The sequence below is a fragment of the Eschrichtius robustus genome, chromosome 8, assembly GCF_028021215.1.
Source record: "Eschrichtius robustus isolate mEscRob2 chromosome 8, mEscRob2.pri, whole genome shotgun sequence".
Taxonomy (NCBI): domain Eukaryota; kingdom Metazoa; phylum Chordata; class Mammalia; order Artiodactyla; family Eschrichtiidae; genus Eschrichtius; species Eschrichtius robustus.
Window position 1 is genome coordinate 46428723 of NC_090831.1, and position 72089 is coordinate 46500811.

Genomic DNA, 72089 nt, shown 5'->3' on the forward strand with positions numbered 1-72089 from the left:
TTTTGCGGCCAGCTCCCAAGAAAGCGAGTTGAACATTGGAGCTCAGGGGCACTGCAGTTCACAAACCTACAGAGTTATAAATGATAACTCTCGTCCACAAATATATTGAGGGAAGGCAACGAAGAGGATTTGAAAGCAAGGCAGAATTGCAGGAAACAGATTTCAGGAGGTAGATTCGAATCGCCTTGAAAGCACAGGAAAAGCGGCCAAACCTCGACAATCATGCCCTTGGCCAAAAAGCGCGTATGCGTTTTTTCCTGAATATATTCAGGAAAAAACGCATACGCCCTTTTTGGCCAACCAAGCAACCTGGAAAGGTAAATCAGCGCTACAAAGAAGTCTCGCTTCCCATGGGTCAAAACGCCATGCTGAAAAAAGTGTCAAAACTAGAAATGCAGGACAGGCCATGGAGAAACGGGAGCCTTGCTACGCTGATGGACGGGATGTAAATTGCCAACAGCCACTCTGGAGAAGTGTACGGTGTGTCCTGAAACATCTAAAAAACTCAGCTTAGAGAGCATAGGGCACTTCCACTCATGGGCGTATAAATTGGGAAAACTAAAAATCAGCAAGACACAGGCACCCCAAAATTTAGGGCTGCTCTCTTGACAAGAACCTGCACTTCGTTACGCCTTAAATATCCCAGGACAGAGAAAAAAGGATAAAGAAGTTGTGGTCCTTATGTACAATGGAATATCACTCAGCCATGAAATCAACGTCATAAGGCTAGTAGCAGCATGATGAGTGGATTTAGGTACGACGATTCTAAGTGAAAAAAGTCACACACATAAAGACACTTGTCATAAGATATCACTTATAGAGGGAATGTAAAAACCGCTACACTTGAACTGAATTACAAAACGGAACAGAGTCACACGTTTAGAAAACACACTATGGCTGCTCAACGGGAAAGGTGAGGTGGGGTGATGCATAAAACACGGGTTTCAAATTAGCTCAGATACCGTTCCATAAACCCAATATGTAATAGACAAGACCTAGTCCTTGCTCAGGGAACTGGACTCAACACCCCTAGTCACCGCCCAAGAATATACCTGACTAGTAAGAATCTTAAAACCTATGTATTGATATCTCTCTGTAAGTGAGTCAAGTGGGTGTAAAGCGGCATAAACACAGCAGTGAAAAGCAGCTAAACCCCATTATAAAAATCAATTACTTTTAAAAACCCGTGAAACAAAGACAGTGAAAGAGAGAGAAATTCTTACACAATTCGTTCAGGGGCTGTGATGCCACCTGGATTGACCATATCTAGACCCACAGCTGATGGAGACATAAGGGTGGACACTCTTGGGGCTGAGAGGTTTGGTGAGGTTGGGTGAGCAAACGCAGACCCTTTAAAGTAATACTGCGTGGTACCCATCCCATGGGTCCCAAATCTCCAGGTTCAAGGGCATGTTCCTACATCGAAAACATGCATGAGAAACCCAGAAGCTGGTACACCGTGTGATCGGGACAGGTTTCTAAAACGCACCTCATTTCTCATCTCCTTGTGCTCGGGTTCGCCATTCCAGCCGCTTTACTAGCAATCTCCCTCCTTGGAGACTCAGCACCTTTAACTTCCTGTTCCGTACAGGTTGCAATTTGTCCTGAGGATGAACGGGAAGAGGGGGAACCAATGAGAGACTAGCTCTAGGTGTTGGGACTGGCAAGGGTCACTCTATTTTCCCATCAGGAAGAAGAATTAACCACAGGCTCAGCCTGCCGCCCGGGAGCAGACCACGGCCTGAAGCAATCCTGCGCTTTGCGGCCAGCTCCCAAGTAAGCGAGTTGAACAATGGAGCTCAGGGGCACTGCAATTCACAAACCTGCAGAGTTATAAATGATAACTCTCGTCCACAAATATATTGAGGGAAGGCAACGAAGAGGATTTGAAAGCAAGGCAGAATTGCAGGAAACAGATTTCAGGAGGTAGATTCGAATCGTCTTGAAAGCACAGGAAAAGCGGCCAAACCTCGACAATCATGCCCTTGGCCAAAAAGCGCGTATGCGTTTTTTCCTGAATATATTCAGGAAAATACGCATACGCCCTTTTTGGCCAACCAAGCAACCTGGAAAGGCAAATCAGCGCTACAAAGAAGTCTCGCTTCCCATCGGTCAAAAGGGCCATGCTGAATAAAGTGTCAAAACCAGAAATGCAGGACAGGCCATGGAGAAACGGGAGCCTTGCTACGCTGATGGGCGGGATGTAAATTGCCAACAGCCACTCTGGAGAAGTGTACGGTGTGTCCTGAAACATCTAAAAAACTCAGCTTAGAGAGCATGGGGCACTTCCACTCATGGTCGTATAAATTGGGAAAACTAAAAATCAGCAAGACAGAGGCACCCCAAAATTTAGGGCTGCTCTCTTGACAAGAACCTGCACTTCGTTACGCCTTAAATATCCCAGGAAAGAGAAAAAAGGATAAAGAAGTTGTGGTCCTTATGTACAATGGAATATCACTCAGCCATGAAATCAACGTCATAAGGCTAGTAGCAGTATGATGAGTGGATTTAGGTACGACGATTCTAAGTGAAAAAAGTCACACAGATAAAGACACTTGTCATAAGATATCACTTATAGAGGGAATGTAAAAACCGCTGCACTTGAACTGAATTACAAAACGGAACAGAGTCACACGTTTAGAAAACACACTATGGCTGCTCCACGGGAAAGGTGAGGTGGGGTGATGCATAAAACACGGGTTTCAAATTAGCTCAGATACCGTTCCATAAACCCAATATGTAATAGACAAGACCTACTCCTTGCTCAGGGAACTGGACTCAACACCCCTACTCACCGCCCAAGAATATATCTGACTAGTAAGAATCTTAAAACCTATATATTGATATCTCTCTGTAAGTGAGTCAAGTGGGTGTAAAGCGGCATAAACACAGCAGTGAAAAGCAGCTAAACCCCATTATAAAAATCAATTACTTTTAAAAACCCGTGAAACAAAGACAGTGAAAGAGAGAGAAATTCTTACAAACTTCGTTCAGGGGCTGTGATGCCACCTGGATTGACCATATCTAGACCCACAGCTGATGGAGACATAAGGGTGGACACTCTTGGGGCTGAGAGGTTTGGTGAGGTTGGGTGAGCAAACGCAGACCCTTTAAAGTAATACTGCGTGGTACCCATCCCATGGGTCCCAAATCTCCAGGTTCAAGGGCATCTTCCTACATCGAAAACATGCATGAGAAACCCAGAAGCTGGTACACAGTGTGATCGGGATAGGTTTCTAAAACGCACCTCATTTCTCATCTCCTTGTGCTCGGGTTCGCCATTCCAGCCGCTTTACTAGCAATCTCCCTCCTTGGAGACTCAGCACCTTTAACTTCCTGTTCCGTACAGGTTGCAATTTGTCCTGAGGATGAACGGGAAGAGGGAGAACCAATGAGAGACTAGCTCTAGGTGTTGGGACTGGCACAGGTCACTCTATTTTCCCATCAGGAAGAAGAATTAACCACAGGCTCAGCCTGCCGCCCGGGACCAGAATAGGGCCTGAAGCAATCCTGCGCTTTTGCGGCCAGCTCCCAAGAAAGCGAGTTGAACAATGGAGCTCAGGGGCACTGCAATTCACAAACCTGCAGAGTTATAAATGATAACTCTCGTCCACAATTATATTGAGGGAAGGCAACGAAGAGGATTTGAAAGCAAGGCAGAATTGCAGGAAACAGATTTCAGGAGGTAGATTCGAATCGCCTTGAAAGCACAGGAAAAGCGGCCAAACCTCGACAACCATGCCCTTGGCCAAAAAGGGCGTATGCGTTTTTCCTGAATATATTCAGGAAAAAACGCATACGCCCTTTTTGGCCAACCAAGCAACCTGGAAAGGTAAATCAGCGCTACAAAGAAGTCTCGCTTCCCATCGGTCAAAAGGGCCATGCTGAATAAAGTGTCAAAACCAGAAATGCAGGACAGGCCATGGAGAAACGGGAGCCTTGCTACGCTGATGGGCGGGATGTAAATTGCCAACAGCCACTCTGGAGAAGTGTACGGTGTGTCCTGAAACATCTAAAAAACTCAGCTTAGAGAGCATAGGGCACTTCCACTCATGGGCGTATAAATTGGGAAAACTAAAAATCAGCAAGACACAGGCACCCCAAAGTTTAGGGCTGCTCTCTTGACAAGAACCTCCACTTCGTTACGCCTTAAATATCCCAGGAAAGAGAAAAAAGGATAAAGAAGATGTGGTCCTTATGTACAATGGAATATCACTCAGCCATGAAATCAACGTCATAAGGCTAGTAGCAGTATGATGAGTGGATTTAGGTACGACGATTCTAAGTGAAAAAAGTCAAACAGATAAAAACACTTGTCATAAGATATCACTTATAGAGGGAATGTAAAAACCGCTACACTTGAACTGAATTACAAAACGGAACAGAGTCACACGTTTAGAAAACACACTATGGCTGCTCCACGGGAAAGGTGAGGTGGGGTGATGCATAAAACACGGGTTTCAAATTAGCTCAGATACCGTTCCATAAACCCAATATGTAATAGACAAGACCTACTCCTTGCTCAGGGAACTGGACTCAACACCCCTACTCACCGCCCAAGAATATATCTGACTAGTAAGAATCTTAAAACCTATGTATTGATATCTCTCTGTAAGTGAGTCAAGTGGGTGTAAAGCGGCATAAACACAGCAGTGAAAAGCAGCTAAACCCCATTATAAAAATCAATTACTTTTAAAAACCCGTGAAACAAAGACAGTGAAAGAGAGAGAAATTCTTACAAAATTCGTTCAGGGGCTGTGATGCCACCTGGATTGACCATATCTAGACCCACAGCTGATGGAGACATAAGGGTGGACACTCTTGGGGCTGAGAGGTTTGGTGAGGTTGGGTGAGCAAACGCAGACCCTTTAAAGTAATACTGCGTGGTACCCATCCCATGGGTCCCAAATCTCCAGGTTCAAGGGCATCTTCCTACATCGAAAACATGCATGAGAAACCCAGAAGCTGGTACACCGTGTGATCGGGAAAGGTTTCTAAAACGCACCTCATTTCTCATCTCCTTGTGCTCGGGTTCGCCATTCCAGCCGCTTTACTAGCCATCTCCCTCCTTGGAGACTCAGCACCTTTAACTTCCTGTTCCGTACAGGTTGCAATTTGTCCTGAGGATGAACGGGAAGAGGGGGAACCAATGAGAGACTAGCTCTAGGTGTTGGGACTGGCACAGGTCACTCTATTTTCCCATCAGGAAGAAGAATTAACCACAGGCTCAGCCTGCCGCCCGGGACCAGAATAGGGCCTGAAGCAATCCTGTGCTTTTGCGGCCAGCTCCCAAGTAAGCGAGTTGAACAATGGAGCTCAGGGGCACTGCAATTCACAAACCTGCAGAGTTATAAATGATAACTCTTGTCCACAAATATATTGAGGGAAGGCACCGAAGAGGATTTGAAAGCAAGGCAGAATTGCAGGAAACAGATTTCAGGAGGTAGATTCGAATCGCCTTGAAAGCACAGGAAAAGCGGCCAAACCTCGACAATCATGCCCTTGGCCAAAAAGGGCGTATGCGTTTTTTCCTGAATATATTCAGGAAAAAACGCATACGCCCTTTTTGGCCAACCAAGCAACCTGGAAAGGCAAATCAGCGCTACAAAGAAGTCTCGCTTCCCATCGGTCAAAAGGGCCATGCTGAATAAAGTGTCAAAACCAGAAATGCAGGACAGGCCATGGAGAACCGGGAGCCTTGCTACGCTGAAGGGCGGGATGTAAATTGCCAACAGCCACTCTGGAGAAGTGTACGGTGTGTCCTGAAACATCTAAAAAACTCAGCTTAGAGAGCATAGGGCACTTCCACTCATGGGCGTATACATTGGGAAAACTAAAAATCATCAAGACACAGGCACCCCAAAGTTTAGGGCTGCTCTCTTGACAAGAACCTCCACTTCGTTACACCTTAAATATCCCAGGAAAGAGAAAAAAGGATAAAGAAGTTGTGGTCCTTATGTACAATGGAATATCACTCAGCCATGAAATCAAGGTCATAAGGCTAGTAGCAGCATGATGAGTGGATTTAGGTACGACGATTCTAAGTGAAAAAAGTCACACAGAAAAAGACACTTGTCATAAGATATCACTAATAGAGGGAATGTAAAAACCGCTACACTTGAACTGAATTACAAAACGGAACAGAGTCACACGTTTAGAAAACACACTATGGCTGCTCAACGGGAAAGGTGAGGCGGGGGGATGCATAAAACACGGGTTTCAAATTAGCTCAGATACCGTTCCATAAACCCAATATGTAATAGACAAGACCTACTCCTTGCTCAGGGAACTGGACTCAACACCCCCTACTCACCGCCCAAGAATATATCTGACTAGTAAGAATCTTAAACCTATGTATTGATATCTCTCTGTAAGTGAGTCAAGTGGGTGTAAAGCGGCATAAACACAGCAGTGAAAAGCAGGTAAACCCCATTATAAAAATCAATTACTTTTAAAAACCCGTGAAACAAAGACAGTGAAAGAGAGAGAAATTCTTACAAACTTCGTTCAGGGGCTGTGATGCCACCTGGATTGACCATATCTAGACCCACAGCTGACGGAGACATAAGGGTGGACACTCTTGGGGCTGAGAGGTTTGGTGAGGTTGGGTGAGCAAACGCAGACCCTTTAAAGTAGTACTGCGTGGTACCCATCCCATGGGTCCCAAATCTCCAGGTTCAAGGGCATCTTCCTACATCGAAAACATGCATGAGAAACCCAGAAGATGGTACACCGTGTGATCGGGAAAGGTTTCTAAAACGCACCTCATTTCTCACCTCCTTGTGCTCGGGTTCGCCATTCCAGCCGCTTTACTAGCAATCTCCCTCCTTGGAGACTCAGCACCTTTAACCTCCTGTTCCGTACAGGTTGCGATTTGTCCTGAGGATGAACGGGAAGAGGGGGAACCAATGAGAGACTAGCTCTAGGTGTTGGGACTGGCACAGGTCACTCTATTTTCCCATCAGGAAGAAGAATTAACCACAGGCTCAGCCTGCCGCCCGGGACCAGAATAGGGCCTGAAGCAATCCTGTGCTTTTGCGGCCAGCTCCCAAGTAAGCGAGTTGAACAATGGAGCTCAGGGGCACTGCAATTCACAAACCTGCAGAGTTATAAATGATAACTCTTGTCCACAAATATATTGACGGAAGGCACCGAAGAGGATTTGAAAGCAAGGCAGAATTGCAGGAAACAGATTTCAGGAGGTAGATTCGAATCGCCTTGAAAGCACAGGAAAAGCGGCCAAACCTCGACAATCATGCCCTTGGCCAAAAAGGGCGTATGCGTTTTTTCCTGAATATATTCAGGAAAAAACGCATACGCCCTTTTTGGCCAACCAAGCAACCTGGAAAGGCAAATCAGCGCTACAAAGAAGTCTCGCTTCCCATCGGTCAAAAGGGCCATGCTGAATAAAGTGTCAAAACCAGAAATGCAGGACAGGCCATGGAGAACCGGGAGCCTTGCTACGCTGAAGGGCGGGATGTAAATTGCCAACAGCCACTCTGGAGAAGTGTACGGTGTGTCCTGAAACATCTAAAAAACTCAGCTTAGAGAGCATAGGGCACTTCCACTCATGGGCGTATACATTGGGAAAACTAAAAATCATCAAGACACAGGCACCCCAAAGTTTAGGGCTGCTCTCTTGACAAGAACCTCCACTTCGTTACACCTTAAATATCCCAGGAAAGAGAAAAAAGGATAAAGAAGTTGTGGTCCTTATGTACAATGGAATATCACTCAGCCATGAAATCAAGGTCATAAGGCTAGTAGCAGCATGATGAGTGGATTTAGGTACGACGATTCTAAGTGAAAAAAGTCACACAGAAAAAGACACTTGTCATAAGATATCACTAATAGAGGGAATGTAAAAACCGCTACACTTGAACTGAATTACAAAACGGAACAGAGTCACACGTTTAGAAAACACACTATGGCTGCTCAACGGGAAAGGTGAGGCGGGGGGATGCATAAAACACGGGTTTCAAATTAGCTCAGATACCGTTCCATAAACCCAATATGTAATAGACAAGACCTACTCCTTGCTCAGGGAACTGGACTCAACACCCCCTACTCACCGCCCAAGAATATATCTGACTAGTAAGAATCTTAAACCTATGTATTGATATCTCTCTGTAAGTGAGTCAAGTGGGTGTAAAGCGGCATAAACACAGCAGTGAAAAGCAGCTAAACCCCATTATAAAAATCAATTACTTTTAAAAACCCGTGAAACAAAGACAGTGAAAGAGAGAGAAATTCTTACAAACTTCGTTCAGGGGCTGTGATGCCACCTGGATTGACCATATCTAGACCCACAGCTGACGGAGACATAAGGGTGGACACTCTTGGGGCTGAGAGGTTTGGTGAGGTTGGGTGAGCAAACGCAGACCCTTTAAAGTAGTACTGCGTGGTACCCATCCCATGGGTCCCAAATCTCCAGGTTCAAGGGCATCTTCCTACATCGAAAACATGCATGAGAAACCCAGAAGATGGTACACCGTGTGATCGGGAAAGGTTTCTAAAACGCACCTCATTTCTCACCTCCTTGTGCTCGGGTTCGCCATTCCAGCCGCTTTACTAGCAATCTCCCTCCTTGGAGACTCAGCACCTTTAACCTCCTGTTCCGTACAGGTTGCGATTTGTCCTGAGGATGAACGGGAAGAGGGGGAACCAATGAGAGACTAGCTCTAGGTGTTGGGACTGGCACAGGTCACTCTATTTTCCCATCAGGAAGAAGAATTAACCACAGGCTCAGCCTGCCGCCCGGGACCAGAATAGGGCCTGAAGCAATCCTGTGCTTTTGCGGCCAGCTCCCAAGTAAGCGAGTTGAACAATGGAGCTCAGGGACACTGCAATTCACAAACCTGCAGAGTTATAAATGATAACTCTTGTCCACAAATATATTGAGGGAAGGCACCGAAGAGGATTTGAAAGCAAGGCAGAATTGCAGGAAACAGATTTCAGGAGGTAGATTCGAATCGCCTTGAAAGCACAGGAAAAGCGGCCAAACCTCGACAATCATGCCCTTGGCCAAAAAGGGCGTATGCGTTTTTTCCTGAATATATTCAGGAAAAAACGCATACGCCCTTTTTGGCCAACCAAGCAACCTGGAAAGGCAAATCAGCGCTACAAAGAAGTCTCGCTTCCCATCGGTCAAAAGGGCCATGCTGAATAAAGTGTCAAAACCAGAAATGCAGGACAGGCCATGGAGAACCGGGAGCCTTGCTACGCTGAAGGGCGGGATGTAAATTGCCAACAGCCACTCTGGAGAAGTGTACGGTGTGTCCTGAAACATCTAAAAAACTCAGCTTAGAGAGCATAGGGCACTTCCACTCATGGGCGTATACATTGGGAAAACTAAAAATCATCAAGACACAGGCACCCCAAAGTTTAGGGCTGCTCTCTTGACAAGAACCTCCACTTCGTTACACCTTAAATATCCCAGGAAAGAGAAAAAAGGATAAAGAAGTTGTGGTCCTTATGTACAATGGAATATCACTCAGCCATGAAATCAAGGTCATAAGGCTAGTAGCAGCATGATGAGTGGATTTAGGTACGACGATTCTAAGTGAAAAAAGTCACACAGAAAAAGACACTTGTCATAAGATATCACTAATAGAGGGAATGTAAAAACCGCTACACTTGAACTGAATTACAAAACGGAACAGAGTCACACGTTTAGAAAACTCACTATGGCTGCTCAACGGGAAAGGTGAGGCGGGGGGATGCATAAAACACGGGTTTCAAATTAGCTCAGATACCGTTCCATAAACCCAATATGTAATAGACAAGACCTACTCCTTGCTCAGGGAACTGGACTCAACACCCCCTACTCACCGCCCAAGAATATATCTGACTAGTAAGAATCTTAAACCTATGTATTGATATCTCTCTGTAAGTGAGTCAAGTGGGTGTAAAGCGGCATAAACACAGCAGTGAAAAGCAGCTAAACCCCATTATAAAAATCAATTACTTTTAAAAACCCGTGAAACAAAGACAGTGAAAGAGAGAGAAATTCTTACAAACTTCGTTCAGGGGCTGTGATGCCACCTGGATTGACCATATCTAGACCCACAGCTGACGGAGACATAAGGGTGGACACTCTTGGGGCTGAGAGGTTTGGTGAGGTTGGGTGAGCAAACGCAGACCCTTTAAAGTAGTACTGCGTGGTACCCACCCCATGGGTCCCAAATCTCCAGGTTCAAGGGCATCTTCCTACATCGAAAACATGCATGAGAAACCCAGAAGCTGGTACACCGTGTGATCGGGAAAGGTTTCTAAAACGCGCCTCATTTCTCACCTCCTTGTGCTCGGGTTCGCCATTCCAGCCGCTTTACTAGCAATCTCCCTCCTTGGAGACTCAGCACCTTTAACCTCCTGTTCCGTACAGGTTGCGAATTGTCCTGAGGATGAACGGGAAGAGGGGGAACCAATGAGAGACTAGCTCTAGGTGTTGGGACTGGCACAGGTCACTCTATTTTCCCATCAGGAAGAAGAATTAACCACAGGCTCAGCCTGCCGCCCGGGACCAGAATAGGGCCTGAAGCAATCCTGTGCTTTTGCGGCCAGCTCCCAAGTAAGCGAGTTGAACAATGGAGCTCAGGGGCACTGCAATTCACAAAACTGCAGAGTTATAAATGATAACTCTTGTCCACAAATATATTGAGGGAAGGCACCGAAGAGGATGTGAATGCAAGGCAGAATTGCAGGAAACAGATTTCAGGAGGTAGATTCGAATCGCCTTGAAAGCACAGGAAAAGCGGCCAAACCTCGACAATCATGCCCTTGGCCAAAAAGGGCGTATGCGTTTTTTCCTGAATATATTCAGGAAAAAACGCATACGCCCTTTTTGGCCAACCAAGCAACCTGGAAAGGCAAATCAGCGCTACAAAGAAGTCTCGCTTCCCATCGGTCAAAAGGGCCATGCTGAATAAAGTGTCAAAACCAGAAATGCAGGACAGGCCATGGAGAACCGGGAGCCTTGCTACGCTGAAGGGCGGGATGTAAATTGCCAACAGCCACTCTGGAGAAGTGTACGGTGTGTCCTGAAACATCTAAAAAACTCAGCTTAGAGAGCATAGGGCACTTCCACTCATGGGCGTATACATTGGGAAAACTAAAAATCATCAAGACACAGGCACCCCAAAGTTTAGGGCTGCTCTCTTGACAAGAACCTCCACTTCGTTACACCTTAAATATCCCAGGAAAGAGAAAAAAGGATAAAGAAGTTGTGGTCCTTATGTACAATGGAATATCACTCAGCCATGAAATCAAGGTCATAAGGCTAGTAGCAGCATGATGAGTGGATTTAGGTACGACGATTCTAAGTGAAAAAAGTCACACAGAAAGAGACACTTGTCATAAGATATCACTAATAGAGGGAATGTAAAAACCGCTACACTTGAACTGAATTACAAAACGGAACAGAGTCACACGTTTAGAAAACACACTATGGCTGCTCAACGGGAAAGGTGAGGCGGGGTGATGCATAAAACACGGGTTTCAAATTAGCTCAGATACCGATCCATAAACCCAATATGTAATAGACAAGACCTACTCCTTGCTCAGGGAACTGGACTCAACACCACCTACTCACCGCCCAAGAATATACCTGACTAGTAAGAATCTTAAAACCTATGTATTGATATCTCTCTGTAAGTGAGTCAAGTGGGTGTAAAGCGGCATAAACACAGCAGTGAAAAGCAGCTAAACCCCATTATAAAAATCAATTACTTTTAAAAACCCGTGAAACAAAGACAGTGAAAGAGAGAGAAATTCTTACAAAATTCGTTCACGGGCTGTGATGCCACCTGGATTGACCATATCTAGACCCACAGCTGATGGAGACATAAGGGTGGACACTCTTGGGGCTGAGAGGTTTGGTGAGGTTGGGTGAGCAAACGCAGACCCTTTAAAGTAATACTGCATGGTACCCATCCCATGGGTCCCAAATCTCCAGGTTCAAGGGCATGTTCCTACATCGAAAACTTGCATGAGAAACCCAGAAGCTGGTACACCGTGTGATCGGGAAAGGTTTCTAAAACGCACCTCATTTCTCATCTCCTTGTGCTCGGGTTCGCCATTCCAGCCGCTTTACTAGCAATCTCCCTCCTTGGAGACTCAGCACCTTTAACCTCCTGTTCCGTACAGGTTGCAATTTGTCCTGAGGATGAACAGGAAGAGGGGGAACCAATGAGAGAATAGCTCTAGGTGTTGGGACTGGCACAGGTCACTCTATTTTCCCGTCAGGAAGAAGAATTAACCACAGGCTCAGCCTGCCGCCCGGGACCAGACCACGGCCTGAAGCAATCCTGCGCTTTTGCGGCCAGCTCCCAAGAAAGCGAGTTGAACATTGGAGCTCAGGGGCACTGCAGTTCACAAACCTGCAGAGTTATAAATGATAACTCTCGTCCACAAATATATTGAGGGAAGGCAACGAAGAGGATTTGAAAGCAAGGCAGAATTGCAGGAAACAGATTTCAGGAGGTAGATTCAAATCGCCTTGAAAGCACAGGAAAAGCGGCCAAACCTCGACAATCATGCCCTTGGCCAAACAGGGCGTATGCGTTTGTTCCTGAATATATTCAGGAAAAAACGCATACGCCCTGTTTGGCCAACCAAGCAACCTGGAAAGGCAAATCAGCGCTACAAAGAAGTCTCGCTTCCCATCGGTCAAAACGGCCATGCTGAATAAAGTGTCAAAACCAGAAATGCAGGACAGGCCATGGAGAACCGGGAGCCTTGCTACGCTGAAGGGCGGGATGTAAATTGCCAACAGCCACTCTGGAGAAGTGTACGGTGTGTCCTGAAACATCTAAAAAACTCAGCTTAGAGAGCATAGGGCACTTCCACTCATGGGCGTATACATTGGGAAAACTAAAAATCATCAAGACACAGGCACCCCAAAGTTTAGGGCTGCTCTCTTGACAAGAACCTCCACTTCGTTACACCTTAAATATCCCAGGAAAGAGAAAAAAGGATAAAGAAGTTGTGGTCCTTATGTACAATGGAATATCACTCAGCCATGAAATCAAGGTCATAAGGCTAGTAGCAGCATGATGAGTGGATTTAGGTACGACGATTCTAAGTGAAAAAAGTCACACAGAAAAAGACACTTGTCATAAGATATCACTAATAGAGGGAATGTAAAAACCGCTACACTTGAACTGAATTACAAAACGGAACAGAGTCACACGTTTAGAAAACACACTATGGCTGCTCAACGGGAAAGGTGAGGCGGGGGGATGCATAAAACACGGGTTTCAAATTAGCTCAGATACCGTTCCATAAACCCAATATGTAATAGACAAGACCTACTCCTTGCTCAGGGAACTGGACTCAACACCCCCTACTCACCGCCCAAGAATATATCTGACTAGTAAGAATCTTAAACCTATGTATTGATATCTCTCTGTAAGTGAGTCAAGTGGGTGTAAAGCGGCATAAACACAGCAGTGAAAAGCAGCTAAACCCCATTATAAAAATCAATTACTTTTAAAAACCCGTGAAACAAAGACAGTGAAAGAGAGAGAAATTCTTACAAACTTCGTTCAGGGGCTGTGATGCCACCTGGATTGACCATATCTAGACCCACAGCTGACGGAGACATAAGGGTGGACACTCTTGGGGCTGAGAGGTTTGGTGAGGTTGGGTGAGCAAACGCAGACCCTTTAAAGTAGTACTGCGTGGTACCCATCCCATGGGTCCCAAATCTCCAGGTTCAAGGGCATCTTCCTACATCGAAAACATGCATGAGAAACCCAGAAGATGGTACACCGTGTGATCGGGAAAGGTTTCTAAAACGCGCCTCATTTCTCTCGTCCTTGTGCTCGGGTTCGCCATTCCAGCCGCTTTACTAGCAATCTCCCTCCTTGGAGACTCAGCACCTTTAACCTCCTGTTCCGTACAGGTTGCGATTTGTCCTGAGGATGAACGGGAAGAGGGGGAACCAATGAGAGGCTAGGTCTAGGTGTTGGGACTGGCACAGGTCACTCTATTTTCCCATCAGGAAGAAGAATTAACCACAGGCTCAGCCTGCCGCCCGGGACCAGAATAGGGCCTGAAGCAATCCTGTGCTTTTGCGGCCAGCTCCCAAGTAAGCGAGTTGAACAATGGAGCTCAGGGGCACTGCAATTCACAAAACTGCAGTTATAAATGATAACTCTTGTCCACAAATATATTGAGGGAAGGCACCGAAGAGGATGTGAATGCAAGGCAGAATTGCAGGAAACAGATTTCAGGAGGTAGATTCAAATCGCCTTGAAAGCACAGGAAAAGCGGCCAAACCTCGACAATCATGCCCTTGGCCAAACAGGGCGTATGCGTTTGTTCCTGAATATATTCAGGAAAAAACGCATACGCCCTGTTTGGCCAACCAAGCAACCTGGAAAGGCAAATCAGCGCTACAAAGAAGTCTCGCTTCCCATCGGTCAAAACGGCCATGCTGAATAAAGTGTCAAAACCAGAAATGCAGGACAGGCCATGGAGAACCGGGAGCCTTGCTACGCTGAAGGGCGGGATGTAAATTGCCAACAGCCACTCTGGAGAAGTGTACGGTGTGTCCTGAAACATCTAAAAAACTCAGCTTAGAGAGCATAGGGCACTTCCACTCATGGGCGTATACATTGGGAAAACTAAAAATCATCAAGACACAGGCACCCCAAAGTTTAGGGCTGCTCTCTTGACAAGAACCTCCACTTCGTTACACCTTAAATATCCCAGGAAAGAGAAAAAAGGATAAAGAAGTTGTGGTCCTTATGTACAATGGAATATCACTCAGCCATGAAATCAAGGTCATAAGGCTAGTAGCAGCATGATGAGTGGATTTAGGTACGACGATTCTAAGTGAAAAAAGTCACACAGAAAAAGACACTTGTCATAAGATATCACTAATAGAGGGAATGTAAAAACCGCTACACTTGAACTGAATTACAAAACGGAACAGAGTCACACGTTTAGAAAACACACTATGGCTGCTCAACGGGAAAGGTGAGGCGGGGGGATGCATAAAACACGGGTTTCAAATTAGCTCAGATACCGTTCCATAAACCCAATATGTAATAGACAAGACCTACTCCTTGCTCAGGGAACTGGACTCAACACCCCCTACTCACCGCCCAAGAATATATCTGACTAGTAAGAATCTTAAACCTATGTATTGATATCTCTCTGTAAGTGAGTCAAGTGGGTGTAAAGCGGCATAAACACAGCAGTGAAAAGCAGCTAAACCCCATTATAAAAATCAATTACTTTTAAAAACCCGTGAAACAAAGACAGTGAAAGAGAGAGAAATTCTTACAAACTTCGTTCAGGGGCTGTGATGCCACCTGGATTGACCATATCTAGACCCACAGCTGACGGAGACATAAGGGTGGACACTCTTGGGGCTGAGAGGTTTGGTGAGGTTGGGTGAGCAAACGCAGACCCTTTAAAGTAGTACTGCGTGGTACCCATCCCATGGGTCCCAAATCTCCAGGTTCAAGGGCATCTTCCTACATCGAAAACATGCATGAGAAACCCAGAAGATGGTACACCGTGTGATCGGGAAAGGTTTCTAAAACGCGCCTCATTTCTCTCGTCCTTGTGCTCGGGTTCGCCATTCCAGCCGCTTTACTAGCAATCTCCCTCCTTGGAGACTCAGCACCTTTAACCTCCTGTTCCGTACAGGTTGCGATTTGTCCTGAGGATGAACGGGAAGAGGGGGAACCAATGAGAGGCTAGGTCTAGGTGTTGGGACTGGCACAGGTCACTCTATTTTCCCATCAGGAAGAAGAATTAACCACAGGCTCAGCCTGCCGCCCGGGACCAGAATAGGGCCTGAAGCAATCCTGTGCTTTTGCGGCCAGCTCCCAAGTAAGCGAGTTGAACAATGGAGCTCAGGGGCACTGCAATTCACAAAACTGCAGTTATAAATGATAACTCTTGTCCACAAATATATTGAGGGAAGGCACCGAAGAGGATGTGAATGCAAGGCAGAATTGCAGGAAACAGATTTCAGGAGGTAGATTCGAATCGCCTTGAAAGCACAGGAAAAGCGGCCAAACCTCGACAATCATGCCCTTGGCCAAAAAGGGCGTATGCGTTTTTTCCTGAATATATTCAGGAAAAAACGCATACGCCCTTTTTGGCCAACCAAGCAACCTGGAAAGGCAAATCAGCGCTACAAAGAAGTCTCGCTTCCCATCGGTCAATAGGGCCATGCTGAATAAAGTGTCAAAACCAGAAATGCAGGACAGGCCATGGAGAACCGGGAGCCTTGCTACGCTGAAGGGCGGGATGTAAATTGCCAACAGCCACTCTGGAGAAGTGTACGGTGTGTCCTGAAACATCTAAAAAACTCAGCTTAGAGAGCATAGGGCACTTCCACTCATGGGCGTATACATTGGGAAAACTAAAAATCATCAAGACACAGGCACCCCAAAGTTTAGGGCTGCTCTCTTGACAAGAACCTCCACTTCGTTACACCTTAAATATCCCAGGAAAGAGAAAAAAGGATAAAGAAGTTGTGGTCCTTATGTACAATGGAATATCACTCAGCCATGAAATCAAGGTCATAAGGCTAGTAGCAGCATGATGAGTGGATTTAGGTACGACGATTCTAAGTGAAAAAAGTCACACAGAAAAAGACACTTGTCATAAGATATCACTAATAGAGGGAATGTAAAAACCGCTACACTTGAACTGAATTACAAAACGGAACAGAGTCACACGTTTAGAAAACACACTATGGCTGCTCAACGGGAAAGGTGAGGCGGGGGGATGCATAAAACACGGGTTTCAAATTAGCTCAGATACCGTTCCATAAACCCAATATGTAATAGACAAGACCTACTCCTTGCTCAGGGAACTGGACTCAACACCCCCTACTCACCGCCCAAGAATATATCTGACTAGTAAGAATCTTAAACCTATGTATTGATATCTCTCTGTAAGTGAGTCAAGTGGGTGTAAAGCGGCATAAACACAGCAGTGAAAAGCAGTTAAACCCCATTATAAAAATCAATTACTTTTAAAAACCCGTGAAACAAAGACAGTGAAAGAGAGAGAAATTCTTACAAACTTCGTTCAGGGGCTGTGATGCCACCTGGATTGACCATATCTAGACCCACAGCTGACGGAGACATAAGGGTGGACACTCTTGGGGCTGAGAGGTTTGGTGAGGTTGGGTGAGCAAACGCAGACCCTTTAAAGTAGTACTGCGTGGTACCCATCCCATGGGTCCCAAATCTCCAGGTTCAAGGGCATCTTCCTACATCGAAAACATGCATGAGAAACCCAGAAGATGGTACACCGTGTGATCGGGAAAGGTTTCTAAAACGCACCTCATTTCTCACCTCCTTGTGCTCGGGTTCGCCATTCCAGCCGCTTTACTAGCAATCTCCCTCCTTGGAGACTCAGCACCTTTAACCTCCTGTTCCGTACAGGTTGCGATTTGTCCTGAGGATGAACGGGAAGAGGGGGAACCAATGAGAGACTAGCTCTAGGTGTTGGGACTGGCACAGGTCACTCTATTTTCCCATCAGGAAGAAGAATTAACCACAGGCTCAGCCTGCCGCCCGGGACCAGAATAGGGCCTGAAGCAATCCTGTGCTTTTGCGGCCAGCTCCCAAGTAAGCGAGTTGAACAATGGAGCTCAGGGGCACTGCAATTCACAAACCTGCAGAGTTATAAATGATAACTCTTGTCCACAAATATATTGAGGGAAGGCACCGAAGAGGATTTGAAAGCAAGGCAGAATTGCAGGAAACAGATTTCAGGAGGTAGATTCGAATCGCCTTGAAAGCACAGGAAAAGCGGCCAAACCTCGACAATCATGCCCTTGGCCAAAAAGGGCGTATGCGTTTTTTCCTGAATATATTCAGGAAAAAACGCATACGCCCTTTTTGGCCAACCAAGCAACCTGGAAAGGCAAATCAGCGCTACAAAGAAGTCTCGCTTCCCATCGGTCAAAAGGGCCATGCTGAATAAAGTGTCAAAACCAGAAATGCAGGACAGGCCATGGAGAACCGGGAGCCTTGCTACGCTGAAGGGCGGGATGTAAATTGCCAACAGCCACTCTGGAGAAGTGTACGGTGTGTCCTGAAACATCTAAAAAACTCAGCTTAGAGAGCATAGGGCACTTCCACTCATGGGCGTATACATTGGGAAAACTAAAAATCATCAAGACACAGGCACCCCAAAGTTTAGGGCTGCTCTCTTGACAAGAACCTCCACTTCGTTACACCTTAAATATCCCAGGAAAGAGAAAAAAGGATAAAGAAGTTGTGGTCCTTATGTACAATGGAATATCACTCAGCCATGAAATCAAGGTCATAAGGCTAGTAGCAGCATGATGAGTGGATTTAGGTACGACGATTCTAAGTGAAAAAAGTCACACAGAAAAAGACACTTGTCATAAGATATCACTAATAGAGGGAATGTAAAAACCGCTACACTTGAACTGAATTACAAAACGGAACAGAGTCACACGTTTAGAAAACACACTATGGCTGCTCAACGGGAAAGGTGAGGCAGGGGGATGCATAAAACACGGGTTTCAAATTAGCTCAGATACCGTTCCATAAACCCAATATGTAATAGACAAGACCTACTCCTTGCTCAGGGAACTGGACTCAACACCCCCTACTCACCGCCCAAGAATATATCTGACTAGTAAGAATCTTAAACCTATGTATTGATATCTCTCTGTAAGTGAGTCAAGTGGGTGTAAAGCGGCATAAACACAGCAGTGAAAAGCAGCTAAACCCCATTATAAAAATCAATTACTTTTAAAAACCCGTGAAACAAAGACAGTGAAAGAGAGAGAAATTCTTACAAACTTCGTTCAGGGGCTGTGATGCCACCTGGATTGACCATATCTAGACCCACAGCTGACGGAGACATAAGGGTGGACACTCTTGGGGCTGAGAGGTTTGGTGAGGTTGGGTGAGCAAACGCAGACCCTTTAAAGTAGTACTGCGTGGTACCCATCCCATGGGTCCCAAATCTCCAGGTTCAAGGGCATCTTCCTACATCGAAAACATGCATGAGAAACCCAGAAGCTGGTACACCGTGTGATCGGGAAAGGTTTCTAAAACGCGCCTCATTTCTCACCTCCTTGTGCTCGGGTTCGCCATTCCAGCCGCTTTACTAGCAATCTCCCTCCTTGGAGACTCAGCACCTTTAACCTCCTGTTCCGTACAGGTTGCGAATTGTCCTGAGGATGAACGGGAAGAGGGGGAACCAATGAGAGACTAGCTCTAGGTGTTGGGACTGGCACAGGTCACTCCATTTTCCCATCAGGAAGAAGAATTAACCACAGGCTCAGCCTGCCGCCCGGGACCAGAATAGGGCCTGAAGCAATCCTGTGCTTTTGCGGCCAGCTCCCAAGTAAGCGAGTTGAACAATGGAGCTCAGGGGCACCGCAATTCACAAACCTGCAGAGTTATAAATGATAACTCTTGTCCACAAATATATTGAGGGAAGGCACCGAAGAGGATGTGAATGCAAGGCAGAATTGCAGGAAACAGATTTCAGGAGGTAGATTCGAATCGCCTTGAAAGCACAGGAAAAGCGGCCAAACCTCGACAATCATGCCCTTGGCCAAAAAGGGCGTATGCGTTTTTTCCTGAATATATTCAGGAAAAAACGCATACGCCCTTTTTGGCCAACCAAGCAACCTGGAAAGGCAAATCAGCGCTACAAAGAAGTCTCGCTTCCCATCGGTCAAAAGGGCCATGCTGAATAAAGTGTCAAAACCAGAAATGCAGGACAGGCCATGGAGAACCGGGAGCCTTGCTACGCTGATGGGCGGGATGTAAATTGCCAACAGCCACTCTGGAGAAGTGTACGGTGTGTCCTGAAACATCTAAAAAACTCAGCTTAGAGAGCATAGGGCACTTCCACTCATGGGCGTATACATTGGGAAAACTAAAAATCAGCAAGACACAGGCACCCCAAAGTTTAGGGCTGCTCTCTTGACAAGAACCTCCACTTCGTTACACCTTAAATATCCCAGGAAAGAGAAAAAAGGATAAAGAAGTTGTGGTCCTTATGTACAATGGAATATCACTCAGCCATGAAATCAAGGTCATAAGGCTAGTAGCAGCATGATGAGTGGATTTAGGTACGACGATTCTAAGTGAAAAAAGTCACACAGAAAAAGACACTTGTCATAAGATATCACTAATAGAGGGAATGTAAAAACCGCTACACTTGAACTGAATTACAAAACGGAACAGAGTCACACGTTTAGAAAACACACTATGGCTGCTCAACGGGAAAGGTGAGGCGGGGGGATGCATAAAACACGGGTTTCAAATTAGCTCAGATACCGTTCCATAAACCCAATATGTAATAGACAAGACCTACTCCTTGCTCAGGGAACTGGACTCAACACCCCCTACTCACCGCCCAAGAATATATCTGACTAGTAAGAATCTTAAACCTATGTATTGATATCTCTCTGTAAGTGAGTCAAGTGGGTGTAAAGCGGCATAAACACAGCAGTGAAAAGCAGCTAAACCCCATTATAAAAATCAATTACTTTTAAAAACCCGTGAAACAAAGACAGTGAAAGAGAGAGAAATTCTTACAAACTTCGTTCAGGGGCTGTGATGCCACCTGGATTGACCATATCTAGACCCACAGCTGACGGAGACATAAGGGTGGACACTCTTGGGGCTGAGAGGTTTGGTGAGGTTGGGTGAGCAAACGCAGACCCTTTAAAGTAGTACTGCGTGGTACCCATCCCATGGGTCCCAAATCTCCAGGTTCAAGGGCATCTTCCTACATCGAAAACATGCATGAGAAACCCAGAAGCTGGTACACCGTGTGATCGGGAAAGGTTTCTAAAACGCGCCTCATTTCTCACCTCCTTGTGCTCGCGTTCGCCATTCCAGCCGCTTTACTAGCAATCTCCCTCCTTGGAGACTCAGCACCTTTAACTCCTGTTCCGTACAGGTTGCGAATTGTCCTGAGGATGAACGGGAAGAGGGGGAACCAATGAGAGACTAGCTCTAGGTGTTGGGACTGGCACAGGTCACTCTATTTTCCCATCAGGAAGAAGAATTAACCACAGGCTCAGCCTGCCGCCCGGGACCAGAATAGGGCCTGAAGCAATCCTGTGCTTTTGCGGCCAGCTCCCAAGTAAGCGAGTTGAACAATGGAGCTCAGGGGCACCGCAATTCACAAACCTGCAGAGTTATAAATGATAACTCTTGTCCACAAATATATTGAGGGAAGGCACCGAAGAGGATGTGAATGCAAGGCAGAATTGCAGGAAACAGATTTCAGGAGGTAGATTCGAATCGCCTTGAAAGCACAGGAAAAGCGGCCAAACCTCGACAATCATGCCCTTGGTCAAAAAGGGCGTATGCGTTTTTTCCTGAATATATTCAGGAAAAAACGCATACGCCCTTTTTGGCCAACCAAGCAACCTGGAAAGGCAAATCAGCGCTACAAAGAAGTCTCGCTTCCCATCGGTCAAAAGGGCCATGCTGAATAAAGTGTCAAAACCAGAAATGCAGGACAGGCCATGGAGAACCGGGAGCCTTGCTACGCTGATGGGCGGGATGTAAATTGCCAACAGCCACTCTGGAGAAGTGTACGGTGTGTCCTGAAACATCTAAAAAACTCAGCTTAGAGAGCATAGGGCACTTCCACTCATGGGCGTATACATTGGGAAAAATAAAAAATCAGCAAGACACAGGCACCCCAAAGTTTAGGGCTGCTCTCTTGACAAGAACCTCCACTTCGTTACACCTTAAATATCCCAGGAAAGAGAAAAAAGGATAAAGAAGTTGTGGTCCTTATGTACAATGGAATATCACTCAGCCGTGAAATCAAGGTCATAAGGCTAGTAGCAGCATGATGAGTGGATTTAGGTACGACGATTCTAAGTGAAAAAAGTCACACAGAAAAAGACACTTGTCATAAGATATCACTAATAGAGGGAATGTAAAAACCGCTACACTTGAACTGAATTACAAAACGGAACAGAGTCACACGTTTAGAAAACACACTATGGCTGCTCAACGGGAAAGGTGAGGCGGGGGGATGCATAAAACACGGGTTTCAAATTAGCTCAGATACCGTTCCATAAACCCAATATGTAATAGACAAGACCTACTCCTTGCTCAGGGAACTGGACTCAACACCCCCTACTCACCGCCCAAGAATATATCTGACTAGTAAGAATCTTAAACCTATGTATTGATATCTCTCTGTAAGTGAGTCAAGTGGGTGTAAAGCGGCATAAACACAGCAGTGAAAAGCAGCTAAACCCCATTATAAAAATCAATTACTTTTAAAAACCCGTGAAACAAAGACAGTGAAAGAGAGAGAAATTCTTACAAACTTCGTTCAGGGGCTGTGATGCCACCTGGATTGACCATATCTAGACCCACAGCTGACGGAGACATAAGGGTGGACACTCTTGGGGCTGAGAGGTTTGGTGAGGTTGGGTGAGCAAACGCAGACCCTTTAAAGTAGTACTGCGTGGTACCCATCCCATGGGTCCCAAATCTCCAGGTTCAAGGGCATCTTCCTACATCGAAAACATGCATGAGAAACCCAGAAGATGGTACACCGTGTGATCGGGAAAGGTTTCTAAAACGCACCTCATTTCTCACCTCCTTGTGCTCGGGTTCGCCATTCCAGCCGCTTTACTAGCAATCTCCCTCCTTGGAGACTCAGCACCTTTAACCTCCTGTTCCGTACAGGTTGCGATTTGTCCTGAGGATGAACGGGAAGAGGGGGAACCAATGAGAGGCTAGGTCTAGGTGTTGGGACTGGCACAGGTCACTCTATTTTCCCATCAGGAAGAAGAATTAACCACAGGCTCAGCCTGCCGCCCGGGACCAGAATAGGGCCTGAAGCAATCCTGTGCTTTTGCGGCCAGCTCCCAAGTAAGCGAGTTGAACAATGGAGCTCAGGGGCACTGCAATTCACAAAACTGCAGTTATAAATGATAACTCTTGTCCACAAATATATTGAGGGAAGGCACCGAAGAGGATGTGAATGCAAGGCAGAATTGCAGGAAACAGATTTCAGGAGGTAGATTCGAATCGCCTTGAAAGCACAGGAAAAGCGGCCAAACCTCGACAATCATGCCCTTGGCCAAAAAGGGCGTATGCGTTTTTTCCTGAATATATTCAGGAAAAAACGCATACGCCCTTTTTGGCCAACCAAGCAACCTGGAAAGGCAAATCAGCGCTACAAAGAAGTCTCGCTTCCCATCGGTCAAAAGGGCCATGCTGAATAAAGTGTCAAAACCAGAAATGCAGGACAGGCCATGGAGAACCGGGAGCCTTGCTACGCTGATGGGCGGGATGTAAATTGCCAACAGCCACTCTGGAGAAGTGTACGGTGTGTCCTGAAACATCTAAAAAACTCAGCTTAGAGAGCATAGGGCACTTCCACTCATGGGCGTATACATTGGGAAAAATAAAAAATCAGCAAGACACAGGCACCCCAAAGTTTAGGGCTGCTCTCTTGACAAGAACCTCCACTTCGTTACACCTTAAATATCCCAGGAAAGAGAAAAAAGGATAAAGAAGTTGTGGTCCTTATGTACAATGGAATATCACTCAGCCATGAAATCAAGGTCATAAGGCTAGTAGCAGCATGATGAGTGGATTTAGGTACGACGATTCTAAGTGAAAAAAGTCACACAGAAAAAGACACTTGTCATAAGATATCACTAATAGAGGGAATGTAAAAACCGCTACACTTGAACTGAATTACAAAACGGAACAGAGTCACACGTTTAGAAAACACACTATGGCTGCTCAACGGGAAAGGTGAGGCGGGGGGATGCATAAAACACGGGTTTCAAATTAGCTCAGATACCGTTCCATAAACCCAATATGTAATAGACAAGACCTACTCCTTGCTCAGGGAACTGGACTCAACACCCCCTACTCACCGCCCAAGAATATATCTGACTAGTAAGAATCTTAAACCTATGTATTGATATCTCTCTGTAAGTGAGTCAAGTGGGTGTAAAGCGGCATAAACACAGCAGTGAAAAGCAGCTAAACCCCATTATAAAAATCAATTACTTTTAAAAACCCGTGAAACAAAGACAGTGAAAGAGAGAGAAATTCTTACAAACTTCGTTCAGGGGCTGTGATGCCACCTGGATTGACCATATCTAGACCCACAGCTGACGGAGACATAAGGGTGGACACTCTTGGGGCTGAGAGGTTTGGTGAGGTTGGGTGAGCAAACGCAGACCCTTTAAAGTAGTACTGCGTGGTACCCATCCCATGGGTCCCAAATCTCCAGGTTCAAGGGCATCTTCCTACATCGAAAACATGCATGAGAAACCCAGAAGATGGTACACCGTGTGATCGGGAAAGGTTTCTAAAACGCACCTCATTTCTCACCTCCTTGTGCTCGGGTTCGCCATTCCAGCCGCTTTACTAGCAATCTCCCTCCTTGGAGACTCAGCACCTTTAACCTCCTGTTCCGTACAGGTTGCGATTTGTCCTGAGGATGAACGGGAAGAGGGGGAACCAATGAGAGACTAGCTCTAGGTGTTGGGACTGGCACAGGTCACTCTATTTTCCCATCAGGAAGAAGAATTAACCACAGGCTCAGCCTGCCGCCCGGGACCAGAATAGGGCCTGAAGCAATCCTGTGCTTTTGCGGCCAGCTCCCAAGTAAGCGAGTTGAACAATGGAGCTCAGGGGCACTGCAATTCACAAACCTGCAGAGTTATAAATGATAACTCTTGTCCACAAATATATTGAGGGAAGGCACCGAAGAGGATTTGAAAGCAAGGCAGAATTGCAGGAAACAGATTTCAGGAGGTAGATTCGAATCGCCTTGAAAGCACAGGAAAAGCGGCCAAACCTCGACAATCATGCCCTTGGCCAAAAAGGGCGTATGCGTTTTTTCCTGAATATATTCAGGAAAAAACGCATACGCCCTTTTTGGCCAACCAAGCAACCTGGAAAGGCAAATCAGCGCTACAAAGAAGTCTCGCTTCCCATCGGTCAAAAGGGCCATGCTGAATAAAGTGTCAAAACCAGAAATGCAGGACAGGCCATGGAGAACCGGGAGCCTTGCTACGCTGAAGGGCGGGATGTAAATTGCCAACAGCCACTCTGGAGAAGTGTACGGTGTGTCCTGAAACATCTAAAAAACTCAGCTTAGAGAGCATAGGGCACTTCCACTCATGGGCGTATACATTGGGAAAACTAAAAATCATCAAGACACAGGCACCCCAAAGTTTAGGGCTGCTCTCTTGACAAGAACCTCCACTTCGTTACACCTTAAATATCCCAGGAAAGAGAAAAAAGGATAAAGAAGTTGTGGTCCTTATGTACAATGGAATATCACTCAGCCATGAAATCAAGGTCATAAGGCTAGTAGCAGCATGATGAGTGGATTTAGGTACGACGATTCTAAGTGAAAAAAGTCACACAGAAAAAGACACTTGTCATAAGATATCACTAATAGAGGGAATGTAAAAACCGCTACACTTGAACTGAATTACAAAACGGAACAGAGTCACACGTTTAGAAAACACACTATGGCTGCTCAACGGGAAAGGTGAGGCGGGGGGATGCATAAAACACGGGTTTCAAATTAGCTCAGATACCGTTCCATAAACCCAATATGTAATAGACAAGACCTACTCCTTGCTCAGGGAACTGGACTCAACACCCCCTACTCACCGCCCAAGAATATATCTGACTAGTAAGAATCTTAAACCTATGTATTGATATCTCTCTGTAAGTGAGTCAAGTGGGTGTAAAGCGGCATAAACACAGCAGTGAAAAGCAGCTAAACCCCATTATAAAAATCAATTACTTTTAAAAACCCGTGAAACAAAGACAGTGAAAGAGAGAGAAATTCTTACAAACTTCGTTCAGGGGCTGTGATGCCACCTGGATTGACCATATCTAGACCCACAGCTGACGGAGACATAAGGGTGGACACTCTTGGGGCTGAGAGGTTTGGTGAGGTTGGGTGAGCAAACGCAGACCCTTTAAAGTAGTACTGCGTGGTACCCATCCCATGGGTCCCAAATCTCCAGGTTCAAGGGCATCTTCCTACATCGAAAACATGCATGAGAAACCCAGAAGATGGTACACCGTGTGATCGGGAAAGGTTTCTAAAACGCGCCTCATTTCTCACCTCCTTGTGCTCGGGTTCGCCATTCCAGCCGCTTTACTAGCAATCTCCCTCCTTGGAGACTCAGCACCTTTAACCTCCTGTTCCGTACAGGTTGCGATTTGTCCTGAGGATGAACGGGAAGAGGGGGAACCAATGAGAGACTAGCTCTAGGTGTTGGGACTGGCACAGGTCACTCTATTTTCCCATCAGAAAGAAGAATTAACCACAGGCTCAGCCTGCCGCCCGGGACCAGAATAGGGCCTGAAGCAATCCTGTGCTTTTGCGGCCAGCTCCCAAGTAAGCGAGTTGAACAATGGAGCTCAGGGTCACTGCAATTCACAAACCTGCAGAGTTATAAATGATAACTCTTGTCCACAAATATATTGAGGGAAGGCACCGAAGAGGATTTGAAAGCAAGGCAGAATTGCAGGAAACAGATTTCAGGAGGTAGATTCAAATCGCCTTGAAAGCACAGGAAAAGCGGCCAAACCTCGACAATCATGCCCTTGGCCAAACAGGGCGTATGCGTTTGTTCCTGAATATATTCAGGAAAAAACGCATACGCCCTGTTTGGCCAACCAAGCAACCTGGAAAGGCAAATCAGCGCTACAAAAAAGTCTCGCTTCCCATCGGTCAAAACGGCCATGCTGAATAAAGTGTCAAAACCAGAAATGCAGGACAGGCCATGGAGAAACGGGAGCCTTGCTACGCTGATGGGCGGGATGTAAATTGCCAACAGCCACTCTGGAGAAGTGTACGGTGTGTCCTGAAACATCTAAAAAACTCAGCTTAGAGAGCATAGGGCACTTCCACTCATGGGCGTATACATTGGGAAAACTAAAAATCATCAAGACACAGGCACCCCAAAGTTTAGGGCTGCTCTCTTGACAAGAACCTCCACTTCGTTACACCTTAAATATCCCAGGAAAGAGAAAAAAGGATAAAGAAGTTGTGGTCCTTATGTACAATGGAATATCACTCAGCCATGAAATCAAGGTCATAAGGCTAGTAGCAGCATGATGAGTGGATTTAGGTACGACGATTCTAAGTGAAAAAAGTCACACAGAAAAAGACACTTGTCATAAGATATCACTAATAGAGGGAATGTAAAAACCGCTACACTTGAACTGAATTACAAAACGGAACAGAGTCACACGTTTAGAAAACACACTATGGCTGCTCAACGGGAAAGGTGAGGCGGGGGGATGCATAAAACACGGGTTTCAAATTAGCTCAGATACCGTTCCATAAACCCAATATGTAATAGACAAGACCTACTCCTTGCTCAGGGAACTGGACTCAACACCCCCTACTCACCGCCCAAGAATATATCTGACTAGTAAGAATCTTAAACCTATGTATTGATATCTCTCTGTAAGTGAGTCAAGTGGGTGTAAAGCGGCATAAACACAGCAGTGAAAAGCAGCTAAACCCCATTATAAAAATCAATTACTTTTAAAAACCCGTGAAACAAAGACAGTGAAAGAGAGAGAAATTCTTACAAACTTCGTTCAGGGGCTGTGATGCCACCTGGATTGACCATATCTAGACCCACAGCTGACGGAGACATAAGGGTGGACACTCTTGGGGCTGAGAGGTTTGGTGAGGTTGGGTGAGCAAACGCAGACCCTTTAAAGTAGTACTGCGTGGTACCCATCCCATGGGTCCCAAATCTCCAGGTTCAAGGGCATCTTCCTACATCGAAAACATGCATGAGAAACCCAGAAGATGGTACACCGTGTGATCGGGAAAGGTTTCTAAAACGCACCTCATTTCTCACCTCCTTGTGCTCGGGTTCGCCATTCCAGCCGCTTTACTAGCAATCTCCCTCCTTGGAGACTCAGCACCTTTAACCTCCTGTTCCGTACAGGTTGCGATTTGTCCTGAGGATGAACGGGAAGAGGGGGAACCAATGAGAGACTAGCTCTAGGTGTTGGGACTGGCACAGGTCACTCTATTTTCCCATCAGGAAGAAGAATTAACCACAGGCTCAGCCTGCCGCCCGGGACCAGAATAGGGCCTGAAGCAATCCTGTGCTTTTGCGGCCAGCTCCCAAGTAAGCGAGTTGAACAATGGAGCTCAGGGGCACTGCAATTCACAAACCTGCAGAGTTATAAATGATAACTCTTGTCCACAAATATATTGAGGCAAGGCACCGAAGAGGATTTGAAAGCAAGGCAGAATTGCAGGAAACAGATTTCAGGAGGTAGATTCGAATCGCCTTGAAAGCACAGGAAAAGCGGCCAAACCTCGACAATCATGCCCTTGGCCAAAAAGGGCGTATGCGTTTTTTCCTGAATATATTCAGGAAAAAACGCATACGCCCTTTTTGGCCAACCAAGCAACCTGGAAAGGCAAATCAGCGCTACAAAGAAGTCTCGCTTCCCATCGGTCAAAAGGGCCATGCTGAATAAAGTGTCAAAACCAGAAATGCAGGACAGGCCATGGAGAACCGGGAGCCTTGCTACGCTGAAGGGCGGGATGTAAATTGCCAACAGCCACTCTGGAGAAGTGTACGGTGTGTCCTGAAACATCTAAAAAACTCAGCTTAGAGAGCATAGGGCACTTCCACTCATGGGCGTATACATTGGGAAAACTAAAAATCATCAAGACACAGGCACCCCAAAGTTTAGGGCTGCTCTCTTGACAAGAACCTCCACTTCGTTACACCTTAAATATCCCAGGAAAGAGAAAAAAGGATAAAGAAGTTGTGGTCCTTATGTACAATGGAATATCACTCAGCCATGAAATCAAGGTCATAAGGCTAGTAGCAGCATGATGAGTGGATTTAGGTACGACGATTCTAAGTGAAAAAAGTCACACAGAAAAAGACACTTGTCATAAGATATCACTAATAGAGGGAATGTAAAAACCGCTACACTTGAACTGAATTACAAAACGGAACAGAGTCACACGTTTAGAAAACACACTATGGCTGCTCAACGGGAAAGGTGAGGCGGGGGGATGCATAAAACACGGGTTTCAAATTAGCTCAGATACCGTTCCATAAACCCAATATGTAATAGACAAGACCTACTCCTTGCTCAGGGAACTGGACTCAACACCCCCTACTCACCGCCCAAGAATATATCTGACTAGTAAGAATCTTAAACCTATGTATTGATATCTCTCTGTAAGTGAGTCAAGTGGGTGTAAAGCGGCATAAACACAGCAGTGAAAAGCAGTTAAACCCCATTATAAAAATCAATTACTTTTAAAAACCCGTGAAACAAAGACAGTGAAAGAGAGAGAAATTCTTACAAACTTCGTTCAGGGGCTGTGATGCCACCTGGATTGACCATATCTAGACCCACAGCTGACGGAGACATAAGGGTGGACACTCTTGGGGCTGAGAGGTTTGGTGAGGTTGGGTGAGCAAACGCAGACCCTTTAAAGTAGTACTGCGTGGTACCCATCCCATGGGTCCCAAATCTCCAGGTTCAAGGGCATCTTCCTACATCGAAAACATGCATGAGAAACCCAGAAGATGGTACACCGTGTGATCGGGAAAGGTTTCTAAAACGCGCCTCATTTCTCACCTCCTTGTGCTCGGGTTCGCCATTCCAGCCGCTTTACTAGCAATCTCCCTCCTTGGAGACTCAGCACCTTTAACCTCCTGTTCCGTACAGGTTGCGATTTGTCCTGAGGATGAACGGGAAGAGGGGGAACCAATGAGAGGCTAGGTCTAGGTGTTGGGACTGGCACAGGTCACTCTATTTTCCCATCAGGAAGAAGAATTAACCACAGGCTCAGCCTGCCGCCCGGGACCAGAATAGGGCCTGAAGCAATCCTGTGCTTTTGCGGCCAGCTCCCAAGTAAGCGAGTTGAACAATGGAGCTCAGGGGCACTGCAATTCACAAAACTGCAGTTATAAATGATAACTCTTGTCCACAAATATATTGAGGGAAGGCACCGAAGAGGATGTGAATGCAAGGCAGAATTGCAGGAAACAGATTTCAGGAGGTAGATTCGAATCGCCTTGAAAGCACAGGAAAAGCGGCCAAACCTCGACAATCATGCCCTTGGCCAAAAAGGGCGTATGCGTTTTTTCCTGAATATATTCAGGAAAAAACGCATACGCCCTTTTTGGCCAACCAAGCAACCTGGAAAGGCAAATCAGCGCTACAAAGAAGTCTCGCTTCCCATCGGTCAAAAGGGCCATGCTGAATAAAGTGTCAAAACCAGAAATGCAGGACAGGCCATGGAGAACCGGGAGCCTTGCTACGCTGATGGGCGGGATGTAAATTGCCAACAGCCACTCTGGAGAAGTGTACGGTGTGTCCTGAAACATCTAAAAAACTCAGCTTAGAGAGCATAGGGCACTTCCACTCATGGGCGTATACATTGGGAAAAATAAAAAATCAGCAAGACACAGGCACCCCAAAGTTTAGGGCTGCTCTCTTGACAAGAACCTCCACTTCGTTACACCTTAAATATCCCAGGAAAGAGAAAAAAGGATAAAGAAGTTGTGGTCCTTATGTACAATGGAATATCACTCAGCCATGAAATCAAGGTCATAAGGCTAGTAGCAGCATGATGAGTGGATTTAGGTACGACGATTCTAAGTGAAAAAAGTCACACAGAAAAAGACACTTGTCATAAGATATCACTAATAGAGGGAATGTAAAAACCGCTACACTTGAACTGAATTACAAAACGGAACAGAGTCACACGTTTAGAAAACACACTATGGCTGCTCAACGGGAAAGGTGAGGCGGGGGGATGCATAAAACACGGGTTTCAAATTAGCTCAGATACCGTTCCATAAACCCAATATGTAATAGACAAGACCTACTCCTTGCTCAGGGAACTGGACTCAACACCCCCTACTCACCGCCCAAGAATATATCTGACTAGTAAGAATCTTAAACCTATGTATTGATATCTCTCTGTAAGTGAGTCAAGTGGGTGTAAAGCGGCATAAACACAGCAGTGAAAAGCAGCTAAACCCCATTATAAAAATCAATTACTTTTAAAAACCCGTGAAACAAAGACAGTGAAAGAGAGAGAAATTCTTACAAACTTCGTTCAGGGGCTGTGATGCCACCTGGATTGACCATATCTAGACCCACAGCTGACGGAGACATAAGGGTGGACACTCTTGGGGCTGAGAGGTTTGGTGAGGTTGGGTGAGCAAACGCAGACCCTTTAAAGTAGTACTGCGTGGTACCCATCCCATGGGTCCCAAATCTCCAGGTTCAAGGGCATCTTCCTACATCGAAAACATGCATGAGAAACCCAGAAGATGGTACACCGTGTGATCGGGAAAGGTTTCTAAAACGCGCCTCATTTCTCTCGTCCTTGTGCTCGGGTTCGCCATTCCAGCCGCTTTACTAGCAATCTCCCTCCTTGGAGACTCAGCACCTTTAACCTCCTGTTCCGTACAGGTTGCGATTTGTCCTGAGGATGAACGGGAAGAGGGGGAACCAATGAGAGGCTAGGTCTAGGTGTTGGGACTGGCACAGGTCACTCTATTTTCCCATCAGGAAGAAGAATTAACCACAGGCTCAGCCTGCCGCCCGGGACCAGAATAGGGCCTGAAGCAATCCTGTGCTTTTGCGGCCAGCTCCCAAGTAAGCGAGTTGAACAATGGAGCTCAGGGGCACTGCAATTCACAAAACTGCAGTTATAAATGATAACTCTTGTCCACAAATATATTGAGGGAAGGCACCGAAGAGGATGTGAATGCAAGGCAGAATTGCAGGAAACAGATTTCAGGAGGTAGATTCGAATCGCCTTGAAAGCACAGGAAAAGCGGCCAAACCTCGACAATCATGCCCTTGGCCAAAAAGGGCGTATGCGTTTTTTCCTGAATATATTCAGGAAAAAACGCATACGCCCTTTTTGGCCAACCAAGCAACCTGGAAAGGCAAATCAGCGCTACAAAGAAGTCTCGCTTCCCATCGGTCAAAAGGGCCATGCTGAATAAAGTGTCAAAACCAGAAATGCAGGACAGGCCATGGAGAACCGGGAGCCTTGCTACGCTGATGGGCGGGATGTAAATTGCCAACAGCCACTCTGGAGAAGTGTACGGTGTGTCCTGAAACATCTAAAAAACTCAGCTTAGAGAGCATAGGGCACTTCCACTCATGGGCGTATACATTGGGAAAAATAAAAAATCTGCAAGACACAGGCACCCCAAAGTTTAGGGCTGCTCTCTTGACAAGAACCTCCACTTCGTTACACCTTAAATATCCCAGGAAAGAGAAAAAAGGATAAAGAAGTTGTGGTCCTTATGTACAATGGAATATCACTCAGCCATGAAATCAAGGTCATAAGGCTAGTAGCAGCATGATGAGTGGATTTAGGTACGACGATTCTAAGTGAAAAAAGTCACACAGAAAAAGACACTTGTCATAAGATATCACTAATAGAGGGAATGTAAAAACCGCTACACTTGAACTGAATTACAAAACGGAACAGAGTCACACGTTTAGAAAACACACTATGGCTGCTCAACGGGAAAGGTGAGGCGGGGGGATGCATAAAACACGGGTTTCAAATTAGCTCAGATACCGTTCCATAAACCCAATATGTAATAGACAAGACCTACTCCTTGCTCAGGGAACTGGACTCAACACCCCCTACTCACCGCCCAAGAATATATCTGACTAGTAAGAATCTTAAACCTATGTTTTGATATCTCTCTGTAAGTGAGTCAAGTGGGTGTAAAGCGGCATAAACACAGCAGTGAAAAGCAGCTAAACCCCATTATAAAAATCAATTACTTTTAAAAACCCGTGAAACAAAGACAGTGAAAGAGAGAGAAATTCTTACAAACTTCGTTCAGGGGCTGTGATGCCACCTGGATTGACCATATCTAGACCCACAGCTGACGGAGACATAAGGGTGGACACTCTTGGGGCTGAGAGGTTTGGTGAGGTTGGGTGAGCAAACGCAGACCCTTTAAAGTAGTACTGCGTGGTACCCATCCCATGGGTCCCAAATCTCCAGGTTCAAGGGCATCTTCCTACATCGAAAACATGCATGAGAAACCCAGAAGATGGTACACCGTGTGATCGGGAAAGGTTTCTAAAACGCACCTCATTTCTCACCTCCTTGTGCTCGGGTTCGCCATTCCAGCCGCTTTACTAGCAATCTCCCTCCTTGGAGACTCAGCACCTTTAACCTCCTGTTCCGTACAGGTTGCGATTTGTCCTGAGGATGAACGGGAAGAGGGGGAACCAATGAGAGACTAGCTCTAGGTGTTGGGACTGGCACAGGTCACTCTATTTTCCCATCAGGAAGAAGAATTAACCACAGGCTCAGCCTGCCGCCCGGGACCAGAATAGGGCCTGAAGCAATCCTGTGCTTTTGCGGCCAGCTCCCAAGTAAGCGAGTTGAACAATGGAGCTCAGGGGCACTGCAATTCACAAACCTGCAGAGTTATAAATGATAACTCTTGTCCACAAATATATTGAGGGAAGGCACCGAAGAGGATTTGAAAGCAAGGCAGAATTGCAGGAAACAGATTTCAGGAGGTAGATTCGAATCGCCTTGAAAGCACAGGAAAAGCGGCCAAACCTCGACAATCATGCCCTTGGCCAAAAAGGGCGTATGCGTTTTTTCCTGAATATATTCAGGAAAAAACGCATACGCCCTTTTTGGCCAACCAAGCAACCTGGAAAGGCAAATCAGCGCTACAAAGAAGTCTCGCTTCCCATCGGTCAAAAGGGCCATGCTGAATAAAGTGTCAAAACCAGAAATGCAGGACAGGCCATGGAGAACCGGGAGCCTTGCTACGCTGAAGGGCGGGATGTAAATTGCCAACAGCCACTCTGGAGAAGTGTACGGTGTGTCCTGAAACATCTAAAAAACTCAGCTTAGAGAGCATAGGGCACTTCCACTCATGGGCGTATACATTGGGAAAACTAAAAATCATCAAGACACAGGCACCCCAAAGTTTAGGGCTGCTCTCTTGACAAGAACCTCCACTTCGTTACACCTTAAATATCCCAGGAAAGAGAAAAAAGGATAAAGAAGTTGTGGTCCTTATGTACAATGGAATATCACTCAGCCATGAAATCAAGGTCATAAGGCTAGTAGCAGCATGATGAGTGGATTTAGGTACGACGATTCTAAGTGAAAAAAGTCACACAGAAAAAGACACTTGTCATAAGATATCACTAATAGAGGGAATGTAAAAACCGCTACACTTGAACTGAATTACAAAACGGAACAGAGTCACACGTTTAGAAAACACACTATGGCTGCTCAACGGGAAAGGTGAGGCGGGGGGATGCATAAAACACGGGTTTCAAATTAGCTCAGATACCGTTCCATAAACCCAATATGTAATAGACAAGACCTACTCCTTGCTCAGGGAACTGGACTCAACACCCCCTACTCACCGCCCAAGAATATATCTGACTAGTAAGAATCTTAAACCTATGTATTGATATCTCTCTGTAAGTGAGTCAAGTGGGTGTAAAGCGGCATAAACACAGCAGTGAAAAGCAGCTAAACCCCATTATAAAAATCAATTACTTTTAAAAACCCGTGAAACAAAGACAGTGAAAGAGAGAGAAATTCTTACAAACTTCGTTCAGGGGCTGTGATGCCACCTGGATTGACCATATCTAGACCCACAGCTGACGGAGACATAAGGGTGGACACTCTTGGGGCTGAGAGGTTTGGTGAGGTTGGGTGAGCAAACGCAGACCCTTTAAAGTAGTACTGCGTGGTACCCATCCCATGGGTCCCAAATCTCCAGGTTCAAGGGCATCTTCCTACATCGAAAACATGCATGAGAAACCCAGAAGCTGGTACACCGTGTGATCGGGAAAGGTTTCTAAAACGCGCCTCATTTCTCACCTCCTTGTGCTCGGGTTCGCCATTCCAGCCGCTTTACTAGCAATCTCCCTCCTTGGAGACTCAGCACCTTTAACCTCCTGTTCCGTACAGGTTGTGAATTGTCCTGAGGATGAACGGGAAGAGGGGGAACCAATGAGAGACTAGCTCTAGGTGTTGGGACTGGCACAGGTCACTCCATTTTCCCATCAGGAAGAAGAATTAACCACAGGCTCAGCCTGCCGCCCGGGACCAGAATAGGGCCTGAAGCAATCCTGTGCTTTTGCGGCCAGCTCCCAAGTAAGCGAGTTGAACAATGGAGCTCAGGGGCACCGCAATTCACAAACCTGCAGAGTTATAAATGATAACTCTTGTCCACAAATATATTGAGGGAAGGCACCGAAGAGGATGTGAATGCAAGGCAGAATTGCAGGAAACAGATTTCAGGAGGTAGATTCGAATCGCCTTGAAAGCACAGGAAAAGCGGCCAAACCTCGACAATCATGCCCTTGGCCAAAAAGGGCGTATGCGTTTTTTCCTGAATATATTCAGGAAAAAACGCATACGCCCTTTTTGGCCAACCAAGCAACCTGGAAAGGCAAATCAGCGCTACAAAGAAGTCTCGCTTCCCATCGGTCAAAAGGGCCATGCTGAATAAAGTGTCAAAACCAGAAATGCAGGACAGGCCATGGAGAACCGGGAGCCTTGCTACGCTGATGGGCGGGATGTAAATTGCCAACAGCCACTCTGGAGAAGTGTACGGTGTGTCCTGAAACATCTAAAAAACTCAGCTTAGAGAGCATAGGGCACTTCCACTCATGGGCGTATACATTGGGAAAACTAAAAATCAGCAAGACACAGGCACCCCAAAGTTTAGGGCTGCTCTCTTGACAAGAACCTCCACTTCGTTACACCTTAAATATCCCAGGAAAGAGAAAAAAGGATAAAGAAGTTGTGGTCCTTATGTACAATGGAATATCACTCAGCCATGAAATCAAGGTCATAAGGCTAGTAGCAGCATGATGAGTGGATTTAGGTACGACGATTCTAAGTGAAAAAAGTCACACAGAAAAAGACACTTGTCATAAGATATCACTAATAGAGGGAATGTAAAAACCGCTACACTTGAACTGAATTACAAAACGGAACAGAGTCACACGTTTAGAAAACACACTATGGCTGCTCAACGGGAAAGGTGAGGCGGGGGGATGCATAAAACACGGGTTTCAAATTAGCTCAGATACCGTTCCATAAACCCAATATGTAATAGACAAGACCTACTCCTTGCTCAGGGAACTGGACTCAACACCCCCTACTCACCGCCCAAGAATATATCTGACTAGTAAGAATCTTAAACCTATGTATTGATATCTCTCTGTAAGTGAGTCAAGTGGGTGTAAAGCGGCATAAACACAGCAGTGAAAAGCAGCTAAACCCCATTATAAAAATCAATTACTTTTAAAAACCCGTGAAACAAAGACAGTGAAAGAGAGAGAAATTCTTACAAACTTCGTTCAGGGGCTGTGATGCCACCTGGATTGACCATATCTAGACCCACAGCTGACGGAGACATAAGGGTGGACACTCTTGGGGCTGAGAGGTTTGGTGAGGTTGGGTGAGCAAACGCAGACCCTTTAAAGTAGTACTGCGTGGTACCCATCCCATGGGTCCCAAATCTCCAGGTTCAAGGGCATCTTCCTACATCGAAAACATGCATGAGAAACCCAGAAGCTGGTACACCGTGTGATCGGGAAAGGTTTCTAAAACGCGCCTCATTTCTCACCTCCTTGTGCTCGCGTTCGCCATTCCAGCCGCTTTACTAGCAATCTCCCTCCTTGGAGACTCAGCACCTTTAACTCCTGTTCCGTACAGGTTGCGAATTGTCCTGAGGATGAACGGGAAGAGGGGGAACCAATGAGAGACTAGCTCTAGGTGTTGGGACTGGCACAGGTCACTCTATTTTCCCATCAGGAAGAAGAATTAACCACAGGCTCAGCCTGCCGCCCGGGACCAGAATAGGGCCTGAAGCAATCCTGTGCTTTTGCGGCCAGCTCCCAAGTAAGCGAGTTGAACAATGGAGCTCAGGGGCACCGCAATTCACAAACCTGCAGAGTTATAAATGATAACTCTTGTCCACAAATATATTGAGGGAAGGCACCGAAGAGGATGTGAATGCAAGGCAGAATTGCAGGAAACAGATTTCAGGAGGTAGATTCGAATCGCCTTGAAAGCACAGGAAAAGCGGCCAAACCTCGACAATCATGCCCTTGGTCAAAAAGGGCGTATGCGTTTTTTCCTGAATATATTCAGGAAAAAACGCATACGCCCTTTTTGGCCAACCAAGCAACCTGGAAAGGCAAATCAGCGCTACAAAGAAGTCTCGCTTCCCATCGGTCAAAAGGGCCATGCTGAATAAAGTGTCAAAACCAGAAATGCAGGACAGGCCATGGAGAACCGGGAGCCTTGCTACGCTGATGGGCGGGATGTAAATTGCCAACAGCCACTCTGGAGAAGTGTACGGTGTGTCCTGAAACATCTAAAAAACTCAGCTTAGAGAGCATAGGGCACTTCCACTCATGGGCGTATACATTGGGAAAAATAAAAAATCAGCAAGACACAGGCACCCCAAAGTTTAGGGCTGCTCTCTTGACAAGAACCTCCACTTCGTTACACCTTAAATATCCCAGGAAAGAGAAAAAAGGATAAAGAAGTTGTGGTCCTTATGTACAATGGAATATCACTCAGCCGTGAAATCAAGGTCATAAGGCTAGTAGCAGCATGATGAGTGGATTTAGGTACGACGATTCTAAGTGAAAAAAGTCACACAGAAAAAGACACTTGTCATAAGATATCACTAATAGAGGGAATGTAAAAACCGCTACACTTGAACTGAATTACAAAACGGAACAGAGTCACACGTTTAGAAAACACACTATGGCTGCTCAACGGGAAAGGTGAGGCGGGGGGATGCATAAAACACGGGTTTCAAATTAGCTCAGATACCGTTCCATAAACCCAATATGTAATAGACAAGACCTACTCCTTGCTCAGGGAACTGGACTCAACACCCCCTACTCACCGCCCAAGAATATATCTGACTAGTAAGAATCTTAAACCTATGTATTGATATCTCTCTGTAAGTGAGTCAAGTGGGTGTAAAGCGGCATAAACACAGCAGTGAAAAGCAGCTAAACCCCATTATAAAAATCAATTACTTTTAAAAACCCGTGAAACAAAGACAGTGAAAGAGAGAGAAATTCTTACAAACTTCGTTCAGGGGCTGTGATGCCACCTGGATTGACCATATCTAGACCCACAGCTGACGGAGACATAAGGGTGGACACTCTTGGGGCTGAGAGGTTTGGTGAGGTTGGGTGAGCAAACGCAGACCCTTTAAAGTAGTACTGCGTGGTACCCATCCCATGGGTCCCAAATCTCCAGGTTCAAGGGCATCTTCCTACATCGAAAACATGCATGAGAAACCCAGAAGATGGTACACCGTGTGATCGGGAAAGGTTTCTAAAACGCACCTCATTTCTCACCTCCTTGTGCTCGGGTTCGCCATTCCAGCCGCTTTACTAGCAATCTCCCTCCTTGGAGACTCAGCACCTTTAACCTCCTGTTCCGTACAGGTTGCGATTTGTCCTGAGGATGAACGGGAAGAGGGGGAACCAATGAGAGGCTAGGTCTAGGTGTTGGGACTGGCACAGGTCACTCTATTTTCCCATCAGGAAGAAGAATTAACCACAGGCTCAGCCTGCCGCCCGGGACCAGAATAGGGCCTGAAGCAATCCTGTGCTTTTGCGGCCAGCTCCCAAGTAAGCGAGTTGAACAATGGAGCTCAGGGGCACTGCAATTCACAAAACTGCAGTTATAAATGATAACTCTTGTCCACAAATATATTGAGGGAAGGCACCGAAGAGGATGTGAATGCAAGGCAGAATTGCAGGAAACAGATTTCAGGAGGTAGATTCGAATCGCCTTGAAAGCACAGGAAAAGCGGCCAAACCTCGACAATCATGCCCTTGGCCAAAAAGGGCGTATGCGTTTTTTCCTGAATATATTCAGGAAAAAACGCATACGCCCTTTTTGGCCAACCAAGCAACCTGGAAAGGCAAATCAGCGCTACAAAGAAGTCTCGCTTCCCATCGGTCAAAAGGGCCATGCTGAATAAAGTGTCAAAACCAGAAATGCAGGACAGGCCATGGAGAACCGGGAGCCTTGCTACGCTGATGGGCGGGATGTAAATTGCCAACAGCCACTCTGGAGAAGTGTACGGTGTGTCCTGAAACATCTAAAAAACTCAGCTTAGAGAGCATAGGGCACTTCCACTCATGGGCGTATACATTGGGAAAAATAAAAAATCAGCAAGACACAGGCACCCCAAAGTTTAGGGCTGCTCTCTTGACAAGAACCTCCACTTCGTTACACCTTAAATATCCCAGGAAAGAGAAAAAAGGATAAAGAAGTTGTGGTCCTTATGTACAATGGAATATCACTCAGCCATGAAATCAAGGTCATAAGGCTAGTAGCAGCATGATGAGTGGATTTAGGTACGACGATTCTAAGTGAAAAAAGTCACACAGAAAAAGACACTTGTCATAAGATATCACTAATAGAGGGAATGTAAAAACCGCTACACTTGAACTGAATTACAAAACGGAACAGAGTCACACGTTTAGAAAACACACTATGGCTGCTCAACGGGAAAGGTGAGGCGGGGGGATGCATAAAACACGGGTTTCAAATTAGCTCAGATACCGTTCCATAAACCCAATATGTAATAGACAAGACCTACTCCTTGCTCAGGGAACTGGACTCAACACCCCCTACTCACCGCCCAAGAATATATCTGACTAGTAAGAATCTTAAACCTATGTATTGATATCTCTCTGTAAGTGAGTCAAGTGGGTGTAAAGCGGCATAAACACAGCAGTGAAAAGCAGCTAAACCCCATTATAAAAATCAATTACTTTTAAAAACCCGTGAAACAAAGACAGTGAAAGAGAGAGAAATTCTTACAAACTTCGTTCAGGGGCTGTGATGCCACCTGGATTGACCATATCTAGACCCACAGCTGACGGAGACATAAGGGTGGACACTCTTGGGGCTGAGAGGTTTGGTGAGGTTGGGTGAGCAAACGCAGACCCTTTAAAGTAGTACTGCGTGGTACCCATCCCATGGGTCCCAAATCTCCAGGTTCAAGGGCATCTTCCTACATCGAAAACATGCATGAGAAACCCAGAAGATGGTACACCGTGTGATCGGGAAAGGTTTCTAAAACGCACCTCATTTCTCACCTCCTTGTGCTCGGGTTCGCCATTCCAGCCGCTTTACTAGCAATCTCCCTCCTTGGAGACTCAGCACCTTTAACCTCCTGTTCCGTACAGGTTGCGATTTGTCCTGAGGATGAACGGGAAGAGGGGGAACCAATGAGAGACTAGCTCTAGGTGTTGGGACTGGCACAGGTCACTCTATTTTCCCATCAGGAAGAAGAATTAACCACAGGCTCAGCCTGCCGCCCGGGACCAGAATAGGGCCTGAAGCAATCCTGTGCTTTTGCGGCCAGCTCCCAAGTAAGCGAGTTGAACAATGGAGCTCAGGGGCACTGCAATTCACAAACCTGCAGAGTTATAAATGATAACTCTTGTCCACAAATATATTGAGGGAAGGCACCGAAGAGGATTTGAAAGCAAGGCAGAATTGCAGGAAACAGATTTCAGGAGGTAGATTCGAATCGCCTTGAAAGCACAGGAAAAGCGGCCAAACCTCGACAATCATGCCCTTGGCCAAAAAGGGCGTATGCGTTTTTTCCTGAATATATTCAGGAAAAAACGCATACGCCCTTTTTGGCCAACCAAGCAACCTGGAAAGGCAAATCAGCGCTACAAAGAAGTCTCGCTTCCCATCGGTCAAAAGGGCCATGCTGAATAAAGTGTCAAAACCAGAAATGCAGGACAGGCCATGGAGAACCGGGAGCCTTGCTACGCTGAAGGGCGGGATGTAAATTGCCAACAGCCACTCTGGAGAAGTGTACGGTGTGTCCTGAAACATCTAAAAAACTCAGCTTAGAGAGCATAGGGCACTTCCACTCATGGGCGTATACATTGGGAAAACTAAAAATCATCAAGACACAGGCACCCCAAAGTTTAGGGCTGCTCTCTTGACAAGAACCTCCACTTCGTTACACCTTAAATATCCCAGGAAAGAGAAAAAAGGATAAAGAAGTTGTGGTCCTTATGTACAATGGAATATCACTCAGCCATGAAATCAAGGTCATAAGGCTAGTAGCAGCATGATGAGTGGATTTAGGTACGACGATTCTAAGTGAAAAAAGTCACACAGAAAAAGACACTTGTCATAAGATATCACTAATAGAGGGAATGTAAAAACCGCTACACTTGAACTGAATTACAAAACGGAACAGAGTCACACGTTTAGAAAACACACTATGGCTGCTCAACGGGAAAGGTGAGGCGGGGGGATGCATAAAACACGGGTTTCAAATTAGCTCAGATACCGTTCCATAAACCCAATATGTAATAGACAAGACCTACTCCTTGCTCAGGGAACTGGACTCAACACCCCCTACTCACCGCCCAAGAATATATCTGACTAGTAAGAATCTTAAACCTATGTATTGATATCTCTCTGTAAGTGAGTCAAGTGGGTGTAAAGCGGCATAAACACAGCAGTGAAAAGCAGCTAAACCCCATTATAAAAATCAATTACTTTTAAAAACCCGTGAAACAAAGACAGTGAAAGAGAGAGAAATTCTTACAAACTTCGTTCAGGGGCTGTGATGCCACCTGGATTGACCATATCTAGACCCACAGCTGACGGAGACATAAGGGTGGACACTCTTGGGGCTGAGAGGTTTGGTGAGGTTGGGTGAGCAAACGCAGACCCTTTAAAGTAGTACTGCGTGGTACCCATCCCATGGGTCCCAAATCTCCAGGTTCAAGGGCATCTTCCTACATCGAAAACATGCATGAGAAACCCAGAAGATGGTACACCGTGTGATCGGGAAAGGTTTCTAAAACGCGCCTCATTTCTCACCTCCTTGTGCTCGGGTTCGCCATTCCAGCCGCTTTACTAGCAATCTCCCTCCTTGGAGACTCAGCACCTTTAACCTCCTGTTCCGTACAGGTTGCGATTTGTCCTGAGGATGAACGGGAAGAGGGGGAACCAATGAGAGACTAGCTCTAGGTGTTGGGACTGGCACAGGTCACTCTATTTTCCCATCAGAAAGAAGAATTAACCACAGGCTCAGCCTGCCGCCCGGGACCAGAATAGGGCCTGAAGCAATCCTGTGCTTTTGCGGCCAGCTCCCAAGTAAGCGAGTTGAACAATGGAGCTCAGGGTCACTGCAATTCACAAACCTGCAGAGTTATAAATGATAACTCTTGTCCACAAATATATTGAGGGAAGGCACCGAAGAGGATTTGAAAGCAAGGCAGAATTGCAGGAAACAGATTTCAGGAGGTAGATTCAAATCGCCTTGAAAGCACAGGAAAAGCGGCCAAACCTCGACAATCATGCCCTTGGCCAAACAGGGCGTATGCGTTTGTTCCTGAATATATTCAGGAAAAAACGCATACGCCCTGTTTGGCCAACCAAGCAACCTGGAAAGGCAAATCAGCGCTACAAAAAAGTCTCGCTTCCCATCGGTCAAAACGGCCATGCTGAATAAAGTGTCAAAACCAGAAATGCAGGACAGGCCATGGAGAAACGGGAGCCTTGCTACGCTGATGGGCGGGATGTAAATTGCCAACAGCCACTCTGGAGAAGTGTACGGTGTGTCCTGAAACATCTAAAAAACTCAGCTTAGAGAGCATAGGGCACTTCCACTCATGGGCGTATACATTGGGAAAACTAAAAATCATCAAGACACAGGCACCCCAAAGTTTAGGGCTGCTCTCTTGACAAGAACCTCCACTTCGTTACACCTTAAATATCCCAGGAAAGAGAAAAAAGGATAAAGAAGTTGTGGTCCTTATGTACAATGGAATATCACTCAGCCATGAAATCAAGGTCATAAGGCTAGTAGCAGCATGATGAGTGGATTTAGGTACGACGATTCTAAGTGAAAAAAGTCACACAGAAAAAGACACTTGTCATAAGATATCACTAATAGAGGGAATGTAAAAACCGCTACACTTGAACTGAATTACAAAACGGAACAGAGTCACACGTTTAGAAAACACACTATGGCTGCTCAACGGGAAAGGTGAGGCGGGGGGATGCATAAAACACGGGTTTCAAATTAGCTCAGATACCGTTCCATAAACCCAATATGTAATAGACAAGACCTACTCCTTGCTCAGGGAACTGGACTCAACACCCCCTACTCACCGCCCAAGAATATATCTGACTAGTAAGAATCTTAAACCTATGTATTGATATCTCTCTGTAAGTGAGTCAAGTGGGTGTAAAGCGGCATAAACACAGCAGTGAAAAGCAGCTAAACCCCATTATAAAAATCAATTACTTTTAAAAACCCGTGAAACAAAGACAGTGAAAGAGAGAGAAATTCTTACAAACTTCGTTCAGGGGCTGTGATGCCACCTGGATTGACCATATCTAGACCCACAGCTGACGGAGACATAAGGGTGGACACTCTTGGGGCTGAGAGGTTTGGTGAGGTTGGGTGAGCAAACGCAGACCCTTTAAAGTAGTACTGCGTGGTACCCATCCCATGGGTCCCAAATCTCCAGGTTCAAGGGCATCTTCCTACATCGAAAACATGCATGAGAAACCCAGAAGATGGTACACCGTGTGATCGGGAAAGGTTTCTAAAACGCACCTCATTTCTCACCTCCTTGTGCTCGGGTTCGCCATTCCAGCCGCTTTACTAGCAATCTCCCTCCTTGGAGACTCAGCACCTTTAACCTCCTGTTCCGTACAGGTTGCGATTTGTCCTGAGGATGAACGGGAAGAGGGGGAACCAATGAGAGACTAGCTCTAGGTGTTGGGACTGGCACAGGTCACTCTATTTTCCCATCAGGAAGAAGAATTAACCACAGGCTCAGCCTGCCGCCCGGGACCAGAATAGGGCCTGAAGCAATCCTGTGCTTTTGCGGCCAGCTCCCAAGTAAGCGAGTTGAACAATGGAGCTCAGGGGCACTGCAATTCACAAACCTGCAGAGTTATAAATGATAACTCTTGTCCACAAATATATTGAGGCAAGGCACCGAAGAGGATTTGAAAGCAAGGCAGAATTGCAGGAAACAGATTTCAGGAGGTAGATTCGAATCGGCTTGAAAGCACAGGAAAAGCGGCCAAACCTCGACAATCATGCCCTTGGCCAAAAAGGGCGTATGCGTTTTTTCCTGAATATATTCAGGAAAAAACGCATACGCCCTTTTTGGCCAACCAAGCAACCTGGAAAGGCAAATCAGCGCTACAAAGAAGTCTCGCTTCCCATCGGTCAAAAGGGCCATGCTGAATAAAGTGTCAAAACCAGAAATGCAGGACAGGCCATGGAGAACCGGGAGCCTTGCTACGCTGAAGGGCGGGATGTAAATTGCCAACAGCCACTCTGGAGAAGTGTACGGTGTGTCCTGAAACATCTAAAAAACTCAGCTTAGAGAGCATAGGGCACTTCCACTCATGGGCGTATACATTGGGAAAACTAAAAATCATCAAGACACAGGCACCCCAAAGTTTAGGGCTGCTCTCTTGACAAGAACCTCCACTTCGTTACACCTTAAATATCCCAGGAAAGAGAAAAAAGGATAAAGAAGTTGTGGTCCTTATGTACAATGGAATATCACTCAGCCATGAAATCAAGGTCATAAGGCTAGTAGCAGCATGATGAGTGGATTTAGGTACGACGATTCTAAGTGAAAAAAGTCACACAGAAAAAGACACTTGTCATAAGATATCACTAATAGAGGGAATGTAAAAACCGCTACACTTGAACTGAATTACAAAACGGAACAGAGTCACACGTTTAGAAAACACACTATGGCTGCTCAACGGGAAAGGTGAGGCGGGGGGATGCATAAAACACGGGTTTCAAATTAGCTCAGATACCGTTCCATAAACCCAATATGTAATAGACAAGACCTACTCCTTGCTCAGGGAACTGGACTCAACACCCCCTACTCACCGCCCAAGAATATATCTGACTAGTAAGAATCTTAAACCTATGTATTGATATCTCTCTGTAAGTGAGTCAAGTGGGTGTAAAGCGGCATAAACACAGCAGTGAAAAGCAGTTAAACCCCATTATAAAAATCAATTACTTTTAAAAACCCGTGAAACAAAGACAGTGAAAGAGAGAGAAATTCTTACAAACTTCGTTCAGGGGCTGTGATGCCACCTGGATTGACCATATCTAGACCCACAGCTGACGGAGACATAAGGGTGGACACTCTTGGGGCTGAGAGGTTTGGTGAGGTTGGGTGAGCAAACGCAGACCCTTTAAAGTAGTACTGCGTGGTACCCATCCCATGGGTCCCAAATCTCCAGGTTCAAGGGCATCTTCCTACATCGAAAACATGCATGAGAAACCCAGAAGATGGTACACCGTGTGATCGGGAAAGGTTTCTAAAACGCGCCTCATTTCTCACCTCCTTGTGCTCGGGTTCGCCATTCCAGCCGCTTTACTAGCAATCTCCCTCCTTGGAGACTCAGCACCTTTAACCTCCTGTTCCGTACAGGTTGCGATTTGTCCTGAGGATGAACGGGAAGAGGGGGAACCAATGAGAGGCTAGGTCTAGGTGTTGGGACTGGCACAGGTCACTCTATTTTCCCATCAGGAAGAAGAATTAACCACAGGCTCAGCCTGCCGCCCGGGACCAGAATAGGGCCTGAAGCAATCCTGTGCTTTTGCGGCCAGCTCCCAAGTAAGCGAGTTGAACAATGGAGCTCAGGGGCACTGCAATTCACAAAACTGCAGTTATAAATGATAACTCTTGTCCACAAATATATTGAGGGAAGGCACCGAAGAGGATGTGAATGCAAGGCAGAATTGCAGGAAACAGATTTCAGGAGGTAGATTCGAATCGCCTTGAAAGCACAGGAAAAGCGGCCAAACCTCGACAATCATGCCCTTGGCCAAAAAGGGCGTATGCGTTTTTTCCTGAATATATTCAGGAAAAAACGCATACGCCCTTTTTGGCCAACCAAGCAACCTGGAAAGGCAAATCAGCGCTACAAAGAAGTCTCGCTTCCCATCGGTCAAAAGGGCCATGCTGAATAAAGTGTCAAAACCAGAAATGCAGGACAGGCCATGGAGAACCGGGAGCCTTGCTACGCTGATGGGCGGGATGTAAATTGCCAACAGCCACTCTGGAGAAGTGTACGGTGTGTCCTGAAACATCTAAAAAACTCAGCTTAGAGAGCATAGGGCACTTCCACTCATGGGCGTATACATTGGGAAAAATAAAAAATCAGCAAGACACAGGCACCCCAAAGTTTAGGGCTGCTCTCTTGACAAGAACCTCCACTTCGTTACACCTTAAATATCCCAGGAAAGAGAAAAAAGGATAAAGAAGTTGTGGTCCTTATGTACAATGGAATATCACTCAGCCATGAAATCAAGGTCATAAGGCTAGTAGCAGCATGATGAGTGGATTTAGGTACGACGATTCTAAGTGAAAAACGTCACACAGAAAAAGACACTTGTCATAAGATATCACTAATAGAGGGAATGTTAAAACCGCTACACTTGAACTGAATTACAAAACGGAACAGAGTCACACGTTTAGAAAACACACTATGGCTGCTCAACGGGAAAGGTGAGGCGGGGGGATGCATAAAACACGGGTTTCAAATTAGCTCAGATACCGTTCCATAAACCCAATATGTAATAGACAAGACCTACTCCTTGCTCAGGGAACTGGACTCAACACCCCCTACTCACCGCCCAAGAATATATCTGACTAGTAAGAATCTTAAACCTATGTATTGATATCTCTCTGTAAGTGAGTCAAGTGGGTGTAAAGCGGCATAAACACAGCAGTGAAAAGCAGCTAAACCCCATTATAAAAATCAATTACTTTTAAAAACCCGTGAAACAAAGACAGTGAAAGAGAGAGAAATTCTTACAAACTTCGTTCAGGGGCTGTGATGCCACCTGGATTGACCATATCTAGACCCACAGCTGACGGAGACATAAGGGTGGACACTCTTGGGGCTGAGAGGTTTGGTGAGGTTGGGTGAGCAAACGCAGACCCTTTAAAGTAGTACTGCGTGGTACCCATCCCATGGGTCCCAAATCTCCAGGTTCAAGGGCATCTTCCTACATCGAAAACATGCATGAGAAACCCAGAAGATGGTACACCGTGTGATCGGGAAAGGTTTCTAAAACGCACCTCATTTCTCACCTCCTTGTGCTCGGGTTCGCCATTCCAGCCGCTTTACTAGCAATCTCCCTCCTTGGAGACTCAGCACCTTTAACCTCCTGTTCCGTACAGGTTGCGATTTGTCCTGAGGATGAACGGGAAGAGGGGGAACCAATGAGAGGCTAGGTCTAGGTGTTGGGACTGGCACAGGTCACTCTATTTTCCCATCAGGAAGAAGAATTAACCACAGGCTCAGCCTGCCGCCCGGGACCAGAATAGGGCCTGAAGCAATCCTGTGCTTTTGCGGCCAGCTCCCAAGTAAGCGAGTTGAACAATGGAGCTCAGGGGCACTGCAATTCACAAAACTGCAGTTATAAATGATAACTCTTGTCCACAAATATATTGAGGGAAGGCACCGAAGAGGATGTGAATGCAAGGCAGAATTGCAGGAAACAGATTTCAGGAGGTAGATTCGAATCGCCTTGAAAGCACAGGAAAAGCGGCCAAACCTCGACAATCATGCCCTTGGCCAAAAAGGGCGTATGCGTTTTTTCCTGAATATATTCAGGAAAAAATGCATACGCCCTTTTTGGCCAACCAAGCAACCTGGAAAGGCAAATCAGCGCTACAAAGAAGTCTCGCTTCCCATCGGTCAAAAGGGCCATGCTGAATAAAGTGTCAAAACCAGAAATGCAGGACAGGCCATGGAGAACCGGGAGCCTTGCTACACTGATGGGCGGGATGTAAATTGCCAACAGCCACTCTGGAGAAGTGTACGGTGTGTCCTGAAACATCTAAAAAACTCAGCTTAGAGAGCATAGGGCACTTCCACTCATGGGCGTATACATTGGGAAAAATAAAAAATCAGCAAGACACAGGCACCCCAAAGTTTAGGGCTGCTCTCTTGACAAGAACCTCCACTTCGTTACACCTTAAATATCCCAGGAAAGAGAAAAAAGGATAAAGAAGTTGTGGTCCTTATGTACAATGGAATATCACTCAGCCATGAAATCAAGGTCATAAGGCTAGTAGCAGCATGATGAGTGGATTTAGGTACGACGATTCTAAGTGAAAAAAGTCACACAGAAAAAGACACTTGTCATAAGATATCACTAATAGAGGGAATGTAAAAACCGCTACACTTGAACTGAATTACAAAACGGAACAGAGTCACACGTTTAGAAAACACACTATGGCTGCTCAACGGGAAAGGTGAGGCGGGGGGATGCATAAAACACGGGTTTCAAATTAGCTCAGATACCGTTCCATAAACCCAATATGTAATAGACAAGACCTACTCCTTGCTCAGGGAACTGGACTCAACACCCCCTACTCACCGCCCAAGAATATATCTGACTAGTAAGAATCTTAAACCTATGTATTGATATCTCTCTGTAAGTGAGTCAAGTGGGTGTAAAGCGGCATAAACACAGCAGTGAAAAGCAGCTAAACCCCATTATAAAAATCAATTACTTTTAAAAACCCGTGAAACAAAGACAGTGAAAGAGAGAGAAATTCTTACAAACTTCGTTCAGGGGCTGTGATGCCACCTGGATTGACCATATCTAGACCCACAGCTGACGGAGACATAAGGGTGGACACTCTTGGGGCTGAGAGGTTTGGTGAGGTTGGGTGAGCAAACGCAGACCCTTTAAAGTAGTACTGCGTGGTACCCATCCCATGGGTCCCAAATCTCCAGGTTCAAGGGCATCTTCCTACATCGAAAACATGCATGAGAAACCCAGAAGATGGTACACCGTGTGATCGGGAAAGGTTTCTAAAACGCACCTCATTTCTCACCTCCTTGTGCTCGGGTTCGCCATTCCAGCCGCTTTACTAGCAATCTCCCTCCTTGGAGACTCAGCACCTTTAACCTCCTGTTCCGTACAGGTTGCGATTTGTCCTGAGGATGAACGGGAAGAGGGGGAACCAATGAGAGACTAGCTCTAGGTGTTGGGACTGGCACAGGTCACTCTATTTTCCCATCAGGAAGAAGAATTAACCACAGGCTCAGCCTGCCGCCCGGGACCAGAATAGGGCCTGAAGCAATCCTGTGCTTTTGCGGCCAGCTCCCAAGTAAGCGAGTTGAACAATGGAGCTCAGGGGCACTGCAATTCACAAACCTGCAGAGTTATAAATGATAACTCTTGTCCACAAATATATTGAGGGAAGGCACCGAAGAGGATTTGAAAGCAAGGCAGAATTGCAGGAAACAGATTTCAGGAGGTAGATTCGAATCGCCTTGAAAGCACAGGAAAAGCGGCCAAACCTCGACAATCATGCCCTTGGCCAAAAAGGGCGTATGCGTTTTTTCCTGAATATATTCAGGAAAAAACGCATACGCCCTTTTTGGCCAACCAAGCAACCTGGAAAGGCAAATCAGCGCTACAAAGAAGTCTCGCTTCCCATCGGTCAAAAGGGCCATGCTGAATAAAGTGTCAAAACCAGAAATGCAGGACAGGCCATGGAGAACCGGGAGCCTTGCTACGCTGAAGGGCGGGATGTAAATTGCCAACAGCCACTCTGGAGAAGTGTACGGTGTGTCCTGAAACATCTAAAAAACTCAGCTTAGAGAGCATAGGGCACTTCCACTCATGGGCGTATACATTGGGAAAACTAAAAATCATCAAGACACAGGCACCCCAAAGTTTAGGGCTGCTCTCTTGACAAGAACCTCCACTTCGTTACACCTTAAATATCCCAGGAAAGAGAAAAAAGGATAAAGAAGTTGTGGTCCTTATGTACAATGGAATATCACTCAGCCATGAAATCAAGGTCATAAGGCTAGTAGCAGCATGATGAGTGGATTTAGGTACGACGATTCTAAGTGAAAAAAGTCACACAGAAAAAGACACTTGTCATAAGATATCACTAATAGAGGGAATGTAAAAACCGCTACACTTGAACTGAATTACAAAACGGAACAGAGTCACACGTTTAGAAAACACACTATGGCTGCTCAACGGGAAAGGTGAGGCGGGGGGATGCATAAAACACGGGTTTCAAATTAGCTCAGATACCGTTCCATAAACCCAATATGTAATAGACAAGACCTACTCCTTGCTCAGGGAACTGGACTCAACACCCCCTACTCACCGCCCAAGAATATATCTGACTAGTAAGAATCTTAAACCTATGTATTGATATCTCTCTGTAAGTGAGTCAAGTGGGTGTAAAGCGGCATAAACACAGCAGTGAAAAGCAGCTAAACCCCATTATAAAAATCAATTACTTTTAAAAACCCGTGGAACAAAGACAGTGAAAGAGAGAGAAATTCTTACAAACTTCGTTCAGGGGCTGTGATGCCACCTGGATTGACCATATCTAGACCCACAGCTGACGGAGACATAAGGGTGGACACTCTTGGGGCTGAGAGGTTTGGTGAGGTTGGGTGAGCAAACGCAGACCCTTTAAAGTAGTACTGCGTGGTACCCATCCCATGGGTCCCAAATCTCCAGGTTCAAGGGCATCTTCCTACATCGAAAACATGCATGAGAAACCCAGAAGATGGTACACCGTGTGATCGGGAAAGGTTTCTAAAACGCGCCTCATTTCTCACCTCCTTGTGCTCGGGTTCGCCATTCCAGCCGCTTTACTAGCAATCTCCCTCCTTGGAGACTCAGCACCTTTAACCTCCTGTTCCGTACAGGTTGCGATTTGTCCTGAGGATGAACGGGAAGAGGGGGAACCAATGAGAGACTAGCTCTAGGTGTTGGGACTGGCACAGGTCACTCTATTTTCCCATCAGAAAGAAGAATTAACCACAGGCTCAGCCTGCCGCCCGGGACCAGAATAGGGCCTGAAGCAATCCTGTGCTTTTGCGGCCAGCTCCCAAGTAAGCGAGTTGAACAATGGAGCTCAGGGTCACTGCAATTCACAAACCTACAGAGTTATAAATGATAACTCTTGTCCACAAATATATTGAGGGAAGGCACCGAAGAGGATTTGAAAGCAAGGCAGAATTGCAGGAAACAGATTTCAGGAGGTAGATTCAAATCGCCTTGAAAGCACAGGAAAAGCGGCCAAACCTCGACAATCATGCCCTTGGCCAAACAGGGCGTATGCGTTTGTTCCTGAATATATTCAGGAAAAAACGCATACGCCCTGTTTGGCCAACCAAGCAACCTGGAAAGGCAAATCAGCGCTACAAAAAAGTCTCGCTTCCCATCGGTCAAAACGGCCATGCTGAATAAAGTGTCAAAACCAGAAATGCAGGACAGGCCATGGAGAAACGGGAGCCTTGCTACGCTGATGGGCGGGATGTAAATTGCCAACAGCCACTCTGGAGAAGTGTACGGTGTGTCCTGAAACATCTAAAAAACTCAGCTTAGAGAGCATAGGGCACTTCCACTCATGGGCGTATACATTGGGAAAACTAAAAATCATCAAGACACAGGCACCCCAAAGTTTAGGGCTGCTCTCTTGACAAGAACCTCCACTTCGTTACACCTTAAATATCCCAGGAAAGAGAAAAAAGGATAAAGAAGTTGTGGTCCTTATGTACAATGGAATATCACTCAGCCATGAAATCAAGGTCATAAGGCTAGTAGCAGCATGATGAGTGGATTTAGGTACGACGATTCTAAGTGAAAAAAGTCACACAGAAAAAGACACTTGTCATAAGATATCACTAATAGAGGGAATGTAAAAACCGCTACACTTGAACTGAATTACAAAACGGAACAGAGTCACACGTTTAGAAAACACACTATGGCTGCTCAACGGGAAAGGTGAGGCGGGGGGATGCATAAAACACGGGTTTCAAATTAGCTCAGATACCGTTCCATAAACCCAATATGTAATAGACAAGACCTACTCCTTGCTCAGGGAACTGGACTCAACACCCCCTACTCACCGCCCAAGAATATATCTGACTAGTAAGAATCTTAAACCTATGTATTGATATCTCTCTGTAAGTGAGTCAAGTGGGTGTAAAGCGGCATAAACACAGCAGTGAAAAGCAGCTAAACCCCATTATAAAAATCAATTACTTTTAAAAACCCGTGAAACAAAGACAGTGAAAGAGAGAGAAATTCTTACAAACTTCGTTCAGGGGCTGTGATGCCACCTGGATTGACCATATCTAGACCCACAGCTGACGGAGACATAAGGGTGGACACTCTTGGGGCTGAGAGGTTTGGTGAGGTTGGGTGAGCAAACGCAGACCCTTTAAAGTAGTACTGCGTGGTACCCATCCCATGGGTCCCAAATCTCCAGGTTCAAGGGCATCTTCCTACATCGAAAACATGCATGAGAAACCCAGAAGATGGTACACCGTGTGATCGGGAAAGGTTTCTAAAACGCACCTCATTTCTCACCTCCTTGTGCTCGGGTTCGCCATTCCAGCCGCTTTACTAGCAATCTCCCTCCTTGGAGACTCAGCACCTTTAACCTCCTGTTCCGTACAGGTTGCGATTTGTCCTGAGGATGAACGGGAAGAGGGGGAACCAATGAGAGACTAGCTCTAGGTGTTGGGACTGGCACAGGTCACTCTATTTTCCCATCAGGAAGAAGAATTAACCACAGGCTCAGCCTGCCGCCCGGGACCAGAATAGGGCCTGAAGCAATCCTGTGCTTTTGCGGCCAGCTCCCAAGTAAGCGAGTTGAACAATGGAGCTCAGGGGCACTGCAATTCACAAACCTGCAGAGTTATAAATGATAACTCTTGTCCACAAATATATTGAGGCAAGGCACCGAAGAGGATTTGAAAGCAAGGCAGAATTGCAGGAAACAGATTTCAGGAGGTAGATTCGAATCGCCTTGAAAGCACAGGAAAAGCGGCCAAACCTCGACAATCATGCCCTTGGCCAAAAAGGGCGTATGCGTTTTTTCCTGAATATATTCAGGAAAAAACGCATACGCCCTTTTTGGCCAACCAAGCAACCTGGAAAGGCAAATCAGCGCTACAAAGAAGTCTCGCTTCCCATCGGTCAAAAGGGCCATGCTGAATAAAGTGTCAAAACCAGAAATGCAGGACAGGCCATGGAGAACCGGGAGCCTTGCTACGCTGAAGGGCGGGATGTAAATTGCCAACAGCCACTCTGGAGAAGTGTACGGTGTGTCCTGAAACATCTAAAAAACTCAGCTTAGAGAGCATAGGGCACTTCCACTCATGGGCGTATACATTGGGAAAACTAAAAATCATCAAGACAGAGGCACCCCAAAGTTTAGGGCTGCTCTCTTGACAAGAACCTCCACTTCGTTACACCTTAAATATCCCAGGAAAGAGAAAAAAGGATAAAGAAGTTGTGGTCCTTATGTACAATGGAATATCACTCAGCCATGAAATCAAGGTCATAAGGCTAGTAGCAGCATGATGAGTGGATTTAGGTACGACGATTCTAAGTGAAAAAAGTCACACAGAAAAAGACACTTGTCATAAGATATCACTAATAGAGGGAATGTAAAAACCGCTACACTTGAACTGAATTACAAAACGGAACAGAGTCACACGTTTAGAAAACACACTATGGCTGCTCAACGGGAAAGGTGAGGCGGGGGGATGCATAAAACACGGGTTTCAAATTAGCTCAGATACCGTTCCATAAACCCAATATGTAATAGACAAGACCTACTCCTTGCTCAGGGAACTGGACTCAACACCCCCTACTCACCGCCCAAGAATATATCTGACTAGTAAGAATCTTAAACCTATGTATTGATATCTCTCTGTAAGTGAGTCAAGTGGGTGTAAAGCGGCATAAACACAGCAGTGAAAAGCAGTTAAACCCCATTATAAAAATCAATTACTTTTAAAAACCCGTGAAACAAAGACAGTGAAAGAGAGAGAAATTCTTACAAACTTCGTTCAGGGGCTGTGATGCCACCTGGATTGACCATATCTAGACCCACAGCTGACGGAGACATAAGGGTGGACACTCTTGGGGCTGAGAGGTTTGGTGAGGTTGGGTGAGCAAACGCAGACCCTTTAAAGTAGTACTGCGTGGTACCCATCCCATGGGTCCCAAATCTCCAGGTTCAAGGGCATCTTCCTACATCGAAAACATGCATGAGAAACCCAGAAGATGGTACACCGTGTGATCGGGAAAGGTTTCTAAAACGCGCCTCATTTCTCACCTCCTTGTGCTCGGGTTCGCCATTCCAGCCGCTTTACTAGCAATCTCCCTCCTTGGAGACTCAGCACCTTTAACCTCCTGTTCCGTACAGGTTGCGATTTGTCCTGAGGATGAACGGGAAGAGGGGGAACCAATGAGAGGCTAGGTCTAGGTGTTGGGACTGGCACAGGTCACTCTATTTTCCCATCAGGAAGAAGAATTAACCACAGGCTCAGCCTGCCGCCCGGGACCAGAATAGGGCCTGAAGCAATCCTGTGCTTTTGCGGCCAGCTCCCAAGTAAGCGAGTTGAACAATGGAGCTCAGGGGCACTGCAATTCACAAAACTGCAGTTATAAATGATAACTCTTGTCCACAAATATATTGAGGGAAGGCACCGAAGAGGATGTGAATGCAAGGCAGAATTGCAGGAAACAGATTTCAGGAGGTAGATTCGAATCGCCTTGAAAGCACAGGAAAAGCGGCCAAACCTCGACAATCATGCCCTTGGCCAAAAAGGGCGTATGCGTTTTTTCCTGAATATATTCAGGAAAAAACGCATACGCCCTTTTTGGCCAACCAAGCAACCTGGAAAGGCAAATCAGCGCTACAAAGAAGTCTCGCTTCCCATCGGTCAAAAGGGCCATGCTGAATAAAGTGTCAAAACCAGAAATGCAGGACAGGCCATGGAGAACCGGGAGCCTTGCTACGCTGATGGGCGGGATGTAAATTGCCAACAGCCACTCTGGAGAAGTGTACGGTGTGTCCTGAAACATCTAAAAAACTCAGCTTAGAGAGCATAGGGCACTTCCACTCATGGGCGTATACATTGGGAAAAATAAAAAATCAGCAAGACACAGGCACCCCAAAGTTTAGGGCTGCTCTCTTGACAAGAACCTCCACTTCGTTACACCTTAAATATCCCAGGAAAGAGAAAAAAGGATAAAGAAGTTGTGGTCCTTATGTACAATGGAATATCACTCAGCCATGAAATCAAGGTCATAAGGCTAGTAGCAGCATGATGAGTGGATTTAGGTACGACGATTCTAAGTGAAAAACGTCACACAGAAAAAGACACTTGTCATAAGATATCACTAATAGAGGGAATGTTAAAACCGCTACACTTGAACTGAATTACAAAACGGAACAGAGTCACACGTTTAGAAAACACACTATGGCTGCTCAACGGGAAAGGTGAGGCGGGGGGATGCATAAAACACGGGTTTCAAATTAGCTCAGATACCGTTCCATAAACCCAATATGTAATAGACAAGACCTACTCCTTGCTCAGGGAACTGGACTAAACACCCCCTACTCACCGCTCAAGAATATATCTGACTAGTAAGAATCTTAAACCTATGTATTGATATCTCTCTGTAAGTGAGTCAAGTGGGTGTAAAGCGGCATAAACACAGCAGTGAAAAGCAGCTAAACCCCATTATAAAAATCAATTACTTTTAAAAACCCGTGAAACAAAGACAGTGAAAGAGAGAGAAATTCTTACAAACTTCGTTCAGGGGCTGTGATGCCACCTGGATTGACCATATCTAGACCCACAGCTGACGGAGACATAAGGGTGGACACTCTTGGGGCTGAGAGGTTTGGTGAGGTTGGGTGAGCAAACGCAGACCCTTTAAAGTAGTACTGCGTGGTACCCATCCCATGGGTCCCAAATCTCCAGGTTCAAGGGCATCTTCCTACATCGAAAACATGCATGAGAAACCCAGAAGATGGTACACCGTGTGATCGGGAAAGGTTTCTAAAACGCACCTCATTTCTCACCTCCTTGTGCTCGGGTTCGCCATTCCAGCCGCTTTACTAGCAATCTCCCTCCTTGGAGACTCAGCACCTTTAACCTCCTGTTCCGTACAGGTTGCGATTTGTCCTGAGGATGAACGGGAAGAGGGGGAACCAATGAGAGACTAGCTCTAGGTGTTGGGACTGGCACAGGTCACTCTATTTTCCCATCAGGAAGAAGAATTAACCACAGGCTCAGCCTGCCGCCCGGGACCAGAATAGGGCCTGAAGCAATCCTGTGCTTTTGCGGCCAGCTCCCAAGTAAGCGAGTTGAACAATGGAGCTCAGGGGCACTGCAATTCACAAACCTGCAGAGTTATAAATGATAACTCTTGTCCACAAATATATTGAGGCAAGGCACCGAAGAGGATTTGAAAGCAAGGCAGAATTGCAGGAAACAGATTTCAGGAGGTAGATTCGAATCGCCTTGAAAGCACAGGAAAAGCGGCCAAACCTCGACAATCATGCCCTTGGCCAAAAAGGGCGTATGCGTTTTTTCCTGAATATATTCAGGAAAAAACGCATACGCCCTTTTTGGCCAACCAAGCAACCTGGAAAGGCAAATCAGCGCTACAAAGAAGTCTCGCTTCCCATCGGTCAAAAGGGCCATGCTGAATAAAGTGTCAAAACCAGAAATGCAGGACAGGCCATGGAGAACCGGGAGCCTTGCTACGCTGAAGGGCGGGATGTAAATTGCCAACAGCCACTCTGGAGAAGTGTACGGTGTGTCCTGAAACATCTAAAAAACTCAGCTTAGAGAGCATAGGGCACTTCCACTCATGGGCGTATACATTGGGAAAACTAAAAATCATCAAGACACAGGCACCCCAAAGTTTAGGGCTGCTCTCTTGACAAGAACCTCCACTTCGTTACACCTTAAATATCCCAGGAAAGAGAAAAAAGGATAAAGAAGTTGTGGTCCTTATGTACAATGGAATATCACTCAGCCATGAAATCAAGGTCATAAGGCTAGTAGCAGCATGATGAGTGGATTTAGGTACGACGATTCTAAGTGAAAAAAGTCACACAGAAAAAGACACTTGTCATAAGATATCACTAATAGAGGGAATGTAAAAACCGCTACACTTGAACTGAATTACAAAACGGAACAGAGTCACACGTTTAGAAAACACACTATGGCTGCTCAACGGGAAAGGTGAGGCGGGGGGATGCATAAAACACGGGTTTCAAATTAGCTCAGATACCGTTCCATAAACCCAATATGTAATAGACAAGACCTACTCCTTGCTCAGGGAACTGGACTCAACACCCCCTACTCACCGCCCAAGAATATATCTGACTAGTAAGAATCTTAAACCTATGTATTGATATCTCTCTGTAAGTGAGTCAAGTGGGTGTAAAGCGGCATAAACACAGCAGTGAAAAGCAGTTAAACCCCATTATAAAAATCAATTACTTTTAAAAACCCGTGAAACAAAGACAGTGAAAGAGAGAGAAATTCTTACAAACTTCGTTCAGGGGCTGTGATGCCACCTGGATTGACCATATCTAGACCCACAGCTGACGGAGACATAAGGGTGGACACTCTTGGGGCTGAGAGGTTTGGTGAGGTTGGGTGAGCAAACGCAGACCCTTTAAAGTAGTACTGCGTGGTACCCATCCCATGGGTCCCAAATCTCCAGCTTCAAGGGCATCTTCCTACATCGAAAACATGCATGAGAAACCCAGAAGATGGTACACCGTGTGATCGGGAAAGGTTTCTAAAACGCGCCTCATTTCTCACCTCCTTGTGCTCGGGTTCGCCATTCCAGCCGCTTTACTAGCAATCTCCCTCCTTGGAGACTCAGCACCTTTAACCTCCTGTTCCGTACAGGTTGCGATTTGTCCTGAGGATGAACGGGAAGAGGGGGAACCAATGAGAGGCTAGGTCTAGGTGTTGGGACTGGCACAGGTCACTCTATTTTCCCATCAGGAAGAAGAATTAACCACAGGCTCAGCCTGCCGCCCGGGACCAGAATAGGGCCTGAAGCAATCCTGTGCTTTTGCGGCCAGCTCCCAAGTAAGCGAGTTGAACAATGGAGCTCAGGGGCACTGCAATTCACAAAACTGCAGTTATAAATGATAACTCTTGTCCACAAATATATTGAGGGAAGGCACCGAAGAGGATGTGAATGCAAGGCAGAATTGCAGGAAACAGATTTCAGGAGGTAGATTCGAATCGCCTTGAAAGCACAGGAAAAGCGGCCAAACCTCGACAATCATGCCCTTGGCCAAAAAGGGCGTATGCGTTTTTTCCTGAATATATTCAGGAAAAAACGCATACGCCCTTTTTGGCCAACCAAGCAACCTGGAAAGGCAAATCAGCGCTACAAAGAAGTCTCGCTTCCCATCGGTCAAAAGGGCCATGCTGAATAAAGTGTCAAAACCAGAAATGCAGGACAGGCCATGGAGAACCGGGAGCCTTGCTACGCTGATGGGCGGGATGTAAATTGCCAACAGCCACTCTGGAGAAGTGTACGGTGTGTCCTGAAACATCTAAAAAACTCAGCTTAGAGAGCATAGGGCACTTCCACTCATGGGCGTATACATTGGGAAAAATAAAAAATCAGCAAGACACAGGCACCCCAAAGTTTAGGGCTGCTCTCTTGACAAGAACCTCCACTTCGTTACACCTTAAATATCCCAGGAAAGAGAAAAAAGGATAAAGAAGTTGTGGTCCTTATGTACAATGGAATATCACTCAGCCATGAAATCAAGGTCATAAGGCTAGTAGCAGCATGATGAGTGGATTTAGGTACGACGATTCTAAGTGAAAAACGTCACACAGAAAAAGACACTTGTCATAAGATATCACTAATAGAGGGAATGTTAAAACCGCTACACTTGAACTGAATTACAAAACGGAACAGAGTCACACGTTTAGAAAACACACTATGGCTGCTCAACGGGAAAGGTGAGGCGGGGGGATGCATAAAACACGGGTTTCAAATTAGCTCAGATACCGTTCCATAAACCCAATATGTAATAGACAAGACCTACTCCTTGCTCAGGGAACTGGACTCAACACCCCCTACTCACCGCTCAAGAATATATCTGACTAGTAAGAATCTTAAACCTATGTATTGATATCTCTCTGTAAGTGAGTCAAGTGGGTGTAAAGCGGCATAAACACAGCAGTGAAAAGCAGCTAAACCCCATTATAAAAATCAATTACTTTTAAAAACCCGTGAAACAAAGACAGTGAAAGAGAGAGAAATTCTTACAAACTTCGTTCAGGGGCTGTGATGCCACCTGGATTGACCATATCTAGACCCACAGCTGACGGAGACATAAGGGTGGACACTCTTGGGGCTGAGAGGTTTGGTGAGGTTGGGTGAGCAAACGCAGACCCTTTAAAGTAGTACTGCGTGGTACCCATCCCATGGGTCCCAAATCTCCAGGTTCAAGGGCATCTTCCTACATCGAAAACATGCATGAGAAACCCAGAAGATGGTACATCGTGTGATCGGGAAAGGTTTCTAAAACGCACCTCATTTCTCACCTCCTTGTGCTCGGGTTCGCGATTCCAGCCGCTTTACTAGCAATCTCCCTCCTTGGAGACTCAGCACCTTTAACCTCCTGTTCCGTACAGGTTGCGATTTGTCCTGAGGATGAACGGGAAGAGGGGGAACCAATGAGAGACTAGCTCTAGGTGTTGGGACTGGCACAGGTCACTCTATTTTCCCATCAGGAAGAAGAATTAACCACAGGCTCAGCCTGCCGCCCGGGACCAGAATAGGGCCTGAAGCAATCCTGTGCTTTTGCGGCCAGCTCCCAAGTAAGCGAGTTGAACAATGGAGCTCAGGGGCACTGCAATTCACAAACCTGCAGAGTTATAAATGATAACTCTTGTCCACAAATATATTGAGGGAAGGCACCGAAGAGGATTTGAAAGCAAGGCAGAATTGCAGGAAACAGATTTCAGGAGGTAGATTCGAATCGCCTTGAAAGCACAGGAAAAGCGGCCAAACCTCGACAATCATGCCCTTGGCCAAAAAGGGCGTATGCGTTTTTTCCTGAATATATTCAGGAAAAAACGCATACGCCCTTTTTGGCCAACCAAGCAACCTGGAAAGGCAAATCAGCGCTACAAAGAAGTCTCGCTTCCCATCGGTCAAAAGGGCCATGCTGAATAAAGTGTCAAAACCAGAAATGCAGGACAGGCCATGGAGAACCGGGAGCCTTGCTACGCTGAAGGGCGGGATGTAAATTGCCAACAGCCACTCTGGAGAAGTGTACGGTGTGTCCTGAAACATCTAAAAAACTCAGCTTAGAGAGCATAGGGCACTTCCACTCATGGGCGTATACATTGGGAAAACTAAAAATCATCAAGACACAGGCACCCCAAAGTTTAGGGCTGCTCTCTTGACAAGAACCTCCACTTCGTTACACCTTAAATATCCCAGGAAAGAGAAAAAAGGATAAAGAAGTTGTGGTCCTTATGTACAATGGAATATCACTCAGCCATGAAATCAAGGTCATAAGGCTAGTAGCAGCATGATGAGTGGATTTAGGTACGACGATTCTAAGTGAAAAAAGTCACACAGAAAAAGACACTTGTCATAAGATATCACTAATAGAGGGAATGTAAAAACCGCTACACTTGAACTGAATTACAAAACGGAACAGAGTCACACGTTTAGAAAACACACTATGGCTGCTCAACGGGAAAGGTGAGGCGGGGGGATGCATAAAACACGGGTTTCAAATTAGCTCAGATACCGTTCCATAAACCCAATATGTAATAGACAAGACCTACTCCTTGCTCAGGGAACTGGACTCAACACCCCCTACTCACCGCCCAAGAATATATCTGACTAGTAAGAATCTTAAACCTATGTATTGATATCTCTCTGTAAGTGAGTCAAGTGGGTGTAAAGCGGCATAAACACAGCAGTGAAAAGCAGCTAAACCCCATTATAAAAATCAATTACTTTTAAAAACCCGTGAAACAAAGACAGTGAAAGAGAGAGAAATTCTTACAAACTTCGTTCAGGGGCTGTGATGCCACCTGGATTGACCATATCTAGACCCACAGCTGACGGAGACATAAGGGTGGACACTCTTGGGGCTGAGAGGTTTGGTGAGGTTGGGTGAGCAAACGCAGACCCTTTAAAGTAGTACTGCGTGGTACCCATCCCATGGGTCCCAAATCTCCAGGTTCAAGGGCATCTTCCTACATCGAAAACATGCATGAGAAACCCAGAAGATGGTACACCGTGTGATCGGGAAAGGTTTCTAAAACGCACCTCATTTCTCACCTCCTTGTGCTCGGGTTCGCCATTCCAGCCGCTTTACTAGCAATCTCCCTCCTTGGAGACTCAGCACCTTTAACCTCCTGTTCCGTACAGGTTGCGATTTGTCCTGAGGATGAACGGGAAGAGGGGGAACCAATGAGAGGCTAGGTCTAGGTGTTGGGACTGGCACAGGTCACTCTATTTTCCCATCAGGAAGAAGAATTAACCACAGGCTCAGCCTGCCGCCCGGGACCAGAATAGGGCCTGAAGCAATCCTGTGCTTTTGCGGCCAGCTCCCAAGTAAGCGAGTTGAACAATGGAGCTCAGGGGCACTGCAATTCACAAAACTGCAGTTATAAATGATAACTCTTGTCCACAAATATATTGAGGGGAGGCACCGAAGAGGATGTGAATGCAAGGCAGAATTGCAGGAAACAGATTTCAGGAGGTAGATTCGAATCGCCTTGAAAGCACAGGAAAAGCGGCCAAACCTCGACAATCATGCCCTTGGCCAAAAAGGGCGTATGCGTTTTTTCCTGAATATATTCAGGAAAAAACGCATACGCCCTTTTTGGCCAACCAAGCAACCTGGAAAGGCAAATCAGCGCTACAAAGAAGTCTCGCTTCCCATCGGTCAAAAGGGCCATGCTGAATAAAGTGTCAAAACCAGAAATGCAGGACAGGCCATGGAGAACCGGGAGCCTTGCTACGCTGATGGGCGGGATGTAAATTGCCAACAGCCACTCTGGAGAAGTGTACGGTGTGTCCTGAAACATCTAAAAAACTCAGCTTAGAGAGCATAGGGCACTTCCACTCATGGGCGTATACATTGGGAAAAATAAAAAATCAGCAAGACACAGGCACCCCAAAGTTTAGGGCTGCTCTCTTGACAAGAACCTCCACTTCGTTACACCTTAAATATCCCAGGAAAGAGAAAAAAGGATAAAGAAGTTGTGGTCCTTATGTACAATGGAATATCACTCAGCCGTGAAATCAAGGTCATAAGGCTAGTAGCAGCATGATGAGTGGATTTAGGTACGACGATTCTAAGTGAAAAAAGTCACACAGAAAAAGACACTTGTCATAAGATATCACTAATAGAGGGAATGTAAAAACCGCTACACTTGAACTGAATTACAAAACGGAACAGAGTCACACGTTTAGAAAACACACTATGGCTGCTCAACGGGAAAGGTGAGGCGGGGGGATGCATAAAACACGGGTTTCAAATTAGCTCAGATACCGTTCCATAAACCCAATATGTAATAGACAAGACCTACTCCTTGCTCAGGGAACTGGACTCAACACCCCCTACTCACCGCCCAAGAATATATCTGACTAGTAAGAATCTTAAACCTATGTATTGATATCTCTCTGTAAGTGAGTCAAGTGGGTGTAAAGCGGCATAAACACAGCAGTGAAAAGCAGCTAAACCCCATTATAAAAATCAATTACTTTTAAAAACCCGTGAAACAAAGACAGTGAAAGAGAGAGAAATTCTTACAAACTTCGTTCAGGGGCTGTGATGCCACCTGGATTGACCATATCTAGACCCACAGCTGACGGAGACATAAGGGTGGACACTCTTGGGGCTGAGAGGTTTGGTGAGGTTGGGTGAGCAAACGCAGACCCTTTAAAGTAGTACTGCGTGGTACCCATCCCATGGGTCCCAAATCTCCAGGTTCAAGGGCATCTTCCTACATCGAAAACATGCATGAGAAACCCAGAAGATGGTACACCGTGTGATCGGGAAAGGTTTCTAAAACGCACCTCATTTCTCACCTCCTTGTGCTCGGGTTCGCCATTCCAGCCGCTTTACTAGCAATCTCCCTCCTTGGAGACTCAGCACCTTTAACCTCCTGTTCCGTACAGGTTGCGATTTGTCCTGAGGATGAACGGGAAGAGGGGGAACCAATGAGAGGCTAGGTCTAGGTGTTGGGACTGGCACAGGTCACTCTATTTTCCCATCAGGAAGAAGAATTAACCACAGGCTCAGCCTGCCGCCCGGGACCAGAATAGGGCCTGAAGCAATCCTGTGCTTTTGCGGCCAGCTCCCAAGTAAGCGAGTTGAACAATGGAGCTCAGGGGCACTGCAATTCACAAAACTGCAGTTATAAATGATAACTCTTGTCCACAAATATATTGAGGGAAGGCACCGAAGAGGATGTGAATGCAAGGCAGAATTGCAGGAAACAGATTTCAGGAGGTAGATTCGAATCGCCTTGAAAGCACAGGAAAAGCGGCCAAACCTCGACAATCATGCCCTTGGCCAAAAAGGGCGTATGCGTTTTTTCCTGAATATATTCAGGAAAAAACGCATACGCCCTTTTTGGCCAACCAAGCAACCTGAAAAGGCAAATCAGCGCTACAAAGAAGTCTCGCTTCCCATCGGTCAAAAGGGCCATGCTGAATAAAGTGTCAAAACCAGAAATGCAGGACAGGCCATGGAGAACCGGGAGCCTTGCTACGCTGATGGGCGGGATGTAAATTGCCAACAGCCACTCTGGAGAAGTGTACGGTGTGTCCTGAAACATCTAAAAAACTCAGCTTAGAGAGCATAGGGCACTTCCACTCATGGGCGTATACATTGGGAAAAATAAAAAATCAGCAAGACACAGGCACCCCAAAGTTTAGGGCTGCTCTCTTGACAAGAACCTCCACTTCGTTACACCTTAAATATCCCAGGAAAGAGAAAAAAGGATAAAGAAGTTGTGGTCCTTATGTACAATGGAATATCACTCAGCCATGAAATCAAGGTCATAAGGCTAGTAGCAGCATGATGAGTGGATTTAGGTACGACGATTCTAAGTGAAAAAAGTCACACAGAAAAAGACACTTGTCATAAGATATCACTAATAGAGGGAATGTAAAAACCGCTACACTTGAACTGAATTACAAAACGGAACAGAGTCACACGTTTAGAAAACACACTATGGCTGCTCAACGGGAAAGGTGAGGCGGGGGGATGCATAAAACACGGGTTTCAAATTAGCTCAGATACCGTTCCATAAACCCAATATGTAATAGACAAGACCTACTCCTTGCTCAGGGAACTGGACTCAACACCCCCTACTCACCGCCCAAGAATATATCTGACTAGTAAGAATCTTAAACCTATGTATTGATATCTCTCTGTAAGTGAGTCAAGTGGGTGTAAAGCGGCATAAACACAGCAGTGAAAAGCAGCTAAACCCCATTATAAAAATCAATTACTTTTAAAAACCCGTGAAACAAAGACAGTGAAAGAGAGAGAAATTCTTACAAACTTCGTTCAGGGGCTGTGATGCCACCTGGATTGACCATATCTAGACCCACAGCTGACGGAGACATAAGGGTGGACACTCTTGGGGCTGAGAGGTTTGGTGAGGTTGGGTGAGCAAACGCAGACCCTTTAAAGTAGTACTGCGTGGTACCCATCCCATGGGTCCCAAATCTCCAGGTTCAAGGGCATCTTCCTACATCGAAAACATGCATGAGAAACCCAGAAGATGGTACACCGTGTGATCGGGAAAGGTTTCTAAAACGCACCTCATTTCTCACCTCCTTGTGCTCGGGTTCGCCATTCCAGCCGCTTTACTAGCAATCTCCCTCCTTGGAGACTCAGCACCTTTAACCTCCTGTTCCGTACAGGTTGCGATTTGTCCTGAGGATGAACGGGAAGAGGGGGAACCAATGAGAGACTAGCTCTAGGTGTTGGGACTGGCACAGGTCACTCTATTTTCCCATCAGGAAGAAGAATTAACCACAGGCTCAGCCTGCCGCCCGGGACCAGAATAGGGCCTGAAGCAATCCTGTGCTTTTGCGGCCAGCTCCCAAGTAAGCGAGTTGAACAATGGAGCTCAGGGGCACTGCAATTCACAAACCTGCAGAGTTATAAATGATAACTCTTGTCCACAAATATATTGAGGGAAGGCACCGAAGAGGATTTGAAAGCAAGGCAGAATTGCAGGAAACAGATTTCAGGAGGTAGATTCGAATCGCCTTGATAGCACAGGAAAAGCGGCCAAACCTCGACAATCATGCCCTTGGCCAAAAAGGGCGTATGCGTTTTTTCCTGAATATATTCAGGAAAAAACGCATACGCCCTTTTTGGCCAACCAAGCAACCTGGAAAGGCAAATCAGCGCTACAAAGAAGTCTCGCTTCCCATCGGTCAAAAGGGCCATGCTGAATAAAGTGTCAAAACCAGAAATGCAGGACAGGCCATGGAGAACCGGGAGCCTTGCTACGCTGAAGGGCGGGATGTAAATTGCCAACAGCCACTCTGGAGAAGTGTACGGTGTGTCCTGAAACATCTAAAAAACTCAGCTTAGAGAGCATAGGGCACTTCCACTCATGGGCGTATACATTGGGAAAACTAAAAATCAGCAAGACACAGGCACCCCAAAGTTTAGGGCTGCTCTCTTGACAAGAACCTCCACTTCGTTACACCTTAAATATCCCAGGAAAGAGAAAAAAGGATAAAGAAGTTGTGGTCCTTATGTACAATGGAATATCACTAAGCCATGAAATCAAGGTCATAAGGCTAGTAGCAGCATGATGAGTGGATTTAGGTACGACGATTCTAAGTGAAAAAAGTCACACAGAAAAAGACACTTGTCATAAGATATCACTAATAGAGGGAATGTAAAAACCGCTACACTTGAACTGAATTACAAAACGGAACAGAGTCACACGTTTAGAAAACACACTATGGCTGCTCAACGGGAAAGGTGAGGCGGGGGGATGCATAAAACACGGGTTTCAAATTAGCTCAGATACCGTTCCATAAACCCAATATGTAATAGACAAGACCTACTCCTTGCTCAGGGAACTGGACTCAACACCCCCTACTCACCGCCCAAGAATATATCTGACTAGTAAGAATCTTAAACCTATGTATTGATATCTCTCTGTAAGTGAGTCAAGTGGGTGTAAAGCGGCATAAACACAGCAGTGAAAAGCAGCTAAACCCCATTATAAAAATCAATTACTTTTAAAAACCCGTGAAACAAAGACAGTGAAAGAGAGAGAAATTCTTACAAACTTCGTTCAGGGGCTGTGATGCCACCTGGATTGACCATATCTAGACCCACAGCTGACGGAGACATAAGGGTGGACACTCTTGGGGCTGAGAGGTTTGGTGAGGTTGGGTGAGCAAACGCAGACCCTTTAAAGTAGTACTGCGTGGTACCCATCCCATGGGTCCCAAATCTCCAGGTTCAAGGGCATCTTCCTACATCGAAAACATGCATGAGAAACCCAGAAGATGGTACACCGTGTGATCGGGAAAGGTTTCTAAAACGCGCCTCATTTCACACCTCCTTGTGCTCGGGTTCGCCATTCCAGCCGCTTTACTAGCAATCTCCCTCCTTGGAGACTCAGCACCTTTAACCTCCTGTTCCGTACAGGTTGCGAATTGTCCTGAGGATGAACGGGAAGAGGGGGAACCAATGAGAGACTAGCTCTAGGTGTTGGGACTGGCACAGGTCACTCTATTTTCCCATCAGGAAGAAGAATTAACCACAGGCTCAGCCTGCCGCCCGGGACCAGAATAGGGCCTGAAGCAATCCTGTGCTTTTGCGGCCAGCTCCCAAGTAAGCGAGTTGAACAATGGAGCTCAGGGGCACCGCAATTCACAAACCTGCAGAGTTATAAATGATAACTCTTGTCCACAAATATATTGAGGGAAGGCACCGAAGAGGATGTGAATGCAAGGCAGAATTGCAGGAAACAGATTTCAGGAGGTAGATTCGAATCGCCTTGAAAGCACAGGAAAAGCGGCCAAACCTCGACAATCATGCCCTTGGCCAAAAAGGGCGTATGCGTTTTTTTCCTGAATATATTCAGGAAAAAACGCATACGCCCTTTTTGGCCAACCAAGCAACCTGGAAAGGCAAATCAGCGCTACAAAGAAGTCTCGCTTCCCATCGGTCAAAAGGGCCATGCTGAATAAAGTGTCAGAACCAGAAATGCAGGACAGGCCATGGAGAACCGGGAGCCTTGCTACGCTGATGGGCGGGATGTAAATTGCCAACAGCCACTCTGGAGAAGTGTACGGTGTGTCCTGAAACATCTAAAAAACTCAGCTTAGAGAGCATAGGGCACTTCCACTCATGGGCGTATACATTGGGAAAAATAAAAAATCAGCAAGACACAGGCACCCCAAAGTTTAGGGCTGCTCTCTTGACAAGAACCTCCACTTCGTTACACCTTAAATATCCCAGGAAAGAGAACAAAGGATAAAGAAGTTGTGGTCCTTATGTACAATGGAATATCACTCAGCCGTGAAATCAAGGTCATAAGGCTAGTAGCAGCATGATGAGTGGATTTAGGTACGACGATTCTAAGTGAAAAAAGTCACACAGAAAAAGACACTTGTCATAAGATATCACTAATAGAGGGAATGTAAAAACCGCTACACTTGAACTGAATTACAAAACGGAACAGAGTCACACGTTTAGAAAACACACTATGGCTGCTCAACGGGAAAGGTGAGGCGGGGGGATGCATAAAACACGGGTTTCAAATTAGCTCAGATACCGTTCCATAAACCCAATATGTAATAGACAAGACCTACTCCTTGCTCAGGGAACTGGACTCAACACCCCCTACTCACCGCCCAAGAATATATCTGACTAGTAAGAATCTTAAACCTATGTATTGATATCTCTCTGTAAGTGAGTCAAGTGGGTGTAAAGCGGCATAAACACAGCAGTGAAAAGCAGCTAAACCCCATTATAAAAATCAATTACTTTTAAAAACCCGTGAAACAAAGACAGTGAAAGAGAGAGAAATTCTTACAAACTTCGTTCAGGGGCTGTGATGCCACCTGGATTGACCATATCTAGACCCACAGCTGACGGAGACATAAGGGTGGACACTCTTGGGGCTGAGAGGTTTGGTGAGGTTGGGTGAGCAAACGCAGACCCTTTAAAGTAGTACTGCGTGGTACCCATCCCATGGGTCCCAAATCTCCAGGTTCAAGGGCATCTTCCTACATCGAAAACATGCATGAGAAACCCAGAAGATGGTACACCGTGTGATCGGGAAAGGTTTCTAAAACGCACCTCATTTCTCACCTCCTTGTGCTCGGGTTCGCCATTCCAGCCGCTTTACTAGCAATCTCCCTCCTTGGAGACTCAGCACCTTTAACCTCCTGTTCCGTACAGGTTGCGATTTGTCCTGAGGATGAACGGGAAGAGGGGGAACCAATGAGAGGCTAGGTCTAGGTGTTGGGACTGGCACAGGTCACTCTATTTTCCCATCAGGAAGAAGAATTAACCACAGGCTCAGCCTGCCGCCCGGGACCAGAATAGGGCCTGAAGCAATCCTGTGCTTTTGCGGCCAGCTCCCAAGTAAGCGAGTTGAACAATGGAGCTCAGGGGCACTGCAATTCACAAAACTGCAGTTATAAATGATAACTCTTGTCCACAAATATATTGAGGGAAGGCACCGAAGAGGATGTGAATGCAAGGCAGAATTGCAGGAAACAGATTTCAGGAGGTAGATTCGAATCGCCTTGAAAGCACAGGAAAAGCGGCCAAACCTCGACAATCATGCCCTTGGCCAAAAAGGGCGTATGCGTTTTTTCCTGAATATATTCAGGAAAAAACGCATACGCCCTTTTTGGCCAACCAAGCAACCTGGAAAGGCAAATCAGCGCTACAAAGAAGTCTCGCTTCCCATCGGTCAAAAGGGCCATGCTGAATAAAGTGTCAAAACCAGAAATGCAGGACAGGCCATGGAGAACCGGGAGCCTTGCTACGCTGATGGGCGGGATGTAAATTGCCAACAGCCACTCTGGAGAAGTGTACGGTGTGTCCTGAAACATCTAAAAAACTCAGCTTAGAGAGCATAGGGCACTTCCACTCATGGGCGTATACATTGGGAAAAATAAAAAATCAGCAAGACACAGGCACCCCAAAGTTTAGGGCTGCTCTCTTGACAAGAACCTCCACTTCGTTACACCTTAAATATCCCAGGAAAGAGAAAAAAGGATAAAGAAGTTGTGGTCCTTATGTACAATGGAATATCACTCAGCCGTGAAATCAAGGTCATAAGGCTAGTAGCAGCATGATGAGTGGATTTAGGTACGACGATTCTAAGTGAAAAAAGTCACACAGAAAAAGACACTTGTCATAAGATATCACTAATAGAGGGAATGTAAAAACCGCTACACTTGAACTGAATTACAAAACGGAACAGAGTCACACGTTTAGAAAACACACTATGGCTGCTCAACGGGAAAGGTGAGGCGGGGGGATGCATAAAACACGGGTTTCAAATTAGCTCAGATACCGTTCCATAAACCCAATATGTAATAGACAAGACCTACTCCTTGCTCAGGGAACTGGACTCAACACCCCCTACTCACCGCCCAAGAATATATCTGACTAGTAAGAATCTTAAACCTATGTATTGATATCTCTCTGTAAGTGAGTCAAGTGGGTGTAAAGCGGCATAAACACAGCAGTGAAAAGCAGCTAAACCCCATTATAAAAATCAATTACTTTTAAAAACCCGTGAAACAAAGACAGTGAAAGAGAGAGAAATTCTTACAAACTTCGTTCAGGGGCTGTGATGCCACCTGGATTGACCATATCTAGACCCACAGCTGACGGAGACATAAGGGTGGACACTCTTGGGGCTGAGAGGTTTGGTGAGGTTGGGTGAGCAAACGCAGACCCTTTAAAGTAGTACTGCGTGGTACCCATCCCATGGGTCCCAAATCTCCAGGTTCAAGGGCATCTTCCTACATCGAAAACATGCATGAGAAACCCAGAAGATGGTACACCGTGTGATCGGGAAAGGTTTCTAAAACGCACCTCATTTCTCACCTCCTTGTGCTCGGGTTCGCCATTCCAGCCGCTTTACTAGCAATCTCCCTCCTTGGAGACTCAGCACCTTTAACCTCCTGTTCCGTACAGGTTGCGATTTGTCCTGAGGATGAACGGGAAGAGGGGGAACCAATGAGAGGCTAGGTCTAGGTGTTGGGACTGGCACAGGTCACTCTATTTTCCCATCAGGAAGAAGAATTAACCACAGGCTCAGCCTGCCGCCCGGGACCAGAATAGGGCCTGAAGCAATCCTGTGCTTTTGCGGCCAGCTCCCAAGTAAGCGAGTTGAACAATGGAGCTCAGGGGCACTGCAATTCACAAAACTGCAGTTATAAATGATAACTCTTGTCCACAAATATATTGAGGGAAGGCACCGAAGAGGATGTGAATGCAAGGCAGAATTGCAGGAAACAGATTTCAGGAGGTAGATTCGAATCGCCTTGAAAGCACAGGAAAAGCGGCCAAACCTCGACAATCATGCCCTTGGCCAAAAAGGGCGTATGCGTTTTTTCCTGAATATATTCAGGAAAAAACGCATACGCCCTTTTTGGCCAACCAAGCAACCTGGAAAGGCAAATCAGCGCTACAAAGAAGTCTCGCTTCCCATCGGTCAAAAGGGCCATGCTGAATAAAGTGTCAAAACCAGAAATGCAGGACAGGCCATGGAGAACCGGGAGCCTTGCTACGCTGATGGGCGGGATGTAAATTGCCAACAGCCACTCTGGAGAAGTGTACGGTGTGTCCTGAAACATCTAAAAAACTCAGCTTAGAGAGCATAGGGCACTTCCACTCATGGGCGTATACATTGGGAAAAATAAAAAATCAGCAAGACACAGGCACCCCAAAGTTTAGGGCTGCTCTCTTGAAAAGAACCTCCACTTCGTTACACCTTAAATATCCCAGGAAAGAGAAAAAAGGATAAAGAAGTTGTGGTCCTTATGTACAATGGAATATCACTCAGCCATGAAATCAAGGTCATAAGGCTAGTAGCAGCATGATGAGTGGATTTAGGTACGACGATTCTAAGTGAAAAAAGTCACACAGAAAAAGACACTTGTCATAAGATATCACTAATAGAGGGAATGTAAAAACCGCTACACTTGAACTGAATTACAAAACGGAACAGAGTCACACGTTTAGAAAACACACTATGGCTGCTCAACGGGAAAGGTGAGGCGGGGGGATGCATAAAACACGGGTTTCAAATTAGCTCAGATACCGTTCCATAAACCCAATATGTAATAGACAAGACCTACTCCTTGCTCAGGGAACTGGACTCAACACCCCCTACTCACCGCCCAAGAATATATCTGACTAGTAAGAATCTTAAACCTATGTATTGATATCTCTCTGTAAGTGAGTCAAGTGGGTGTAAAGCGGCATAAACACAGCAGTGAAAAGCAGCTAAACCCCATTATAAAAATCAATTACTTTTAAAAACCCGTGAAACAAAGACAGTGAAAGAGAGAGAAATTCTTACAAACTTCGTTCAGGGGCTGTGATGCCACCTGGATTGACCATATCTAGACCCACAGCTGACGGAGACATAAGGGTGGACACTCTTGGGGCTGAGAGGTTTGGTGAGGTTGGGTGAGCAAACGCAGACCCTTTAAAGTAGTACTGCGTGGTACCCATCCCATGGGTCCCAAATCTCCAGGTTCAAGGGCATCTTCCTACATCGAAAACATGCATGAGAAACCCAGAAGATGGTACACCGTGTGATCGGGAAAGGTTTCTAAAACGCACCTCATTTCTCACCTCCTTGTGCTCGGGTTCGCCATTCCAGCCGCTTTACTAGCAATCTCCCTCCTTGGAGACTCAGCACCTTTAACCTCCTGTTCCGTACAGGTTGCGATTTGTCCTGAGGATGAACGGGAAGAGGGGGAACCAATGAGAGACTAGCTCTAGGTGTTGGGACTGGCACAGGTCACTCTATTTTCCCATCAGGAAGAAGAATTAACCACAGGCTCAGCCTGCCGCCCGGGACCAGAATAGGGCCTG